The sequence below is a fragment of the Pinus tabuliformis genome, chromosome 8 (genome assembly GCF_031772625.1).
Source record: "Pinus tabuliformis cultivar Carrire ecotype Pingquan chromosome 8, CPIR1, whole genome shotgun sequence".
Taxonomy (NCBI): domain Eukaryota; kingdom Viridiplantae; phylum Streptophyta; class Pinopsida; order Pinales; family Pinaceae; genus Pinus; species Pinus tabuliformis.
Genome location: NC_142294.1, coordinates 678,973,895 through 679,045,983, shown reverse-complemented (window position 1 = coordinate 679,045,983; position 72,089 = coordinate 678,973,895). Strand labels below are relative to the sequence as shown.

General features: G+C 39.7%; 1 protein-coding gene across 1 annotated transcript; it reads right to left on the bottom strand.

Moving 5' to 3' along the window:
• Window positions 1-55,204: 55,204 nt before the first annotated feature.
• Window positions 55,205-55,729, bottom strand: LOC149237403 (uncharacterized). The gene has a single exon (XM_089369262.1). It carries the CDS (start codon window positions 55,727-55,729, stop codon window positions 55,205-55,207), a length of 525 nt encoding a protein of 174 aa, XP_089225388.1.
• Window positions 55,730-72,089: the final 16,360 nt, after the last annotated feature.

Below are 72,089 nucleotides of genomic sequence, written 5' to 3'. Positions count from 1 at the left end.
TGCAGCCTATAGTCATAGGTGTGCTCACTAGCTTGTAATCTTCCAACCCAAACTTCTTTAGAGCTTCCTTGAGATATTTGGATTGAGAGATAAACACTCCTTGTGGGGATTGAGATATTTGCAAATCTAGGAAGAAGGAAAGCTCTTTGACCATAGACATTTCGAACTCTATATGCATACATTTTGCGAATTGATTCCCCGATTGTTCGATGTCACTACCAAATATTATATCATCCACATACACTACTACAATTAGTTGATGGTCACCTTCACACTTTATGTATAAATTGTTGTAAACTATACCTTTCTTAAAGCCTTGTCATTGAAGTATGTTGTAGTGACTACAACTACCCTGCAAAATTTTTCCTGTGCTTTGTTCTGGAGCCTCCCTCAAGTCTTAGTAGCTTGTCTTGCACTGCTCAGGTACTTGTGCTTTCATTTGAATTTATCTTTTGCTTTACAGTTTGCGTCGCTTACTTGCTTTGTTTTCTAACCACAAGCTAACCCCCCATGATTTGGTTGATTTGGTTTTGGCACCACCTTGGCAAACCATGCAGTCCTAGAGGGAAGCCATCCTTGCTCTCAGGAGTTATGTAGAGCAACCCAACAGTGAGCCTTCCTCTCAAGAATTGTGCAGATCAACCCAACAGTGAGCTTTGGCTCTAGAAATGCGCAGAACTAGCTGATAACTTGTCTTCAGGTGGGAAATTTTGTAGAGCATGAGAGGGAGTCAGAACCAGTCAACCCATGAATTACACATAAGCATTCCCTTAGCTATTGTCCAATGCATGTGCCAGTAGGTTGCCCGGTTTCCTCAAGAACTGCGCAATTTCTCCATGCACGCATCACAACATTTCCCAAAAAATAAAAAAAAGCATCCCTAAAAATTAGGGATCTATTTATAGTAGTGTGAGTTACACTTAAGCTAATTTTAGAAAATTGTCGCCACTTGTTTCTTTTCCTATATTTTTGGCGTGCGCGTCATAAACCCTAAATCGATCAAATCTATTTAATGGACGCCACCAGAGCTCATTTTCACATTTGATATGGCTCTATGGCATTCCCAAAGCATCTAGGAACCTTCGGCATGATCGGCATGACATTTTTGAGTAAGTTTTTCTTTCCAAGTCTTTTGCTGCTTTCTTTGTCACTTTTGTTTCCTTGGCTTGTGTGAGTGTTGTTTTTCATGTTTTATTAAACGGCCACTGGCATTTTAGTTTGTTTTAACTTGTAGACGTTTTGTTTCAAGTTTTTCATTGTCTTTCTTGAGCGTCACATGCATAACCCTATTTTTTCACTAACGGTCACCATTGTGGCGACTCTCCACACCAACTTTGTGTTTGCCCATTTGATTGATTTCTGCACTTGCTTTGATGGCATGCATGGCCATTCACTCAGATCTACACCAACATTTTATCCTACATTCAAATCTAGTCATTTTTAAGTTTCCCTTGGGTAGATATGGGCTGCCTTGGCTCAGATCTAGCTTCTCCCAGGTTGGAATGTGCATTTCTGGAACTCAAGGCTCTTTCTTGGCTCCACAAATTGCGCAGAGGGTGTTAGTGATTGGCTCTATCTGCACTCTACGTAGTTCCAAGGGATAGTCCCCAATCTTAGCCACTGTGATTACACAATGTGCAGTCCCATCCAACATCAAACCAAACAGAACTACGCATTGCGTAGTTCCAGTCCACAACAAGCCACACTGGACTGTGCTCTGTGCAGTTCCAGCGATCAGTACCTCTCACTAGCATCTGGGACTACGCAATGTGCTGATCCAGCTAACAGTCACTCACCGCTGAGAGTCACAACTATGAAATCTTGCCCAACAGTTGCCCAATTTGTTGCATGATCCATCCTAGAAGTGCTTTGTGTTTTTAAGCTGAAATTTGCTTTCCATGAGTGTCCACTCTATCTCCAGGTAAATTAGTTGTTGAGAAGCTTCTTAGTAGTACAGGCATCATGGTTTCCAAGAGAGTGGGATCAAAGGATACTGTAGAGAGAAGCACTGGAGATGTAGTTGAAGAGGTACCAATGAACTTGCCCATCTATCTAGACACATAGTTGTTCGTAGAGAAGGACATATTTATAGGAAGTTTCAAGGAAGATCTGGAAGATCAGCAAGTCTATGTCAACATTCACAAGTTAGGCTTGTACAAGGTTGCATTCATGTACCTTGCCTTCCCATGCAGGGATATCATCCATTGGATTGTCTCACGTATCGATCTCAAGATGATGACACTGAGCATTACTAGTGGAATACAACTTGCCACCTTCAAGATGGAAAACTACCATCGGATGCATCACTTGTTGCAACCGGTGAACTACATGAATGTATTGTTCTACACTCCCAACACAAATGTGAACACTAGAGACATCATGAAGTGTTGGGTAAAAGAGCCATCAAAGTTCAGAGCGACACCCAACCAGGTCTACAAGACAAAGTCACTCAAGAAGGCTTACCAACTCTTGGTCATATTTGCATGTTTCTTGTATGGTCAAGAGAGCACAAAGACCTTTCTACAGATTTGGGTGGTTAAGATGGATCAGTTGGAAAATGAAGGAAGGCCATTCAACTAGTCTGACATGTTGGCTCTTCAATTGAAAGTGCATGTTTCTGATTATAGAAGTCTGCCTAAGGATGAGCAAGCAAGATTCTTTATGTCCACGTACTTTCTTGATGGAAATCTGTTCCCAACAACAATTCCCTGGCATGGGTTGGACATGGACACCATCATAGGATCTATGAATATATATATTACAAGTTTCTCTCTTAGTGCAACTATCGAGGAGTCATGGCGAGGTTGTCTAACCACTTCATCACCCCACTGTACAAGATGATATTCGAACATGATCCCCATTGCATGTCCCAAGAAGCGATGCAGGCATTACTTAACATTGTAGATTGGTATGCCTCACCTGGTGGCACCTTCATCAGGATGTTTTCCGCAAAGAAGCCTCTGCATGAGCTACCGAGGTTTTCCATGGACAAGTTGGTCATGCAAGAGTTTGCATATCACATCTCCATAAGGTTATCAAAAGGACTGCACAGGAGGAAGAATGCACCATGGCCTACTCTTTCTTTGCGGATTGGTTTCTACGAGATCTGTACCTTGAAGGATGTAGATGTTAAGGCTAAGGACTTGAAGAAGTTTGGGTTCGACACCAATAGTCTCAATTTGTATAATCCCTATTACATATGCAAGATCCACTATCCAAAGGTGTATTACCCATGGATCCATGGGGCATGTCATTAGCCAAAGGAAGATACTTGGAGATATTTCTACAACTCCTCTAGGCTCAATGAATTGGTCAACATGGTGGAAGAATGAAAAGCAGCACCATAGGAAGAAACAACAACAACAGTAGTGAGCAACAAACTGACGCAAGACAAAGGCAAGAGGAATATTGCCAAGAGCACAGAGGTTGAGCAAAGCTATAAGTTTAGAGAAGATTCTCTTGTTGACAAACTAGCTTTGGAGATAGAGGCGAAGAGGAAACAATGCAAAAGGAGAGTAGAATGAAGGAAGAGAGAGAAGCAAAGGTTGGAAGATGAAGATAGGAAGTTGCAGGAAATAGAAAAGAAGGTTAAAGCAAAGGAAGATCTCAGAAGGAAAGAAAGGGAAGAAAATAAGAAATAAGAACAGGAAGAAAGGAAAGGTGCACTAAAAGAGAAAACTACGACTATACAAGTTGAGATAGTAGATGAAGAAGAGGGTGAGCAGGTGCAAGTTCGGGAATTTTCTTAGCAGGTTGAGCAGATGGTTGAGGCAACAAAAATGGAAATAGAACAAGAGCCACAGGACCAAGACACCAATCTCATGCTGAGAGGATCCGAGGTTGCACCACAATCTCTACCTCCTATAGAATCACAACCGGTCCCAAGAGAGCAAGGAGAGGTTATTCTCCTTGATGATGATCTGGATATGGATGTGTACAATCTGTCATTCGACAAGTCACATCACAAGATTTTACAGCCACGTAGAAAATTGCTCCGGGATGATCACACATCACCTATGCACATAGAGGAAAGGGTGATTTTATCAGATGTTAGAAGACATCAAGTTGCCATGGCTAAGGATTCTCAGGCTTATGCAGAAGCCATGAGTTCGATGGTCAAGTTCTTGATAGTAGAGAATGATCAGATGGTGAAGGATTTGCAAGAGGCTAGGCATAGAACAGAGCAGCCTGTAGGATCCACTATGGCAGAAATGAAGAAGGAAATACTTGCGAATATTTCAACTTTTGAGACCACCATGCGGATGTTGTATATAATATGTGTTACCATGCACAAAGTGGTTTTTCATCTATATGGTTTTCAGCAACAGTGCACAAAGATAGCCCAAACTTCAAAGATATCCACACTGCCATTGCACATGTATAGGAATGGAAAATGAGGTACAAGGGGCCCCCTCTTTACTTGCACAAGATGATGAAGCCATAGGCAAAGCTAGACACAAAATGAATTCAGATGTTTATCTAGAATTATGAGCATATCCCTCCACTCATCACCAAAATTGAGGCTTCCTATGAACAGTTGTACAAGAGTCTGGATGTCATAGTGAGGACACACATGATCCCTTGCATAGGAACCCTCACTCAAGCCATGAGGAAGAACCAAGTCATGCTGGAGGTCGATGGGTGCATAGAGCAGATGATGAGCAAAGCCACCAGTGATGACTTGCAGTGAGCATAGAGAACATGAAGAAGTACATCGGTGGTCCAACCACACTCCAGACAGTTCTACGCATGCTTCATGATGAGCTAGACAAAGGTATCACATCAATATACCCGGAAGCCATGGAGGTGAGATTTTGCTTTGATAAAGACATCACCAAAAAGTATGGGGACACGATAGTGTAGTACTAAGCTTGGTATCAGTTCGTCACTGAAGACTACCATGAGGAGGTTACCACGCTGGTCTTTCCCCAAGACCCTGAGTGATGTTGTTTGTCTTGTTAGGCTGACTCAAGCCTATTCTTGTCCCACATGGGTATATGTGGAAATTATATTATTGTAAATATGTTGTAAGTGAAATTCCAAGTGTCACTAGTTGAATGTGAACAATCACTATGTAATGTGAAGATTCGTGAGGGTATTCCGAGAGTCAAAGGGGAATGTCAAGGGTCACCCCACCCTCTACTATATATAAAACCTTATAACTCACAGTATAGGATTTTGGGAGCCAAGCTTTTGGCTAGGCATTGCTTAGAGAAGGCTTGGAGAGTATTGTGATGAGCCTTGGTTTCTCCACAGCGTAGAGCAAGTATATCTCTTTGGAGGAGCAGGCGGTGTTGACTGTAATGTTCCACTATTGGGGCTAGTGGTTGTCAATGGTGTATGTATGGATGGAATTTTCACTTAATAATATAACTGAGCCAACACATTTTCATGCATATGTTGTTATTGTAGTTCGAATATTTTGGTTACTTTAGCAATGTATGTTATTTCACTTATGCTTTTGTGTATGAACTATTTTGTATATGATTGTATGAGTCTTGTTGAAGACGTGTTGTTGTATTAACCCGTCATTTCATATTATGGACTATTCGGCTTCCAGCTTGTGATGTCATTCTGTTGATGTGTTCCTTTCAGCCTGCGTACTATTACAAACTTCTAAGGGGCACACTTCCTTTTCACCTCTTTGTGTTAGAACCCCCATGCATCTCACTTGACTCACTGAAAGGTTACACACTTTCTTCTAACAAAGTTATCATAATTACCTCTATGCGCTACGGCAGTCAAGGCACTACTGTACTACCCACTGCTGGGACTCCTCCTCCAAACGGTCTGAGGTCTAGTTGGGGTTTCTTACTAGGGAGATCCCTTGACTTGTTGGTGGGTCGAGAACTGTCAACATTTTTGGCACTAGAAGGAGGACTAAATGGCAATCTGAGTCCTCAAATTCTGTTCTAAATCTCTGGACAACATTTAGGACTTACATTACAACCATACCTACGACATGTCTTTATCATGCACATGATTTCGAAGTGTTGGAGGATATCATTGATGACTTGTCACATTTTAAGTATGATGGTGAAGGCGCAGAAGCCTTGCCAAGGCACGAAGTTTCCTTCATAGGCTTCTGTCATAGGAATGAAGTCCCCTTGGATGAAATTTTTTGTGGGTTATTCGCTTACACATTTGAAAGGAGCATCAAACAATGATGTCGCACATTGCTCGCAACCTCCATTCACTCTTATGATCAAATGATTGGTGAGTTGTTCTGTGCTTTCTATCATTATGACCGTAACACACTAAACAAAAAAATTCTAGAATTACAGAAATAACCTAATGAATCTATTGCACAATTTTGGGTGCGCCTCCTGAATATTGCCTTTCAAATCCCCGAAAATGAAATTGATTGGAAATTTCTTAGGGAATGGTTTTAGTATCTTCTTCACATATCCAAAAATCCTCATGTGTTAAAATCATTCAAAACCGCTCCCATCATACCTCAGTGTTAGAGCTACCAAATATAAGATGGATAAGGTTGTTTTCACAAGTGACCCACCATCCACTCCTCATCAAACAACTCTAGCTCCACAGGATGAGGTGGGAGAAGTTGTGAATCCATCTGTTGAACCATCACCCCCTCCCACCCAACCTACTCTTGATATTTGTGCAGATGTGGACTACGATCCTTTTGGTTGTCACGTGGACTCATTTTCTTAACCTCTGTCCTCTCATTCTATTGATCCTTTGGATTTTGGTGTCTTATGTTCATCCATTCCGAACTCCACACGTGATGTTCACGAGGATCAAGTTGGCAATAGAGTTGGTGTCAAGCAACTAACCTGCACTGTAATTTTTTATGAGTATGTGTGGGAATTTGAAGAAGAACTTGTGCTGAAGGATGACCTCCTTCTGTCTGCACCTCATCCACTCTATCCTAACATCTTCTGTGATCTTGCCATTTCTGATTTGTTTTGTGAAAATTCATTCCCTGATGTTTCCTCTTTCGATCATTCACAAGACACACAAGATTTTAGTCCATCATTCAATTATGGGGAGGATAAATCTTCCTTTCTGAATCCACTCAATCTAGCATCTTTCATTTCTAAAAATTTAGAGGGTGGAATTTTTTTTTCTCATCAACCCCTCTGTATGATTCGTCAGATCAAGAGGATGTCGATGTACATATCAAATTTTATGATTGTGGTTGTCGTGGACTCTTTACTCCTTCATTCAGTCATGATTCTGATTCACTTGATGTTGATCTTTCCAAGCCACCGGTCTTTGATGATCTACCCATTGATGAAGAGGAAACCCCTCAAGCTGTCGAGGCACTTCAGCCCGAGTTGATGGTTATGTAAGGCTCTCCTATTCTTGAGGATAGTGCCACTCCTGATCATAAATCCATTGAAAGACCCAAGGATCCTCATCACTTTCTTGTTTACATTGAAAATCAATCAGATCTAGAGATTTCACTTCCTCCACCAGAATCACACGATCCTATCACTCATGCACTGGAGGAGTCATACGTAGCAAGTCATGTTGAGAAGTGAAATTTTTCTTCTTTTTGAAAGTTTGCTCATTTTCAAAGATCAAAAGAGTGTGAATGTTCATTGTCTATGCACAGTGTGATGCTTCACCATGGTACATCCACAGAGTGTTTGTCTTGCACTTTTACATTTTCTTTTCTATGGACGCATTCAAACTTTGAGTGTGTTGGTTTTCATTGTTTTATCTTTCTTGTGTGTTGGTTTGCTTAAACATATTTCTTGACGATTGTGCCTTCACTTACATGGGCCACCCAATGCATTGGTGACTGCATTGGAAGTATCACTTCGTGTGAGTAGGGCCATCCACTATTTAGATTAGGAGTAGGAGTAGTGTTTAATTTCTTATATACTTTGCTTTCATGTTTGCTTTGATTACTTGTTTTTCTTTCATTTTACTTATCTCCTTTGTTTTTATTTGTTTCTTTGTTTTGCACCCGTAGGTTTAGCTTCCAATGAAACCGTGTCTAGCTTCTTGAGAAAAGCTGGGTTAAACATAAGAGGACTTGTACAACTATCAACATTTGGTTATCTATCTATTCCATCTCTTTGTGGAGACCTTGCATTATTTCAGTCAATGATACCCTAATGGAAAATACATTATGTTCTGAGTGAGTCTTGGTGAAAACACAACACTTGTACTTTTAACTAGTACCTTCTACTCTAATCAGTTTATCTAGATTCAATTATTGTCAACTCAGTCAAGTAGACTAAGGTGAGGGGGAAAACCTTAAAAACTGTCTCAGAGTTATATATAACATACTTCTCTAAAGGGACAACCTCTTATGCTCTCAATAATTCGGGATCCATCTTCCATCTCATGAAAATAAATAAGTGCCTATGCACAGTTCTCTGAAAAAAATGAAAAAAAAATGAAAATGAAAAAAAATAAAGGTGAAAGAAGAGAAAGGCTTCCTATGTACGAAGGTGAAGCAAGTAACTCCATCGGGGTACTGTCTGAATGGGAAGTAGAGAAATGCTTGTGTTCCTAAAGTGAATCCATCGAGGTACTATCCAAGCCTACTGGTATCGGAGAAACATGGGTGATGAAACTTAAACTCTGATAGTCTACATCACTTGTGCATCAATATACCCTTCATCCCTAATCAAAATAGCTCAATCGACTTGGCTTGGTATGTGTGCTGGCCGATCAAGAGAATGGCAAGGACTATATCTTTAACTCAAGCTAGTGAGGAAGTCTTGATGATCAAAGAATCGAACAATACTTCTAGAGGAGTTAGACTCGCTTTACATGAGACAAGGTCCATACAGAGTGTTTCTGGGAAACTAGTGTCTTTTCGATCTGCTAGTCCCACTAGGATTGGTAGCTATCCTAGAAACAAACAATCAAAGCAATTTGCGATTTCCTTTATGTATGATAGATAAGGGAGGAGCAAAGGGACCAACCTGGATCTTCCGCTTGACTCCTTGCTTGATTTCTCTCTCCCTTGATAGAGCTTGCACCTCTTCTCCTACTTATCTCGCTCAATGAATACCTGCATAGACAAAGTAACAAAACACCATCAAAGCATCTCGATCTATTATATCATAAACAATGCAGAATCATAATACATTTATCATACAATGGCATTCACAAATAACAACATTCACAAATACACGATTGTATGGAGGACAAATCAAAGAACTTTATTAATAGTAGAAGGGAGAACTGCATCCCCACTATCTGATCCAGCATCATCCTCCAAGCATCAAAGCCCTCTTCACCTCATGAAAAGCAAGATCACCCAACTATACAATGCCTTTTCTCAAAGACAAACTATCAGCACTTCCTTACAAATTACCAAATTCCAGCCTCTAGATCTCTCAGATGAGGGATCCATTTATAGTTGTCTGCAAGGGTGTGAGTCATCTTTGGGTTTTAGATTAGTGTCATTTCACTTGTTGTTCTTGGTTCCACTTGGATATTTCTTGGATCTCTTACTCATCCCTGGGCAAATTCAGAGAGGCAAGTGTCACAGGAGAAGTTTCTGGAACATTCCATGAGCATCCACTTAGCAAACTGTCTTGGAAATTTGTCCATCCTCGCTCATCACACCCTATAGAAGGCCTCTTCAGTATTCATCGCACCTTGCTAGTGTAGAAGTCAGTATGCATTGCACCTTGACAGTGGGGCAATCAGTATGGTCCAGTTTTGGGCAGTTCTGAGTGGTTTTTCAGGTGGAACTTTTGGGGAATGATGTAATCAGTTGACTATGATCCTTCAGGGTATGAAACAACACCCTTAGGGGTTAAAGAGCCCTTGGTTTATCGACATATAAGATTGGGGTTGCAGTGCCCAATATGTCTATAATAGTTGCCCCCTAAAGCATGAAGTTGTAAATCTTTTGATGTCGGGTGAAATGCTTTATCATGAGGATCCGAGGTATTCGAACTAGAAGGCGACCTGTATAAGATACAATACAATACATCATCATCATATTATTTTCATGATCTATCTAAGGTAGGCATTCCCATGCTCAGCTTTATAAATTCATTTTCATGTACATAGGACAGATAATTGTTTGCAGTTGCAGACTGGTTCTTCTTATGAAGAGTCATCTTCCTTGGCTTAGATGACTATCTGTTCAGCTTCTGTGTACATTTGATGTCTTTATATTCCTGAATATATCACAACCTGGATGGATGAAACTAGATCTAGGGTCTTCAAACTCGTTCAATCTTCGCTCGATGTACAAGTCGATCCACGTGAAAATATGTCCTGAAGTTAAACATGGAAAGACATCGCCTGATTACTAGCCAATAATGTAAGCTCTTAGCAGGCGCAAGAGGAATCACCGATAATGATAATGACCCTCAAGGTACTATAGTACAATTCACGTGGTGTGAATATATGATCCCATGTCAAACACCACACAAAATCTTTCGGTCAAAGGCCATTAATGTAAACATGTCGCCAGAAGTGAGAAACTTGCCATTGAGGCATGTAAGCTTCAAAGTACTGAAAGGGTTGTTTCTAAGTCAACTTCTTGGATAATGAGCTGATGTTGACAAGAAGTGAACCATCGTAGGAGGGCCTTAATGTATCCCACATCTACGACACGAAACGAAGCAAATGATTTTCTAGAGGTGAAAACGATCGACGACACAAGGTTCAAGAATGGCGGTCATGAAAAATGGAGGTTGAAGGTATTGCAGTGGATGAGGCATTGACTGGATGGTGAATTCTTTGAATGACTTCTCTTGAACATATCAGTGACACTGAGATGGATTGGTAGCGTTAACCCCAAAAGATGGATGGTATGGAGGACCAATGGTGATATGATCGGTGAACAGAATAACCCAACTTGACTCAATCATGGTGATGGAGTGAAAGTGTCATGTTCAAGAGTGACCTGCTTCAAGTTTTCTTCCCTTTTTCCCCAGTCATTGCTGACTAGTACCTCTTTATTTTTGTCAAGATTGAGGAGGATAACATATGCTCGTTCTATAATTTTCCCTTCAGGCAAACCTATCACTATGTTTTAGCGAGTTTAACAACAGTGAAACTCGTTCTTGTCTGGGTGGACAAGTTTGTCGCTATTGTTTTAATGAGTTTAATGACAAATACAACTCGGTCCTTTTCATGTTTAGAGAGTCTAAAAAGGGACGAAAAGAGAACTCCAGTAGTTCTTTTTCATAGCATAATCCCTTAAGTCTGAAAAAGATTAAAATAATACAAAAGGGATGACTTTTCCAATCACTTTAGCGAGCCGAAAAAGACAAGCGCTCAAACTTTTTCATGAGATAATCCCTCAGGTCTGAAAGTTTAAAATATACAGGAGGGATGGTGCTTCCAATCACTTTAGCGAGCTGGAGAGGCCAATTGCTCGACAATCTTTTCATATTTAGTGAGTCTGAAAAGGGTTTAAAGTGGACTCGTTTTTTGAGGAATGAGTGGTATCCAGGGTAGCAACTAGTTCCGGGTAATCTTGGAACTTCTCAAAACATGGTGATGTGAAGAAGGTGGCTAACAAGACCACTCATCGCAACTATTCCTCAAAATGGTAAACAATCAAGTTGAAGCATATGATCAACCAAATGGATGGAGGTAATGGAGGGAACACAACCAAGGTTCAAAAGGCTAATATAATTGCAATCACAAGGGTTATTTACCGAAGGTGGGTTCATTTTTTAATGAGCTTGAACTTTGGGGGAACATATGCTCAGTGGTAGGTTTATTTTTTAACGAGCTTGAACCATATGATAACATTGCTCATATTAGCGGTCAGAAATGTTCAATTCACCATTTAGCACATTAGATTCTTTCATAGGTCGTTCAACCTACTCAATCACTTCATCAAATTGATTATCAATACATATATATGCATGATAAATGAATTAAAACTAACATTTTACTTGAAGTACGTGAATAGTAAACATAAAAGTAGCTTTACCTTTCATTTTCATATTTTCATTTCGAATTTGGGATTTTGAAGCTCTGGAGTGGTTTTCCCCCTCAAATTTCACCAGCTGATTTCGGGAGATCCGGTGGACTATTCTCCGTGCTACCAGGACCAGGTAGGAGCTAACCCTGAGCTCTTCATTTTCATTCCATCCTTTCTTGATTTTGAGCAAGCTTTCCCATTCTTATGGGCCCCTGGGGTTTGAAGAATTCGTTCTTTCCTCATCGCACCTGTTCTGCATCAAAAGGAGCGATGCATACTGAGCTGCACATTGGCCAGTCAATATGCATCTCACCTTGCTCAAAGGCAAGGTGTGATGGGTGTAGAAGGGAAACTTTGCAAAGTGATTTTTCATGAAATTTTTGCCTGTTTTTGCTCAAATTTGGATCCTAACTTATATTTTGTCTGTGTTTTAGATATTTGTTGGATCAAGATGGTCATCACATGGCGTGAAAATGAACATGAAGAAGAGGACATGATTGCTTTACATGATTAGGGCACAGTTACTGCATTACAAAATTGTGGTTTGCTCAAATTCTTCCGCATATCCAGCATGAGGCAACAAATCAGTTTGTTGCAATATTTTCTCAATGCTTGGGATCCGATCGACCAGGTATTCCAAATCAGAGGAAAATCCATTCCATTGAAATTCCAGGATATTTACTTTCTGACGGGGTTCCCCTCTTTCACTATCAAGATCCACCCGTGGGGGTGAATCTGTGAGAGATTATATCTGTCAGTTCTATAGAGATGGATCTTAGCCTAGCAGAGATGGCAAGATCAATATCTGGGATGTCACTAATCAGCCCTTGAGGACCATCTTATTTACCTTTGCTAGATTGGATGGTAGCGCGACTCTTCATTTGGCAAACAGATCTTACATGCAATACACCTTGGAATGCCTGGAACCAAAGGTGTTCAACTGGTGTGAGGTGGTACTTCTTGTTATAAGAGAACAGCTCTCCAAAGTAAAGAATGGAAGATCTAAGAATTTTGGCTACAGTTCCATATTGACTGCTTTTTCCTTGGAGAGGATTCCACTGATGCAGCCTTGGTATATTTCACTAGGATTGCCAGCACCGAGGGAACCATGGATGCAGAGATGGGTTGATCTTATGGCTAGACATGCTGGTCAGTCATAGATTTCTTTCTATGATGCCTTCTTTGAGTGGTTCAACCATCAGGAAATGGTCTTTGCGGAGTATCCATATGTTAGGATGGATTTCCGAGGCGACCCGGATTTGGCGCTACCAACTGGCAAGCAGTGGAGTGTGATAGGTAAAATGATTCGACCATATCTTTGTTTATTAGTTTTATAATGATTTTGTGCTTTAAAATGTTATCAAGACTAATTGAACTCATATGTGCATGCAAATATTGGGCCAATGCAGCTAGCGGCATGCCCACGGGCGGCAGCTGGCGCTCGAGTAGGAGAGGCTGTAGGGAGGGCCGTCCTTCAAGTTTTGGACATATCGGAGACCCTGGCAGTGCTTCAGGATCAGGTCGAGCGCCTTACTCTCGATATTCAGGATGTTAGGACCGATGAGTTACCCCTGAGGTTACAGCAACACACTACTGGTGTGCCGAGTCAATGGACCCGACTCTTGCACATGATCGCACAGGCGGTGACATGTTATCACCAACATCATTAGTCTAAGATGATTTTCTGCATTCATTTTGAGTTTCTTGGTCATGTGACCGATTTTGTCTTGGACACAAAACATTTTGTAAAAACTATAAACAGTTATATATTTTTTATTTTCGGAGTTTTATTCTGGTTAAGTTATGCAATCCTGATGCAAATATTAATGTAAAATGTTTTCTTTACAAATGCTGCAAATGTTTATCTAACACATAGTTTTCTAATGAATCAGTTAATGTGTTTAAATTTCTAGAAATATGTTGATATTGAATGGAATCAAACTATCTTTCCAAAATCTTGACTCTTAGGAACATGCGATAAATAGTTGGGTTCCGAACAGAATAAACACCAGTAAGCTGTAGAATGACGAGTTGTGAATCTAGCCTGACAACGAGTCGGCGTATACCACATGAAATGGAATCAGAGAGAAGTTCAATCAACGCGCTATATTCAGTGATGTTGTTCATCGAATGACCAATACATATCCCCCTAAAACTCACTAACTCACCGCTTGGAGTGAAAATGGCCCAGGCCGCAGAAGATAGATTCTGCGTACTATGACTAGCTCCGTCGTCATACCCAACAAATGGTTCCAAAAAATTTGACATCTGCAATCAAATGCAAATTGGATTACCTAAACAAAATGACAACTCTAAAAGAAAATAAAAATGTAACAAAAGTATATATACAAAGAGTGTACTACACTTAATCAAGCATAGTAACGCTTAAGATACAACCCATTTCGGGGCTGTGATAGTGGAATCCCATAATAATCGACCAGCCCATAAGCTCCTTTTGTCAATACTCGTTTAACAATGTAGGGGCCCATCCATAATGGTTCGAATTTTCCTACTCCCAATTTGTCAGAGTCCTGATCGTAAAGCAAGACCAGATCACCTTCTGAGAAGACACAAGGCTTAACATTTTTGTCAAATTGTGCCTTGACACGTTTCTTATGGGCTTCACTAGCTAGTGCGGCATCATGACGGGTTTCATCCAAGTGAATTAGTTCTAAGAAACGAGCCTCTTCCTCCGAAGTTTCAGGAAGCAGATCAATTGTGAGCTTGAGAAACAAAATTTCGCACTGAATTCGTAAGACAGCTTCCAAACCATACACCAACTGAAAATGTATAAATCTGGTCACATTTCTCACCGAAGTCCTATATTCCTACAGAGCTAAGTATAGGATTAAATTCCAATTCTATTTGTGGACTCCAATCATTCTCTACATCATGCACTTAAGGACTTTGTTGATCACCTCAACCTGTCCGTTAGCCTGCGGATAATATGGAGTAGAACTATCGCGGGACAGTCCTAATTTGGCAATCAATTCAACCATCATGTGATTACGAAAATGTGATCCATGATCTGTGACTATACCCTATGGAACACCGAATCTAGAGACAACATGATTGAAAAAGAAAAGAGCAGTCGTTTCACCGCTGTTGTTGAATGTAGGCATCACCTCCGCCCATTTTGTAAAATAGTCGACAGCGACTATAATATATGCATGCCTCCTAGCCGAGGTGGGGTTACATGTCATGAAATCAATGCCCTATTTAGTGAATGGCCCAATAGCAACTACTGGATGTAGTGGTGTAGGTGGTAATCTGGTTTTGTGATAAAAAATCTAACAAGCATGGCAACTTCTGACTGCAATTATGCAATCTTTGAATATAGTGGGCCAGAATTAACTAGCGCGTAAGATCTTTTGTGCAGTAGCGTAACCAGATAGATGCCCCCCACATGCACCTGAATGACAGTCATTCAGAACTTTTTCGGCCTCCTCATGCGTGAGGCACCTTCGCAGAACTATATCGACACCACAGCGGTAAAGTGTATCACTGACGATCATGTAGTCTTTTGCTTGGTATCCAAAATGCTGTTGTTTTGAGCGAGAGGTGTTTGGCCTAAAAGTTTGGGTTTGGAGATAGATCAGTATATCTCCATACCATGGATCACTTGATGATATCAGAAATAGAGTCTCATCCACGATTGATGCTTTAGATGTTAAATCGTTGGATGACAATGGAAGGTCACAAAGTAACTCCGCGAAGACAAGAGACTTCTTTGATTTGGATTTGGTGAATTCTAGATCAAACTCTTGCAAAATGGCTATCCATTTGGAATATTTCCCCCCCAGTAATTGACGTGATAGAATGTAGGTGATAGGGTTGCAATCTGACACAATGGTAGTTTTGCGAAAGAGTATATAGTGTCAAAATCTTTGTATTGCTTTGTTTCAGGGAAAACTAGTGTCGATTCGAACTACTAATCCCACTAAGATGGGTAGCTATCTTAGAAACAAACAATCAAATATTTTTGAGAGTTCCTTTAAGTGTGATAGATTAGAAGGAAGAAAAGAGGACCAACCTGGATCTTCCACTTTGATCCTAGCTTGATTTCTCTTCCCTTGATAGAATTTTCCACTCCTCTCCTACTTGTCCCGTTTCAAAGAGTACCTGTAGAGTCAAAGTAACAGAAAACCATCAAAGCATCTCCATCTAAAACATCATAACAATGCAGAATCAGAAACAAATTAACCATACAATTGCATTCATAAACAATAATATTCATAAACGATTATATGGAGGAAAACTCAAAGAACTTTAGTAATAGTGAAAGAGAGGATTACAACCCAGCTGTCTGATCCAGCATCATCCTCCTAGTGTAGAAGCCCTCTTCACCTCATGAATAAGCAAATCACCCAACAATGAAATGTTTCTTCTCACCAACAAACCAACATCACTTCCTTACAAAATACAAAATTCCAGTCTCTAGATCTCTCAGATGAGGGATCCATTTATAGATGTCTTGCAAGGGTGTGAGTCAGCTCTGGGTTTTTGATTAGTGTAATTCCACTGATATTTCTTGGTTCCACTTGGAGATTTCTTTGATCTCTTACTCATCACTGGGTGAATTTAGAGAGGCAAGTGTCACAGGAGAAGTTTCTGTAAGATTCCATGATCATCCACTTAGCAAACTGTCTCTGCCATTTGTTTATTCTCGCTCATAGCACCCCACAAAAGGCCATTTTAGTATGCATCACACCTAGCTAGTTTGGTAGCCAGTATGCATCGCACTTTGACCATGGAGCAGTTAGTATGGTCCAGTTTTGGCCAGTTCTGAGTAGTTTTTCAAGTGGAACTTTTTGGGAAATGATGTAATCAGTTGACCATGATCCTTTAGGGTATGAAACAAAACTTTTAAGGGCTAAAGATCCCTTAGTTTATGGACATATGAGTTTGGGGTTGCAGTGCCGAAATATGTCTATAACAGTTGCCCCCTAAAGCATGATGTCATAAATCTTTTGATGTCAAGTGAAATTCTTTATCATGAGGATCTGAGGTATTTGAACTGGAAGGTGACTTGTATAAGATACAATACAATACATCATCATCATATTATTTTCATGATCTAGTTGAGGCGGGCATTCCCATGCTCAGATTTATAAATTCATTTTCATGTACATAGAATAGACAATCGTCTGTTGTTGCAGACTGGTGATTCTACGCATGAAGAGTCATCTTCTTTTGCTTAGATGACTATCTGTGTAGATTTTGTGCACATTTGATGTCTTTATGTTCCTGAATATATCACAGCTTGGATGGATGAAACTAAATCGAGGGTATTCAAAACTCATTCAATCTTCGCCCGATGTACAAGTCGATCCATGTGAAAAGATGTTCTGAAGTCAAACATGGAAAGACATCGCCTGATTACCAGCCAATAACGTAAGCTGTTAACAGATGCAAGAGGATTCACCAATAATGATGATGACCCTCAAGGTACTACAGTACAATTCACGTGGTGTGAACATATGAGCCGATGTTAAACACCATGCAAAATCTTTTGGTCGAAGGTCATTGATGTGAACCTGTCACCAGAAGTAAGAAACTTGCTATTGAGGCATGCAAGCTTCAAAGTATTGAAAGGGTTGTTTATAAGTCAACTTCTTAGATAATGAGCTGATGTTGACAAGAAGTGACCTGTCGTAGGAGGGCCTTGATGTATGCCACATCTATGATGTGAAACGGAGCAAATGATTTTTCTGGAGGTGAAAACGATCTGATGATATAAGGTTCAGGAATGGTGGTCATGAAAAATGAAGGGTGGAGGTATTGCAGTGGATGAGGCATTTGCTGGATGGTGAATTCTCTGAATGACTTCTCTTGAACATATTGGTGACACTGATATGGACTGGTAGCGTTAACCCCATGGATGGTATGGAGGACCAATGGTGATAGTGAATGGAAAAACCCAACCCAACTCAATCATGGTGATGGAGTGAAAGTGTCATGTTCAAGAGCGACTTGCTACCAATAAAATTATTCAAGTTTTATTCCCTTTTTCCCTAGTCATTGCTGACCAGTACCTTTTTATTTTTGTCAAGCTTGAGGAGGATAACATATGCTTGGTCTATAATTTTCCCTTCGGGCAAACCTGTCGCTCTATTTTTAGCGAGCCTAGCGTTAGTGAGACTCGTTCTTGTCTGGGTGGACAAGTTTGTCACTATTGTTTTAACGAGTTTAACGACAAAGATAACTCGATCCTTTTCATGTTTAGAGAGTTTGAAAAGGGACGAAAAGAAAACTCCAATAGTCCTTTTTTGTGGCATAATCCCTTAAGTCCAAAAAGTATAAAATAATATGAAAGGGATGACTTTTCGATCGCTTTAACGAGCCGACAAAGACAAGTGCTCGATCTTTTTGTTTAATAATCCCTCAGGTCCAAAAGGATTAAAATATATTGGAGGGATGGCATTCCCCTTACTTTAATGAGCTGGAAAGGCCAATGGATCAACAAAATTTTTATATTTAACGAATCTAAAAAGAGTTTAAAAGGGACTTGTTTTTTAGGAACAAGTGGTATTTTTGGGTAGCAACCGGTTCCAGGTAAGTTTGGAACTTCTCAAAACATGGCAGTGTGAAGAGGGTGGCAATTAGAATCACTCGTCGCAGTTGTTCCTCAAAAGGGTAAACAATCAAGTGGAAGCATATGGTTGGCCAAATGAATGGAGGTGATGGTAGGAACACAACCAAGGTTCACAAACGCTGATAGCAAGGCGATCACAAAGGTTATCTACCAAAGGTGGTTTCATTTTTTAATGAGCTTGAATCAGGAGAAACTATGCTCAGTGCTGGTTTATTTTTTAATGAGCTTGAACCTTGCAGGAACATTGCTCTTACCAGTCATTTGAAAATGTCTCTTGGTAGATTTATTTTTTAATGAGCTTGAACACTACTATAACATGTGCTCATTGCCTTTTTATGCAGGCTAGAAACGACCGAGCTATGAGGTTAAAGGGTTGAGAACCTACAAACTAAGAAAATCAAAGGTCATTTTTCACTTGCATACAAAGGTTTGCATGCCCCCAGGTATTTCAGTAAAAGGAGAGTTTTGAGGTCACCAAATGAAAGTCCTTGTGGTTAGGCAGGATTGTCTCTGTCGTAGACAAAAACTCTTCCTTTGCTTTGTCCATCGAAATAGACAAAGGTGACTGGTGTGAGCTTCCAATCACATAACGTACGAATGTGAATGGTGTGAGCTTCCAATCACAATCGTACAAGGAAATAAGTGTTTCAGACTGATCACATAACCTACACGGGAATGTTTCTTCAGTCCAAGCATTATGACCTTCAAGAAAATATCTCTTTTCCTCTGGGTTCACCTGCCGAAGCAGACCAGGGTACACGCCCCCTAAACTTCATCACACTCACCGAAATACCCACGGTAATTAGGTGGATGGAATGAAGGTTGAAGAGACATTGTTGACGCGAAGAGACCATTTAGGGGTGATGGTTGATTCATAGATGTGTTTGAACCAGGGAATGAAAGCTGGTCGACAAGTTGCACTAGTCTGCCTTCATGTGGAAAACACATCACTTGAAAGAATGTGGAAACGATAGCTTCCATGCTATATATATAGTCACGTCCAAGGAGTAGATTGTAATCTAGTGGCCCTTGGACCACCATCATGTTCAAATGAATGGTTTTCTTTCTCAAAGGTATCGATAACTTTGGAAGGATCCCTAACAGTCGACTGGTTCCTTTGTTGAAGCCTGACAAATTTTGTTTTTCAGGAAAAAGTGATGGCGAACCAAGCACTTTCCAAGCAGTTGAGGAAAGGATACTCACAGAATCCCCTTCATCTATGATAGTGCCAGACACAATCATTTTCTAAACTTGTACTATGATTTGGAATGGTACATTAGATGGAAGGCGGGTTTTTGCTAGTTGATTCCAATCAAAGAAAACGACTAGACTACTCAGAGGAGGTACCGGATAAATGTCCGGATAAATCTCATGAACTGGGGGGGTCTCTTCCTGTTGTAAAGGAATGGGTGGATTGCCCCCAAGTTCATTAGACTCTGTATCGACAAAAAGAATTTGAATGGTGTCATTCTCATTCTCTTTGGAAACTATATCATCCGAAGTTGGGCCTTCTGAAGGCAAGAGTGGGTTGACTGCGATCTTGACTAGTTGACTTTAGTCCGGTGTGGACTCAGAAGGTTCACTTTCAATGATAGGCGATTCGATCAATAATTGAGTTATGTCAATTGGGTTTTCAACTAGTGAAGGACTTGGTAATAGTTTCCTGTATCTAGGTGGAAGTCGCTGCGGTGAAGTAGGATGGTTATCCAAAATGATTTTGGCTTCGTCCAGAAAAGGACAACGGTGAAGAGTATGATCACCTTCACATAACCTACATGAAAATCTAACTTTTCCTTTCTATCTATTGACTTCATTTCACTAGTTGATGGAGTGCTGTCAACCTGACTGTTAGGGGTTGATGACATCGAATGGTGCAAATGGGGAGATCATTCTCTCAAGATTCGTGGAATGCAAGGGAAATCTCGATGGTAGTGGTCTCCCTTGCAAATTGCGCATGGAAATTTTGGTTTGGAAAGTTTTATGTGCGGATTTTCGCCAGATGATGCATGGTTGCCTCCTTGTTTAGCTGGCTTCTTCTTCTTCTCCTTCCCTTTCTTTTTCTTCTCAGCTACTTGGTTTTTAGTGTCACTAGTTTCACCAAGCGAAGAGGAAGAAGGGGAAGGAGAAACAAATTAAGTAGAAGGTGAAGGGGTAACTTCAATATCATTTGGTTGCTCATTATATTGTTGAGGAATTATGTTGTTTTGAATGACAGAGGTCGAGAAAAGCCATACCGGCAGGCCGATTGTGATTCCTGGAAGGGACAATGTAGCCATATATGGAGAACCAATATCTCCCCAAGAGGAGAAAGGACTAGGATTCCCTCCAAGAGGGATTCCTTGATTGGTGGGCTCCATTATCTCAACCTCAGATCAACAAAGGAATAGGGATGTTATTCCAATTTAAATAAATTTTAAGACACTTTGATGCAACTTGCCTTTTCAATTCTTAAGAGCCGAGAAAAAGCTAAAGGTGACTCTAATCGCCTTCGATTTTTAATGAGCTTGAAGTGACAAGTGCTCAGATGTACCTTTTCTTGTAAGGAGTTGAAAATGAATGAAAGTGACTACTCTGGAAATCTAGACAAAGGGATTACCAAACCGATCGCAAAACTGCAAAATACACCTTGTGATAAATGATAGAGAAATTACTGATCCGGATTTAAACAGGAATGCAACAAATTACAGAGATAACCATATACACAAAGATGCAGCGGAAATAATACTTCATTTCATTAATGGAAAATACTGAAATATGCTTACAACCAGAAATGGAAATACACCAGCTAGGGCGATGGTAGCTTATCCCTGAGAAGAGATGTGATGGCTACATGCCTCTGAACTGTCTTACAATGAGGCTCGAAGGCCTATTTATTATTGAGAAACAGTGGGAAAACCCTTAACATTCCAAAACCTAACCCTAGAAGATGAAACGCCAAACTATGGGCCCCGTTTGGGGTAAGTTGGTACATCAACTTCCCGAGGTCGTAACTTTGGCATACGATCTCCATTTGACGCATACAATAGCTCGTTAGAAAGATCTATCCGAGCACTATCATTGTTGGAACGAGCAACATCGGTCCATTCCATGGACCCATGTTGCCCCTGGATTCCCCAAAAAACGTCGTTTAGGGCCTCAAAATGACTCTGGAAGTTCAGGACCCGAAAAACTGCTAAAAATAGTAAGTTGTGCTACAATTAAGGAAACTGAAAATGCTGAGAAGAACAATGGTGGGGGTCCAGGTGGACTAGGCAGGTGGGCACCAATATCCACTTGGATCATTCCTCCCCCCTTAGGAAGCAATGGTCCCCATTACGTTGAGCTCCTCCATGAGATGAGGAAACTTTTGCTGAACTTGTTCCCTGGTGAGCCACTTGCCCTGCTGAAGGAGTTGGCCTGCTTTGACAACTCGATACAGTTGGAGGTTCTGTTGGCGAGTGTTCTTGATCTGTGTGTCCATGATCCGATCAGCTGCAGCTTGTTCCATGCAATCTGGATTTAATTCTGTGGATTTGAGTTGTTTTGCAATGTCGGATGTGTCTAGTAATGGTGGAAAGTATGGCCGAAGGCGGTCCACATTGAACACTGGGTGCAGGCCAAGGAATGGGGGAATGCTGAGCTCAAATGCATTGTCTCCCATAGCCTTAGTGATGGTGTAAGGACCATATCGGAGTGGTCTCAATTTCCGATAGGCTCCAGTAAGGCGTTCCTTTTGCAAATGCAACTAGACTTTGTCGCCCACCTGAAACTTGTGTGGCACCCGATGTTGATCATGTCGCTGCTTGTACTTGGCATTTGATTTCTCAAGAATGTCATGGACCTGCTGGCGAATGTGTTGGATGCGCTCAATGAAGCTGGTGGCCTTATCTGTTTTGGACTGGACATGAGCTGAATTTATGTGAGTAGCTGCAAGTGGCATGGCCACATCAATGGGGCATAGTGGTTGGAATCCCAAACCCACCTGAAAAGGGCTATGGCCAGTGGAGCTGTGAAGAGCTCGGTTGTAGCTATGTTGAACATAGGGGAGGCTCTCGTCCCATGTGCGTGGATGCTTTGAGTTATACATGCGCAGAATGTGCACAATCATCCTATTGAAAACCTCTGTCTGGCCATCAGTTTGAGGATGGAAGGTTGTGGACTTCGTGAGTTTGGTGTCCAGCATTGACCAGAGACTGGACCAAAATGTGCTGAGAAACCGACTGTCCCAATCTGAGATGATAGACTGTGGGATCCCAAAGTGCACCCACACTCGTTCAAAGAAGAGTTTAGCAGTGGCTTCTGTTGTGATATTCTTCTTGTAGGGCACCATAATGGCCATCTTCGAGAACCTGTTGACGACCACAAAAACACAGTCATTTCGATGCTTAGTGGAAGGAAGGCCTGACATGTAATCCATGGAGATGGATTCCCAAGGTCGACTAGGGGTAGGAAACGGGGTATAGAGGCCGTGCTTCTTAATGGTCGGTTTGGCAATGGCACAGGCAGTACATGATCTGATGTACTTCCCAACATCCTGTCGAAGATTTGGCCAATAGAAATAATTTTGCAGAACTGCCACTGTTTTCTTGACCCCGAAATGCCCAGCAGCCCGACTGTAGTGGGCTTCCCAAATAATCTTGGTACGCTCGCTTGAAGGAACACAAAGGTGACCGAGGTGGCATAATAGGGCATCCTGAAGGTGAAAATCTGGAACATGCCGACCCTCCAAGAGTGTCTGGTATGTGTGGCCGAATTCTGGGTCGCTTTTGTAGAGAAGTGGCCAATCAGAAGTCTTGTGCCCACAAGAGTTGAGCACGGTGGTTAACGCCATGATCGGTGGTCGACTGAGGCAATCTGCAACATTATTGGCGTTGCCCTTCTTATACTTGATATTCAAGTGGAACTGTTGCAGGTATGTAGACCACTTCTGATGGCGATCATTCTGTAATTTCCCTTGGGTCTGTATGAACTACAAGGGTTGGTGGTCTGTGTGGATGACCGTTTCCTTCCCCAAAATGTAATGCTTCCATTGTCGGCAGGCCTGTACAATGGAATACATCTCTTTATCATAAGTGGGGTACTTCCGGACTGTGTCTGAAAGTGTTTCACTGTGATATGCCACTGGATGTCCATGTTGAGTAAGGACTGCCCCAATAACATAGTCAGAGGCATCTGTCTCAACCTCAAATGGTTGTTGTAAATCTGGTAACGCTAGCACTGGTGTCGTGCAGAGGCGATCCTTCAACTCCATGAATGCCTTCTGTTGAGATTCAGACCAAAAGAATTTTGCTTTCGCCCCTCCCTTGGTGACTTGACTCAAGGGCCAAGAAATATGAGAAAACCCCAACACAAACCTGCGGTAGAAGTTGGCAAGACCTAGAAAGCTGCGGAGCTCTGTTAGAGTGGTTGGAGAGGGCCAATCCCGAATGACTTGGATCTTGGCTGGATCGACGTGCACCCCCTGTTCATCAATGATGTATCCCAGATACTGAACCTGGGTCATGCCAAAAGTGCATTTCTCCAAATTGGCACATAGCTTGTGTTGCCGCAGTGTTTGGAGAACCTGTCGGATGTGGTGGAGGTGCTCTTCCCAACTCTGGATGAAGATCAGAATGTCATCCAAGTATACTACTATGAAGGAGTTGGTGAATGGCCGCAAGATGTCATCCATTAGCCTCATGAAGGTTGCAGGAGCATTCGTCAATCCGAAAGGCATAACCAACCATTCGAAGAGGCCCTCCTTGGATTTGAAGGCAGTCTTTCACACATCAGAGGGTTCGATGGGTACCTGGTGATATCCTGACTTCAGATCGATCTTGCTGAAATATTTCGCCCCCTTTAGTTGGTCTAGGAGGTCATCAATCCACGGGATCGGGTACCTATTACGGACAGTGATCTTGTTCAGCGCCCGATAGTCAATACAGAGTCTCCACGTCCCATCCTTCTTCTGTACCAACACGATCGGGCTCCCACAGGGCGATGAACTTGGATGGATGTGACCTTTCTGTAGGAGCTCCTGAATCTGCCTCTTGATTTCATCGTTCTCCAGAACAGAGCGCCGATAAATTGGTCCATTGGGTAGCGGTGCACCTGGGGTCAGATCGATGGAGTGCTTGACTTGACAGTGCAGAGGAACCCCTGCCGGGGAGGTGAAGATGTCCTCGTACTCCTCCACAACCTTGTCCATCTGTAGTTGTCGTGCAAAGGGACCCCGTCTGGCAGCCGCGGCCACTGTCTTCTTCTTTCCTTGAGGGCGTATCATCAGGAAAACAAATTTCCTGGTTTTGGAAATGATCTTACTGCATTGTTTTGCAGTAATAAAAGAGATGGCGGTAGGTGGTGCTACCTCTGGTATCCTGTACAACTTATTTCCCAATGTAATAATAACAGCACGGGGCCTTGATTCATACACAGCATGTCGCTTCCACAAGTATGGTTGTCCTAGTAATACATCACAAACTTCAAGGGGAGCAATGTCACACAATACCTCATCCATGAAGGGCTTGATGTTGTATGGAAGACGACACTGCTGGCTCACGCGAAGATCTCGTCCTTGGTGAAGCCACCCAATGGTGTATGGTTGTGGATGTGCTGTGGTCGGTAAGCCCAACCGCTTCATGACCTCTGCCGAAATGAGGATTTTTTGACTCCCGCTATCAACAATGAACTGTATCGGGGAGCCCTTTACCCACATCTGGGAGTGGAAGAGACACTCCTCCTCGTCTGGATCTTCGGGTTCATTTTTCTGGATCTTTGCGGTAGCAACAGTGGCGCTGGGATCCGCATCAATGATCTGCTTCCCTTTTTCATTCCCCTTCTCGGGTTCTGACTCAGAGTCGGAACATGCATCTGATTCTGAAACCTTTAGCTCAGCCACCAGTGACTGCTTGGCCCGACACTCACTTGTGTTGTGAGTGGAGCTCTTATGGAACTTGCACCATTTTCCAGTGTCCTTTCTCGGCTTCACGGCGCTGTTCTTTGCTTGCAGCTTCGGCTGGTTGTCTTGGGCTGTCCCGCCTTGGCTTTGTCCTTTATTCTATGGTTTAGGGGCACCTTTCCCCTGCTTTGGATTCGCAGATCCAAAGTCTCGCTTCTTTTGTTTAAACTTCTGCTCGACCTTGACGGCATATCGGTATGCGGCGTCGAGCGAGGAGATGTTTAGGAATTGTATTTCTTCCTGGATGTACTTGTGCAGGCAGCCATGGTATTTGAGTATCAAATGTTGCTCCGAATCTTTGATACCCAACTTTGTGCGAAGGGTATGGAAAAGATTGGTGAACTCCGGCACGTCTTGGTCCCTTCCCTGCCGCAGCGTGGTCCACTTTATGTATTCATCCTCATAGCTTCCAACAGGGTAGTACTGCTCCTTGATGGCTTCCCGGAATGAATCCCAGGTGGGTGCGGCTGAAAATAGTGAGCCAGTACTTTCATCCTTCTGCTCGCAGTAGGTTTCCCACCAGTCCTTGACGTGGGGGGCTGCTTTGAGAAGAGCAAAGACAATCTTTTCCCGACTCGAAAATTCATGAACAGAAAAATAACCCTCTAGCAGATTTAACCATTTATCTACGGCATCTGCGTCTATCTGACCCTCGAATATGGGGATTTCAAAATTAACTTGTACCTTAAAGGGTGTGGCGTTTCCAGAGTAGCTGCTGGAAGCCGATGCGTTGCTTCTGGGTAGCCGCTGAAGGATCTGGGCAAAGCTGTCCATCATCGCGTTCCGTTGTTGCTCGAGGGCTTCTTCGAGCAAGATTTTGATGGGATCTACTACCCCCTCATCTTTCTTCTCATCCGCCATGGGAGGCCGTCGGGATTTGTGAGGCTGGTCTTGCAAAGGTTCAACCAGTTCAAGCCCTAACTCCTTATATCCCGACCTTGTTGGGGACATGCAAAGAAAAACAGAGAAAAAGCAGACCGCTCTGATACCACTGATCCGGATTTAAATAGGAACGCAACAAATTACAGAGATAACCATATACACAAAGATGCAGCGGAAATAATACTTCATTTCATTAATGGAAAATACTGAAATATGCTTACAACCAGAAATGGAAATACACCAGCTAGGGCGATGGTAGCTTATCCCTGAGAAGAGATGTGATGGCTACATGCCTCTGAAATGTCTTACAATGAGGCTCGAAGGCCTATTTATTATTGAGAAATAGTGGGAAAACCCTTAACATTCCAAAACCTAACCCTAGAAGATGAAACGCCAAACTATGGGCCCCGTTTGGGGTAAGTTGGTACATCAACTTCCCGAGGTCGTAACTTTGGCATATGATCTCCGTTTGACGCATACAATAGCTCGTTAGAAAGATCTATCCGAGCACTATCATTGACCTATGTTGCCCTTGGATTCCCCAAAAAACGTCATTTAGGGCCTCAAAACGGCTCCGGAAGTTCAGGACCCGAAAAACTGCTAAAAATAGTAAGTTGTGCTATAATTAAGGAAACTGAAAATGCTGAGAAGAACAATGGTGGGGGTCCAGGTGGACTTGGCAAGTGGCCACCAATATCCACCTGGATCAATTACCAAGGACTTATGTACGGTAGTCAATCTTCTTGAATGCTGTGTTTAGTGCATTGCGATCGATAGGGCAGCAGACACAACTTCCTAAGGATAAAGGATATCAGCCTATTGTGGTCTCCCAATATATACTCGATAGTACTGGGAGCACAAGTCCGTACTGGCACTTGTCATATTAAAGAGGAGGAATCACCCAACCTTTGATGAAAACGATAGTTACCAGGTTTTACAATGACGGAACACATCTCTAGCCTAGACTTCTAGATGTGTTGCGTTAGGTTCCAAAGCGTTTTTATGTTCATTGAGATTTATTTTAGAGTTGATCTTGCTTAGGAGTTTGTCTTTCAAGGTTCACCACATGATGTAGATGTGAAATTCCTAAATATGCAATCTAAAAATGATAAACAGTCATTTATTTTCTTTTAGAAATGAAAATCCTAGCTACAAAGGAAAGAAGATTATGATTTTTTTTCTTTCAGCAGAGAGCATAGAGCACACACTAAATGCATTTTCCTAAATTAAATTTCGCATGCAGTCAAAATGAAAATGCACATGCATGTATTTGTTTTCCGCTTCCTTAATGTGTGAATGCCAAAAAGGAAAGCTAAGTACAAATCTAAACTATTTTCTTTTAAAGCAACATTTCTAACAATTTCTTTTCAAAACAAAGGAAGACTAAGACGACACTTTTCGATTTCGAATTGAAAATTTTTTTCGACACTTCAAATACTAATAACTCAAATTAGGCACAATGACAAAAGTATAATCAACTATCTAGAAGAGGAATACTTTACGACACTCTTCTTTTGATTCAAAATGACAATTACGACACTTGCATCAAAAAATGACAGTTCGATTAAGCTACTTTCGACAAGGGAAGACTGTAAATGATTCACAAATACACAAAATCATTTACAATTCCTAACTAATGGAGGCTGAAATATGTGAAGGAAGAAGGTTTCAACAAGAAGATACTGATCATGAACAACAAAACTACTGAATAGAGCTGAAAACAAGGAGAAAAAACCAACTCTCGGAGAGAAAAACAGTATCACTCAATCATCGCACCTGTAACATAGGGAAACAGGGATGCATCTCACCTACAACACATGGGAGGTGTGATGCATATAGGTTTCCCAGTTACAGACAGTTTGATGGACCAAGGAGCGAAACTGAACTTGGTTTTTGCTCAAAATTTGCAGCTAAGTTCAGTGATTTAGGCTGATTTATGATGGACAGTAAAAACAAAGTATAGGGGTAAGATCTTCTGAGGTTCTGAGCTACCACAAGGACACTTAGAATGCTTGTAAGTCAGATGTTCAGTTCATAAACCAACCCAGAGATTGAATGAAGTAGAATTCATCTTCTTTGCAATTGCATAGCAAAGGCGTTTCGAAGGCTAGCTAGCTAACTTCAGGCTCCATCTATAGTTTATAAAGCAAACAATAAACAAACAAAACAAACTATTCATTCCCCAGTGGAGTCACCATTTTGTTTCAGGGAAAGCTAGTGTCGATTTGAACTGCTAGTCCCACTAAGATGAGTAGCTATCTTAGAAACAAACAATCAAAGCTTTTCGAGAGTTCCTTTAAGTGTGATAGATTAGAGGGAAGAAAAGAGGACCAACCTAGATCTTCCACTTTGATCCTAGCTTGATTTCTCTTTCCCTTGATAGAATTAGCCACTCCTTTCCTACTTGTCCCGTTTCAAAGAGTACCTGTAGAGTCAAAGTAATAGAAAATCATCAAAGCATCTCCATCTAAAACATCATAAACAACGTGGAATTAGAAACACATTGACCATACAATTGCATTCACAAACAATAAGATTCATAAATGATTATATGGAGGAAAACTCAAAGAACTTTATTAATAGTGAAAGATAGGATTATAACCTAGATGTCTGATCTAGCATCATCCTCCCAGTGTAGAAGCCCTCTTCACCTCATGATTAAGCAAATCACCGAAAAATGCAATGTCTCTTCTCACCAAGAAACCAACAACACTTCCTTACAAAATACAAAATTCCAGCCTCTGGATCTCTCAGATGAGGGATCCATTTATAGATGTCTTGCAAGGGTGTGAGTCAGCGCTGGGTTTTTTATTAGTGTCATTCCACTGATAGTTCTTGGTTCCACTTGGATATTTCTTTGATCTCTTACTCATCACTGGGCAAATTCAGAGAGGCAAGTGTCATAGGCGAAGTTTCTGGAAGATTCCATGATCACCCACTTAGAAAACTGTCTCTGCCATTTGTTTATTCTCACTCATCGCATCCCACAGAAGGCCATTTCAGTATGCATCGCACCTAGCTAGTTTGGCAGCCAGTATGCATCGCACTTTGACCATGGAGCAGTCAGTATGGTCCAGTTTTGGCTAGTTCTGAGTAGTTTTTAAGGTGGAACTTTCTGGGAAATGATGTAATCAGTTGACCATGATCCTTTAGGGTATGAAACAACACTTTTAGGGAATAAAGAGCCCTTAGTTTATGGACATACGAGTTTTGGGTTGCAGTGCCCAAATATGTCTATAACATGCTTGAACAGTTGCTAAAGCCAGCATTTCAAGATAGGAGTATCTGCTTTCTGTATCATTTAAGTTTCGACTTAAATAATATATAGGATCTTCTATTCCATCATTTTCTTACACTAAAACCATAGCGATGGTTGTATCTACGGCGGCGAGATACAAGTTAAAGTCTTTTTGATAGTTAGGAACATACATTAATGATGCCTTTATTAGGGAATCTTTTAAAGCATCAAAGGAAGCTTGCGCAACCTGATCCCAGTTGAAGGGTACTTCTTTTTCCAAAAGACACATATAACCTTTAGCAAGTTCAACGTAATGTAGAATGAACCTCCTCAGGTAGTTTGTTTTTCCTTGGAGTTTTTGAATCTGAAGCAAATTTGAAGGTCGAGGCATGTCAAGGATTGCTTGAACCTTACATGGGTCGAATTGAATTCCGTCCTTAGAAACTACAAAACTAAGTAATCGACCAGAACCAACACAAAACACACACTTGTGTGGATTGAGTAGTATTTTGTAGTGTTGGCAACGTAGAAATATGGCTCTTAAATGTTGTGAATGATCAGTCCGCTTTCGCGAATGAGCTAGTAAATCGTCGAGATATGGTTGAACGATGTGCTTGATGTCATGGAAGGTGTAGTTCATTGCCCTCTGAAAAGTTGCCCTTGTGTTCTTCAAACTGCAAGGTAATTTGCAATATGTTAATGTGCCCCACAGATATATAAATGTAGTCTTTGATTGGTCCTATGGGTGGATATTGATTTTATTGTATCCGGAAAATCCATCCATAAATGAAAAGATTTCGCATCCGGCACATTCATCAATTATCTGGTCGATGAAGGGTGTAGGATAGTTGTCCTTTGGACAATCTTGATTTACATCCCTATAATCAATGCACACTCTAATTGTTCCTTATTTTTTCATTACAGGAACAATGTTCGATACCCAATCAGTGAGAGGAACAAGGTAAATGAAACCAGCATGCAAAAGTTTTTCAACTCCTGCCTTAATGGCAATGGGTTTCTTCGGGTGAATAGGTCAAAGCCATTGTTGTACTCGTTTGACATCTGGATACATCTTTATTTCATGTTCAACAATTCCTGAGTCAATGCCTAGCATTTCTTCATATGACCATGCAAAGACATCTCTAAATTCACGAAAGAGAGCGCAATAAATTTCCAATTCTGATGAAGAACATGATTTGCCAACATGAATATTCTCTACAACATTAGGTTTGGTCAAGATATTAATGGCTATAGTTTCTTCAATATTGGACAGATTTCGCTCGGAATCCATTGTATTTACATTATTTGATAGAAAATCAAAGACTGAAGGATGATTAAGGTCACTTGAATAATCTTCATTGTTATCTTGAAGGTGGGAACGATGGTGGTAATCTTCCCATGGCGTCTCTCCTATCATCATAGATTGAATGATTCCTTCGTCTGTAGAATGTATACGAGACCAAGAATCAAAAGAGGTACCATACTCTAGAGACCTATCTATCCAAAAGTCGCTGAGTGTTGATTTGGGTTCGCCGCCTAGGCCCAGAAAATTGATTGCTATAAAGATTCTATGGGGCTTGGGGGCAACACTTCGCAATGATCCACACTATCAAAATGGTCAAAGTTCTTCTTAATCTTTGATGATGTAGAAGATATCATATGACAGGTTTCTACTCTGGCCACTTCTGCCAGATTACTTGGAGGCGGGAGGGAAAAAGTACCCATTAAAGAAGGGTCTTTTAGGAGACCTACTCCGACATGTTGAAGCGATTGAGAACTTCCATGGATCAATGGAATGCTTCCAGTAGCTTATGAACTATTGGGGAAAAAGGCTAGTTGGTCAATGATTGTAATTCCACCTTGGAAGGGAAATGTAATCTTTCTAAAATATGTTGACACAACGGTAGCCATAGCATAAATCCAGGGCCTTCCTAGCAAGATATTGTAGTCAAGGTTTCCAGCAATGACGTCGACTTAAATTTCTATTGTCTTGCCCCCCAATTCAACTTGCAAGTTACTTAATATCCCATATGGCATGTATGTTCTTCCATTGAACGCTTTTAATGTCGCTGATGATCGTGACAAGGGTGGTGAGCCTAAAGTTTTCCAGCAACTCATTGACATAATACAGGTAGATGCCCCCTCATCAATGATTGTTTGATGAACAGTTTTATTGATGGCTTTTACCTGTATAAAGAAAGGGAGTTGGGCCGATAACTGAGGTTCATATCCTTTATGTTTAAAGGCCACAAGATTGGAATCTGTTGGGTCAATCCCACCTACTCCTGATAACAAAACCTGCTTTTGGGAGGGGCAATTTTGTAGTACTTCAAGTGTCGACATAGCGGATAGCGATTGTGTTGGATCTTCCACTATATTATACTTCTGTGCAGCTTGAGCACGAGGATTAAATATCAATTTATGTACTACTCCCTTTGGTGGATTTATTGATAATTCAGGAATGATGGGTGGAACAACTTCAGGCGAAGTTGTTGTTTAACTACTAGGTTGATCTGTAGCCTTGTTGTTCGACAACGATGGATTCCCATAATCTTTATTCCTTGTTGATATCAATGCATCATTTTGCTATTTTGATATGGATATCATAAGCACTTGGGATGGGGAAGCATGATCGATAGCAACCAAATTAGTTTATGGGCTCGGAAATGGATCAGTCAACACCGTTGAGGTACTTGAAGTCTTTAAAAATTTCATAACCTCAGCTTTATGTGGACAATATTTCGTGAAATGCCCGTCGTCGCATATGTAACATGGATAATGAGGTTTATTTTGCTCGGTAGGGTTTTGAGAAGATTTTTCAAGAGGTGAATTTCCCTGTTTCTTCTTATTATTTTTCTCTTTCTTCCTTCCCCCTGGTTGCTTTGGATTCTTGCCCTTATCAGATGACATGGCACTAATCTCCGAGGCAAGAGGTTCTTCATTTGCTTTTTGACTAGAAATTGCAAGGGCTTTTTTAGATGGAGCCTTTGCAGTTTTCGTGTTTGTGCGACTGATCATGCCATCACCGGCATGAGAGTCCTTGTTTGATTTAGGAGGGGGAGGAATGGAAAATTATGGTTTAGGAGCGTTAGGAATTTTGTCATAGAGCATGCCAGACTGAGTATAGATCAAGTCTAAATATTGTGCACGAGCAATGACTTGCTCTTCAGTGACAGCTCCTCCCTTAGCCACATCCTCAGTAAATGAGGGCAATAATGACTTAATAAACCATTCAGCTAAAAGCTGATTAGGAGCATATGTCTTTACCATTCGATGATGACATCGCCACTCATGAATATGATCAGATATGTGAGTGGTTGTTGTCTGTTTAAAGTTGGTAAGGAGTTCTGTCCCCATTTCGTACCTTATGGGTAACTGAAAATGGGTTAAAAAGGTAGTGGCAAGGGTGCTGAAGTTATCGAATGAAGCTCTAAGAAATTCAATATACCATTTTGCTACCGGACCAGTGAGCGTTCTCTGAAAAAGGCAAAGCCTAATCGAATCATCATTTAGGGTGTTAGATGAGCACCACAAATGAAAGATCATTACGTGATTTGATGGATCTTCTCCTGGATTTCCATGGAATTTAGGAATATCAGAGGGAAGTTTATAAGGAATCGCTGGCCACCAAGGGGTGTAAGAAATTGGATCATTCGTCAGCCGGCTCAAATCTGGTAATTATAGAGTTGCCACAAAAGGCAACAGTTGATTCAGGTTAGGTGAAGCATACCCAGGATAAGTTGGAATTTCCTAAGAAGTAGGTCTTTGCATAGCAGCATAATGTATCTGATGTTGGTAACTTTGATAAGGTTTTTGGACATAACCATTATAGTATGGTTGTTGATAATTGTTTTGAAAATGCAGTTGTCCATTACCTACAAATCCTTGTTGCTCAGGTCCTCGGTAGGTTTGCTAGAATTGCGGTTGTTGGTATTGTACCAGCCATGGTTGTTGGACCATTTGTTGTTGCCCAATAATGGAAGATTAACCAAGATGCAGAGTAATCATACCCGTTTGAGCCTGATTCATTCCAGGTAAAGAAGCACTGACTCGAGGTTATGATTGAGCCGTAGAGACAAGAGGCTGTTGTATTGCAACTTGAGAGACTTGAGGTTGACACACAACAGGGAGTGCTTGTACTTGCGACATAGTCACAATAGCAAGTGTAGTGGGAATATTTGACACAGTTGGGTTGGTTGCATTGAATATACAACCCTTGGTTGTTGAGGTAGTATTGGTACCCAACTGCTAGATGTAATTCCAGTTTGACCTGAATTTTGTTGTAAATTCTCATATGTTTGTTCTCTAGGAGGGAACAATGAAAAAGCATACTGCCCTCCATATAGAGGCAATCCAGTGTTCAAAGGATATATCGATCTTTGAAGATTGGACTGCCCAAATTGATATTGGCAAGCAGGATCAATTTTCTGAGTTTCAACATAAGAAATACTAGATGGGACTGCAAATGAACAAATAGGAATAAACCATGTTGTCGAAACAGCCCCTGAATGGACTCCAGCTAGTGATTCGTAAGTAACCAAGACATATGGTATACCAGCAAACAATGTAGGAATGGCAGTAGGAAGCTCTGTTGTAGCTGTATCAGATGTTACAGTCCTAGATGTTGATGGTTTTTCAGACATATTTAGTCTATCCAAAAGATTTTCTATCTATTCGATAGGAACTTGCGATGAAGGATGATTAAAAGAACTAACTTCAGGATTAGAAGGATATAAGTGAATCCTAGTTCCAAAATGCAATGGGGTACTGGATGGAATATCCTCTACTATCTCTTCTATTGCAATCAATTCAGGTGGAAGAGGTAGATCATTAGGTCCGTAAAATACTTCTGGCGCTGAAGAAGGTATTGCTTCTGCAGTGATAGATACCTGAGGGGTGACACCTTCTGAATTCTGGAAATCAACTTCCAGATGTTGAGGTAAGTGAACTTTAGTCTCTGGATCAACTCTATCTGGAGCTGTTTCAGGTATAGAAGTGTCTATCGTTACACTAGGATTAGTTCTAATGTCCTCTTGCAACTACGGAATTCCTTCTCTAAAGGCAGATGTACCAGAAATGATTAGAGTAATTGTAGTCAATGATGATGTTGAAACACAAGTTTCAAATAAATCAGGTGAATTGGACTCAGTTAAATGAGACCGTTTTGCCTAGAATGGTTTCGTTTCCGAAGTCAAAGACAGTTGACTTGCTAGTCTCTACGAACAACGGGGTTTTGATGGACTTTCCTCCACGATTGCAGATTACTAGATCAACTCAAAATTAAGGGGAAAAAGTTATTCCGAATTTAAATAAATTTTAATGACGCTTTGACACAACTTTTTCTTTTTTCAATTTTTAAGAGTTGAGAAAAAGCTAAAGATGACTCTAGTCCCCTTTGATTTTTAATAAGCCTGAAGTGACAAGTGCTCAGATGGACCTTTTCTTTTAAGGAGTCGAAAAGGAACAAAAGTGACTACTCTGGAGATCTAGACAGAGGGATTACCAAACCAATTGCAAAACTACAAAACACAACTTGGTAATAAATGAAAGAGAAATTACCAAGGACTTATGTATGGTAGTCAATCTTCCCGAATGTTATGTTCAGTGCATTGAGATCGATAGGGCAGCAGACACGGCTTCCTATGGATAAATGATATAAGCCTATTGTGGTCTCCCAATATATACTTGACGGTACGAGGAGTACAAGTCTATGCTAGCACTTGTTGTATCAAAGAGGAGGAATCACCCAACCTTTGATGAAAACGATAGTTACTAGATTTTATGATGCCAGAACACGTCTCTAGCCCAAACCTCTAGATGTGTTGCGTTAGGTTCCAAAGCGTTGTTAAGTTCATTGAAATTTATTTTAGAGTTGATCTTGCTTAGAATTTTGTCTTGAAGGTTCACCACGTGATGTATATATAAAATTCCTAAATATGCAATCTAAAATGATAAACAATCGTTGTTTATTTTTAGCAATGAAAATCCTATCTACTAAGGAAAGAAGATTATGATTCTTTCAAACAAAGAGAAAAGAGCACACACTAAATGCACTTTTCCTAAATCATTTTTCGCACACAGTCTAAATGCAAATGAAAATGCATGTATTTTTTTTTCGTTCCCTTTAATGTGAAAAATGTCAAAAAGGAAAACTAAGTATAGATCTGAAATATTTTCTTCAAAGCGACACTTCGACAATTTCTCTTCAAAATGAAAGGAAGAATAAACGACACTTTTCGATTTCAAATAGAGAATGCTTTCGACACTTCAAGATATCAACAAATCAAATCAAATACATGACAAAATGTTCAATCGACTATCTAAGGAAGGAAGACTCAATGACACTTCATTTTTTGATTACAAAACGACAGTTATGACACTTTTTGCACCAAAACGACAGTTCGATTTAAGAAACTTTTCGACAAAGGATTTCAAATGATGGAAAAATACATAAAAACATTTACTAATCCTAATCAATGGAGGCTGAACTATGTAAAGCAAAGAGGCTTCAACAATGAGGTATTGTTCATAAGCAGCAAAACAATTGAACAGAGTTGAAAACAAGGACAAAAACCGAAATTTCAAGGAGAGAAATAGGACTACTCAGTCATCGCACCTGTACTTCACAAAAATAGGGATGCATCTCACCTGCTATACTTGGGAAGTGCGATGCATACTGGCTTCCAGTGACAGATAGTGTGATGAGCCAGGGAGAGAAACTGAGGTGGGTTTTGGCTCAAATTTGCAGCTAAATTCAGTGAGTTAAGCTGAGCTATTATGGACAGTAAATAACAAAGTACAGGGTATGATTTTGGAAGGTTATTGAGCTACCAACAGGTCATCTAGAATGCTTGTAAGTCAGATGTTCAAATCATAAACTAAACCAGAGATTGACTAAAGCAGCACTCATCTACTTTGCAATTGCAGAGCAAAAGCAGTTCGAAGGCTATCTGGCCAACTTCAGGCTCCGTCTGTAGTTTATAAAACAAACAATCAACAACAAACAAACAAACTATTAGATCCCCAGTGGAGTCACCATTTTGTTTCCAGGAAAACTACTGTCTTTTCAATCTGCTGGTCTCACTAGGCTTGGTAGTTATCCTAGAAACAAACAATCAAAGCAATTTGCAATTTCCTTTATGTATGATATATAAGAGAGGAGAAAAGGGACCAACCTGGATCTTCCACTTGACTCCTTGCTTGATTTCTCTCTCCCTTGATAAAGATTGCACCTCTTCTCCTACTTATCCCACTCAATGAATACCTGTAGAGATAAAGTAACAAAACACCATCAAAGCATCTCAATCTATTATATCATAAATAATGCATAATCAGAAATACATTGATCATACAATGGCATTCACAAACAACAACATTCACAAATACATGATTGTATGGAGGAAAACTCAAAGAACTTTATTAATAGTAGAAGGGATAATTACAACCCAACTGTCTAATCCAGCATCATCCTCCCAGCATCAAAGCCCTCTTCACCTCATGAAAAGCAAGATCACCCAACAATACAATGCCTTTTCTCAAAGACAAACTATCAACACTTCCTTACAAATTACCAAATTCCAACCTCTAGATCTCTCAAATGAGGGATCCATTTATAGATGTCTGCAAGGGTGTGAGTCATCTCTGGGTTTTTGATTAGTGTCATTACACTTGTTTTTCTTGGTTCCACTTGGAGATTTCTTGGATCTCTTACTCATCCCTGGGCGAATTTAGAGAGGCAAGTGTCATTTCTGGAAGATTCCATGAGCATCCACTTAGCAAACTATCTCGGACATTTGTCCATCCTCGCTCATTGCACCCTACAGAAGGCCTCTTCAGTATGCATCGCACCTGGCTAGTGTAGAAGTTAGTATGCATCGTACCTTAACAGTGGGGCAGTCAGTATAGTCCAATTTTGGCCGATTCTGAGTGGTTTTTCAGGTGGAACTTTTGGGGAATGATGTAATCAGTTGACTATGTAGTCTTTGGCACTGGGATGGCACAATGTGCAGTCATAGCCAACATCAAGAAAGACTGAGCTGCACATTAAGAAGTTCCAGTCCGCAACAAGCCACACTGGATTGCATTTTGCGTAGTTCCAATCATCAGTACCTCTCACTGGCAATTGGAAATGTGCTATGCATAGATCCAGCTGACAGAGCCTCACCTCTTAGAGTCACAGCTGCAAAATCTTGCCCAGTAGTTGCCCAATTTGTTGCATGATCGATCCTTGAAGTGCTTTGTTTTTTTAAGTTGGCATTTTCTTGTCATGAGTGTCCATTCTATCTCAAGGTACATTGGTTGTTGAGTAGCTTCTCAGTAGTACAAGCATCATGGTTTTCAAGAGATTTGGATCAAAGGATATTGTAGAGAGGAGCCCTAGAGATGTAGTTCAACAGGTGCCAATGAACTTGGCCATCTATGCATACACACATTTTTTCTTAGAGAAGGACATGAAGATTAGATAGCAGGAAATAAAGGACATATTTGCAGGTAGTTTCAAGGAAGATATGAAAGATTGAAAAGTCTATGTCAACATTTACAAGTCGTGCTTGTACAGGGTTACATGCAGGTACTCCACCTTCTCATGCACGGATATCATTCACTGGATTGTCTCATATACCAATCTCAAGATGATGACACTGAGAAGTAATAGTGGAACACAACTTTCCATCTTCAGGATGGAAAATTTCCATTAGATGTATCACTTTCTGCGGTCAGTGAACTACATGGATGCAATGTTCTACACTCCCAACAGCAACGTGAACACTAAAGACATCATGAAGCGTCAGGTAAAAGAGCCATTAAAGTTCAACGCGAAACCCAACCAGATCTACAAGACGAAGCCACTCAGGAAGGCTTACCAACTCTTGGTCATCTTTGCATGTTGCTTTTATGGTCAAGAGATCACAGAGACCTTTCTGCAGAGTTGGGTGGTAGTGTTGGATCAGTTGGAAAATGAAGGAAGACCATTCAACTGGTATGACATGTTGGCTCTTCAGCTGAAAGTGCATGTGTCTAATGCTTGGAGTCCACCTAAGGATGAGGAAGGAAGATTCTTTATCTCTGCATACCTACTTGATGCAGTCTATGCCTAACAATAGTTCGTTTGCATGGGTTGGACATGGACACCATCAAAGGATGTTGTGAACATCTATTGCAAGTTTCTCTCTAAGTGTAGCTATCGAGGAGTCATGGCAAGGTTATCTAACTACTTCATCGACCCACTCTACATGATGATATTCAAACAAGATCCCCTTTGAATGTCCCAAGAAGTGATGCAGGCATTGCTTAACATTGTAGATTGGTATGCCTCACTCGGTGGCACCTTCATCAGGATGTTTGGTCCATAGAAGCCTCTAAATGAGCTACCAAGGTTTGCCATGGAAAAGCTGGTCATACAAGAGGTTGTGTATCAAGATCCGTACCTTGAAGGATGTGGATGCCAAGGTCAAGGACTTGAAGAATTTTGGGTTCGACACCAGGAGTTTCAATTCGTATGATCCCCACTACATATCCAAGAGCTAATGTGCAAAGGTGTATTACCCATGGATCCACAGGGAATGTCATTGGCCAAAGGAAGATCCTTGGAGGTATTTCTACAACTCCTCTAGGCTCAATGAACCAGTCAACATGGCTATAGAATGGAAAGAAGCACTACAGGAAACAACACCACAAGAAGCAACAACAACAACAATAGTGAGCAACAAACTAGTGCAAGACAAAGGCAAGAGGAAGATTTCTGAGAGCGCAGAGTCTTAGAAAAGCTACAAGTTCAGAGAATATTCTCTTGTTGATAAAGTAGCTTTGGAGATAGAGGTGAAGAGGCGACAACACGAAAGGAGAGTAGAACATAGGAAGAGAGAGAAGAAAAGGTTGGAAGATGCAGAGAGGAAGTTGCAGGAAACATAAAAGAAGCTGAAAGCAGAGTAAGAGCTCAGGAGGAGAGAAAGGGAAGAAAATAAGAAACATTAATAGGAAGAAAGGCATGGTGCATTGATAGAGTAATTGCACCTATACAGGTTGAGACACTAGAGAAGCCAACAGATGAATAAGAGGGTGAGCTGGTGCAGGTTCGGGAAGTTTCTCACCAGGTTGAGCAAATGGTTGAGGCAACAGACATGGAGATTGAATAGGATACATAGGACCAAGACAGTGATCTCACATCGAGAGCTTTCGTGGTCACTCCACAGTCTTCGCCACCTCCAGAATCACAACTGGTCCTCAGTGAGCAAGGAGAGCTTATTCTCCTTGATGATCATCGGGAGAAGGATGTGTACAATCTCTCATTCGACAAGTCACATCACAGGATTGTACAAGCACGTAGAAAGAAACTCCCTGATGATCACACATTACCTGTGCACATAGAGGAAAGGGTGATTGTATCAAATGTTAGAAGACATCCAACTACCATGGTCGAGTCTTCTCAGGCTTATGAAGAAGCCACAACTTCAAAGGTCAAGTTCTTAATAACAGAGAATGATCGGATGGTGAAAGAATTACAAGAGGTCAGGCAGAGAATAGAGCAGCCTATAGGATCCTCTATGGTAGAAATGAAGAAAGAAATACTTGCGGAGATATGAACTTTGTGATGAGCCTCGACATTGCAACAAGAATGCTGCAACTCCCAAGGCTATTGACTTTAATTATCAACACGGGTTTGTACAAACTTAAGATACATCGACACTATATGTGCAACATACAATGTGTCCTTCCTTTTTTGTCATGATGTAATGGAGTGCATGTACTGAAGTCAAATCCTAAACTAATTGCAGAAAATAAAATGTTTGAAATGGAACCTTAACCTATTCCAAGAAAGAAAGTACAAGGAAAGACACTGAAATCAAATGCTAAAACACGCCATTTTCTAGCTAACTGCTAAGAGGATTTGCTTCAAAAGAATGCTAAGTTAACATGTATGCAATCCTACTGTCCTAAGCATGCAGATTCAAACCATCAAACCTTCCACTGTTGTGCATGTAAATGAATAAAATAAATATGTTTTTATTTTTTTCTTTCTTCAAGTGAGAGTGTGAAAACTAGTTTCTTTTGGTGATGTGGTAGGTGTCCTGGAGATGATGGTGAATGGTAAAAAGGCTTAGGAGACAAGCAAGGACCCTTTTCTAGCTTCCTAGAGGTGTCTTCCTCAATTCAGCCTCAAAACAGGGTTTCCTACAGGATGCTACAAGATTTCCTACAAGATGTCCTGAAAACCTACAGGATACAACCGAGAGCAAAAGGATGGATTTTGAAGGTGATGGAAAGCTTAGGAAAGGTGGTTTGTGGATGGAATGAGCCAAGGGAGTGCCTAGGACCACTTCAGAACTAAAAACCAAAGTTGGGAGATGGATAGATTTTCTCAAAAATCTTGGAGAATTTTCCTTGTGAAATGATGAAATTGGTGAGGGTTTAATGAAAGAAAGTGAGGACCATGGGTGGATGAAGTTGGGATGAGGTTGCTGACTATGAAATCTCTCTGTACTCCTCAAACACCTGCACTAAATCAAACATTGACATTTACCCAGAAATCATGCAAACAAGAAGAATTTCAATTATCTAAAGGGAACATAATTTCATGAGCTAGTTGTCTACTTCATGCATGAGGAAAACTTTGTCGAATGATATAAAACATTGATGAGATCTAATGTAAGACTGAATATAGAAGAAAAGGAAATCAAATCCTACCCTTGAAAACGAGAAAAATGCTAACCAAAGTGTGGAGCAAGAGGGTTAAAATGGTCTTGATGGCATGGAGGTCAAGTAGAGTCCCAATCCCAACTTCAATGATGTTTTTTTTCAATTCAGCCTCAAAACAATATTTCCTACTGATGCTAGAGTAATTTCCTAAAAGATGTTACAGGTTTACTATATGAACTTATAATTCATCGAATTACCAATCAAATCAAATCAGAATTGGATGGGACAAATTTTTTTATTAACTAGGATTTCTTAGGTCCCCATTCCAAGTGGAATAACTCAAAAATACCTCTATTAACCAATGCTAAAAAATAGAACAACATTACTAGTCGAAAATCTAGAAATTCGAGAAATAGTGAGCTAGTAAATCTAAAAAATGCCTAACCTAATAAAGTGAAAATGCAATGGGGTAATTTTTGTCATGAACTATAATGTTTTTGTGATCTAATTCAAGTATAACCAACTCAATTGAAGCTCATTAGCATGCTCTAAAAAATAGCATAAATTTATTGTTATTTGCCACAAAGGAGTTCCGAAAGTCTAGATTTGGGAATAAGAAGACTAATCCAACCATCTCAACGATTACTATGAACTTCCAAAGCTTTTACAAGGATGAAATAATGCCTGTGATCCTGTAAAATAAATTTGATTAACCATTTAACTCAATCCTACAACAAGAAATCATTAATACTAAATGCTGAAGTAGAAATAAATAAAAACTAGAGATGCATATGAATAAGTAGTGAAAAGAAGGAAAGAAAATGATATAAAAGGGCTTTGAGGCTCTTGGTATGGCCAAGCCCAAGGAAACTCAGAGACCTATGGAGGAGAACAAGATTTAGAAGTTGAACATGACACCAATCTTCATTATTTTCATCAATATAATTACATCCTTGCAAGAAAATACAATGGAGCTGAAAAAATACAAGTTCTCTCCACAAGAACACTAATCAAAATCTATCCCTAGAGGCAAATTCGACTTGGTACTTATACAAAATGATTAGGAATCATTCCCCATGAATGGAGGAATCTTTCCCCACCAAAATCCCTTGATTAGTGGATCTGGTCTCCAATACTAGGAATCTGCATTAAATGGCACGGAACACATTCCTAGATTTTGTCAATCATTAGAGTTCCACAAGCTATGCCATAATTCCATAATATCTTGTTGATTTATTATTTATTATTTATACTCCTATAGTAGGGAGAAAGTCCCTAAATTATCTCCTCCTCCATATCTTCATAATCTGCTCAATATTCTCATAATATTCCACAAAAATAATTAATATTAGGCACAAATATGAAATTAGTCATAAACCTTCCTAATGAATATTTTAAAGTTAAAAATACATTATCTAATGTAGAAAGAGAGGTTTAATGTGCTGAAGGATGGTCATAGGCCTTAATTTATGTTTTAATTTAGAGGTATGTGCCTTAATTTATGTCTAATTTAAAGGCCCATCATACCCCCTGCTGAAAGTGTTGCTTAGCCTCTGAGCAACCTAGTGACCTCATTGTGCCTCATTCATGGCCATGGTTGCCTCTCTCTTGTGCATTAAGAATATTGGCTGCAATTTCTACAAGGACAAACCCAAAAACATATATGTGCAAAGAAAAATCATTGTTTCTTGAGACCATTAGCTTGCCTTCTTCCCCTTATTCAAGATGGGTTCTTGAATATTTTTTTGTTTGGAAAGGTATTCCACACGCTTATCAACCATCTGCTACCTTGTTTCGCCATTTGGACACCTCTAAAACCTTCAAAAATCATTTATATGAGACCTAAGACATCCTGTAGTAATTATTGTCAAAACTACAGGAAACCTACAGGAAACCCTGTTAAAACTACACGAAACCCCTTTTTGAGCATAAATGGTATTCTGAGCCTAGGACAGGCCCTCAACTTGACCCACATGCCTTTTTCCCATTTTTAGGCCTTGGACAAAATCTAGAAAGAGATTGGAGACCTCTTGGAAAAATTATTTTCATCACTACAGTTTGAGTTTTGTTTTGATGATGAATGCCTCATTTCCTTCTGTTGATTTCTTCTTCTTTCTTGTGCCCTAGATGACTGCATAATGGCCTTGGAGTTCTCTGTTTTTATTAGATCTCTCTTAAGCTCTGCCATCTTGGGGTTTAACATAATTTGTTCATTTCTTCCTTCTTGTAGCAACATTCTCCCTTCCTGAAGTAGTCATTGCTCCTCTTTCAGGGTCTTCTAACTGTATGGGAGTGGGGAGAAATGATGAAGAGGGATTGGATGTTGATGCTAGGGATCAAAGGGAGTAGTGTAGGTTTGTAAAAATGGAGAGGATGCTCTGTTTGTTTTTTTCAAGAATGAAATGGGATGGATGAATGATGAATAGAGAGTGAATATGAAATGGATGGAGGGCTTGGAGTGCTGTGGTGAATTGGCCTTTGCAAACATTTCTTGTTTTAACTGTTATCCTCGTTCATTGAAATCATCACCCTTCATAATTTGACTTTTCAACATTGCATGAGTGAAGGAGTGAGCTACAATTAACTAGTTGAAGACGATTGAGACTACTGACCCATCCTTAGCTTATAAAACCTCATCTCTCATGCATTGACAACAAATTTCTAACTATAATATGCTCAAGTGAAGACGTCAAGAATATTGCATACCTGTACCTAACTGATGGTTATTGGAGAGACATGCATGCTGCTGCTGAGTTGATGTTGATGTGAAGGTGTTGGATGATGATGCTGATGATCCTGATGCTACTGCTAAGCTCTAGAGGAGCTTCTTTGACCTTTGGATCTCCATGCTCAAGCTGTTTGCAAATCTCTAGCTACTTCATCATCATATGCCCTCAATTTTTCAAAGAAACCCATCCAATTGTGCCTTGTGAATATCTCTAGTATAGGAGGGTGCTTATGAATCCTCATTGTGTTGATGGGTTCCCTCTTATTAAATCCCCCTGTCATTTCTCTCTGATGGTTGGAGGTTTGTATATGTCTGATACCAAATTTAAAAATTTCGTGTATACAATTCCACTAGACTACAACCTTTTTCAATAAACTAGAAGGCTTTTCTATATTTTTTTCACTTGGAAAATGTGGGAAAGTATAGAGCCTACCTCCTTAGCCAACCTCTGTTTTTCCCTTTTAAAACGACTTACTACCTATCCTATAGGTGTTATTCTGTATCCTGTAGGATCTCTTGTAGGATCCTGTAGGTTTTCAGAGAATCCTGTAGGTTTACAAGGTAACCTTTTGTAGCCGACTGGTGTTGTCCATATCTCCCAAATGGAAGAATGGATTGACTTGAAACTTTCTGAGCATATTGTCATCATCATTATTCACCTCCCCAGAAAAAAAAAAAAAAAAAAAAAAAAAAAAAAAAATTGGTCAATGGATGCACGGATTTCAAGAAAAATTAAAAATGGATGAAGGTGATGGAGGTCGATTTCTTGGAAATCATGCATTGGAATTTGTTGAAATTGCTTGGTCATGTTACCATCATCCATATGCATCTCCCCATGAAACATTTTTTGAAATGGACGCATGGATATCAAGAAAATGCAAAAATGGTTGTAGGTGATGGAGGTTGATTTCTCAAAAAAGTTGCACTGGAATTTGTTGAAATTGCTTGCGCATGTTACCATCATCCATATGAATCTCCCCCTAAAACATCTTGGAAAATGGATGTATGGTTTTCAAGCTATGGCGAAAAAAAAATTCTTCTCTATCTATTTTTGTTTCCTATAGTAAAACAAAGCATCCTGTAGTTTTTTAGGACAACAAGCAAACTGAATGGTAGAAGCTTGAGAATGATGGGTGGATGGTGAAAATAGATGAGGGGGATCGATTGGCATGGCCTTGGCCTTGTTGGAGCATTTGAGAAAAGGAGGAGAAATTCAAAATTTGACTTCTTTTGACTAGGCTTGACCAATTTTCCTTTTGGTACCAACTTTTTCTTGTTGCTTACAAATTTTGGAGAGTACACACATTCACCAGAGAGATATATGAAGCAAATATTTTTTTATTTTTTCCTCTCTTTTTTCTTCTAGGCCTATTAGTTGCCTCAAGGAGGTTTTCAACTAGTAGGTCTGCCTAGGTGCCTCAAAGGAGGTTTTCACCTAAGATCTTTTTCTTTTTTCCTCTTTTTTCCTTTTTTCCCAACCCATTGACTGCCTTATGGAGGTTTTCAATCAATGAGCTAATCTCAGGTGCCCCCAAGGAAGTTTTCACTTTATATTTTTATTTTTTCTCTTTTTTTTTAATCAATTTTTTTTCTCTTCTACCTTACCCTACTTGAAAACCAAAATCACTTTCAAGTATAAGAATACTTCCAGTGGAGCCATGTGCACATAAAGATGAAAAAAAATGATGTGGAGGCTTGAAATGTATGCTTTAACATGTACCTGGATTTGAAAGATCAAATTATTTGACTTTGATGATATCAAGAACATTTGAAGAAGAGGGTATTGTTGCAACTTAATGACTGTCTAGAACCATATTTCAATATAGTTGTGATGCCCCTAGTCCACTTGCTGATTTGGATCATCTTGGATGTCTTCTTCTTCTATGACCTTCAAATCTTCCTCTTTTTGCTGATTGTTCTCTTGAACACATGGAGGACTTGATGATAACCATGAGGGAGATTTCTCAATCTCTGATTTTATTGTCTGCTCTTCATCAAGTGTAACCCATGATTATTTGATCTTATTTTTCAAATCTTATTTCTCTTCATGTTGTCCCTCAATGGTGTTAGGAGAATCACTATTTTGTAATAATCTTCCCGAGCTATGGTGAATACCATTGAGCTCAACCGGAGATGTTTGGAAGTGTTGTACCTCATCATTGTAAGTGGGTTGCGCTACTTCAATGTGTGGGTTTGGAAATGGTAGTACAGGTAGTTGAGTGGGAGTGGATATTTGAGATGGATGTGGTTGGGGTTGTGGTTGTGGTGGAGATGAATGGTAGGGATAACATGGAGTTGGGTATGGAGGATATTGAGGAAATTCTTGATGATATTGTGGATGGATACCATAAGTTTCTTGCCAACGTTGTTGCCAAGATTGGTTTTCGGGTTGAGATGGCCAATGTTGCTAAGCAAAGGGTGTGTTCCAATTACTTTGAGGTGGATATGCATAACCTTGAAATTGTGAATTAGGCTCTTGCATCATACTAGGTTGACTAGGCTGCCATGGTCGTCTTGGAGCTACATAACATAGATGCATTGGCAATTGACTTGCTCCATTGTCCTCTTGGTGAACTTCCTTCAACCTTGGTAATGAGGAGCAACATTTAACATCATGTGATTCTACATGGAAAACATGAATATCAACATCTTCTTTTTGCTCATTTTATATTCTTAACATTTCTACTTGTTCACTTAGATTGCTAAGAATTTTTGTTTTAAAGTTATCAAGCAAATTTCCAAGTTTAGCTTGACTTACCAATCTTGATGCCGATTTACCTACTCTTGCCCTTCCTCTTGATATGTGTTTGAATGTTTCACAAATTTCTTCAAATGATAATTGGTATACATCACCTCTACTCATGAGATCAAGGAGATCAATCGACTCATCCCTACTTGTTCTAAGTAAGAGGTTTTTTAGTGTGTAAGATCCTAAATGATGTAGTTTTCCCCTCTTAACATTGTACATGAACCTCTCTATTAGATCCTCAAGGCTCTCATCTTCTCTTTGATTCATTCTAAAGATTTCTTCTTTAAGATCATGATCTTTATATTTTTCTAGAAATATCTTTTTCATCTCACTCCATGATCTTATTGAAATTAGTCCCTAAAATCATGAACAATTTAAGAGCTCTATCCTTCAATGTTTTCGGAAACAATCTCAGCTTTCGAGTTTTTAATAAGTAATTGTAAGATCTACAAACAATTTCAAATTCAAAGAGAAAGGTTTTCGGATCCTCTAACCTTAGACCATGAAATTTTGGAATAAAAGATGGAGGGATGTTCTTCATGTGCACACTACCATTAGTATCTTGAATGGGAAATCCGAGAGGATCTTCCTCATTGTTATCATCTCCATCCATTTCTTCTACATTCTTTTACATCTTCTTCTTCTACCTGAAAAAAGTGAATGGTGATGTGGCTCTTACTGCACCACGTGATCAAATGGGGGGCTGGGTTGGTGTTGGAATTTTTTTTGTTTTTATGATTGAATGAAAACTATAATGCAATGCAGTTTTCTACTTTTGAAATTAAATATGCCTAATGCAAAAAAAAAATTGGTTTTGTAAAAAGTAAAAATAAATGAATCAACTAGGGAAGAAAACAATGCACACTTTGACACCTCCCCAGAAATGGCACCAAAATGTGATGAGCCTCGGTATTGCAACTCCCAAGGCTACCGACTTTAATTATCAACCCAAGGTTTGTACAAACTTAAGAGATATCGACACTATATGTGCAACATACAATGTGCCCTTCCTTTGTTGTCATGATGTAATGGAGTGCATGTACTGAAGTCAAATCCTAAACTAATTGTAGAAAATGAAATGTTCGAAATGGAACATTAACCTATTGCAAGAAAGAAAGTACAAGGAAAGAGACTAAAATCAAATGTTAAAACTCACCATTTTCTAACTAACTTCTAAGAGGCTTTGCTTCAAAAGAATGCTAAGTTAACATGTATGCAATCCTACTGTCCTAAGCATGCATATTCAAACCATCAAACCTTCTACTATTGTGCATGTAAATGAATAAAATAAATATATTTTTCTTTTTGTCTTTTTCATTTGAGAGTGTGAAAGCTAATCTCTTTTGGTGATGTGGAAGGTGGCTTGGAGATGATGGTGAATATTCAGAAGGCTTGGGAGACAAGTAGGGACCGTTTGCTAGCTTCCTAGAGGATTTTTCCTCAATTCAGCCTTAAAACATGGTTTCCTATAGGATTTCCTACAAGATGTCCCGAAAACCTATAGGATCCCCTCAAAATACAGCCAAGAGAAAAAGGATGGATGTTGAAGGTGATGGAAATCTTAGGGAAGGTGGTTAGTGGATGGAATGAGGCAAGGGAGTGCCTAGGACCACTTCAGAACTCAAAACAAAAGTTGGGAGATTGATGGATTTGCTCAAAAATCTTGGAGAAGTTTCCTTGTTGAATGATGAAATTGGTGAGGGTATAGTGAAAGAAAGTGAGGACCATGGGTGGATGAAGTTGGGATGAGGTTGCTGACTATGAAATCTTTCTGTAATCCTGAAGCACCTGCACTGCATCAAACATTGACATATTACCCAAAAATCACGCAAACAAGAAGAATTTCAATTATCTAAAGGGAATATAATTTCATGAGCTAGTTTTCTACTTCATGCATGAGGAAAACTTTTTCGAATGATATAAAACATTGATGAGATCTAATGTAAGATTGAAGATAGAAGAAATGGAAATCAAATCCTACCCTTTGAAAACTAGAAAAATGTTGACCTAAATGTGAAGCAAGAGGGTTGAAATGGTCTTGATGGCATGGAGGTCAAGTAGAGGCGTAATCCCAGCTTCAATGATGATTTTTCTCAATTCGAGCTCAAAACAGGATTTCCTACAAGATGCTACAGTAATTTCCTACAGGGTGTTACAGGTTTACTATACGAACTTATAATTCATCGAATGACCAAGAAAATCAAATCCAAATTGGATGGGACAATGTTTTTTATTAACTAGGATGTCTTAGGTCCCCATTCAAAGTGGAATCGCTCAAAAATACGTTTGCTAACCCATGCTAAAAAATAGAAGAAATCTAGAAATTCGAGAGCTAGTGAGCTAGTAAATCTAGAAAATGCCTAACCTAATCAAGTGAAAATTCAATGGGGTAATTTTTTTTATGAACTAGAATTTTTTTGTGATCTAATGCAAGTGGAACCAACTCAATTGAAGCTCGTTAGCATGCTATAAAAAAAAAAGCATAAATTTATTGTTCTTTGCCACAAAGGAGTTCGACAAATCTAGATTTGGGAATAAGAAGACTAATCCAACCAGCTCAATGATTACTATGAAATTCCAAAGATTTTCCAAAGATGAAATAATGCTTGTGTTCCGTTTAAAGAACTTTCATCAACCATTTAACTCAATCCTACAACAAGAAATCAGTAATACTAAGTGCAGAAGTAGAAAGAAATAAAAACTATAGATGCATGTGAATAAGCAATGAAAAGAACGAAAGAAAATGATACAAAAGGGATTTGAGGCTCCTGGGATGGCCAAGCCCAAGGAAAATCAGAGACCTGTGGAGGAGAACAAGATTTGTAAGCTGAACATGACACCAATCTTCATTATTTTCATCAATATAATTACATCCCTGCAAGAAAATACAATGGAGCTGCAAAAATACGAGTTCTCTCCACAAGAAAACTAATAAAAATCTATCCCTAAAGGCAAATTTGACTTGGTATTTATACAAAATGATTAGGAATCATTCCGCATGAATGGAGGAAGCTTTTTCCACCAAAATCCCTTGATTAGTGGATCTGGTCCCCAATACTAGGAATCTGCATTAAATGGCAGGGAACACATTCCTAGATTTTCTCAATCATTGGAGTTCCACAATCTGTGCCATAATTCCATAATATCTTGTTGATTTATTATTTATTATTGATCCTCCTGTAGTAGGGAGAAAGTCCCTAAATTATCTCCTCGTCCAAATCTTGATAATCTGCCCAATATTCTCATAATATTGCACAAAAATAAATAATATTAGGCACAAATATGAAATTATTCACAAATCTTCCTAATGAATATATTAAAGTTAAAAATACATTATCTAATGTAGAAAGTGAGGTTTAATGTGTTGAAGGATGGTCATAGGCCTTAATTTGTGTTTTAATTTAGAGGTATGAGCCTTAATTTATGAGTAATTTAGAGGCTCATCACTTTGGAGACCACTATGCAAACATTGTATAGAATATTTGTCACCATGCACAAAGTGGTTTTCCCTCTATAAGGTTTTCAACAGCAGGGTGCAAAGACAATCCAAATTGTCAAAGACATCCACGCTAGCATTGCACATGTATAAGAATGGACAATGAGGTACAAGGGGGCCCCACTTTACTTGCACAAGATGATGAAGCTGCATGCAGAGCTAGACAAAGCACATATTCGGGTGTTGATCCAAAACTATAAGAAGGTCTGTCCGCTCATCACCAACATTGAGGCTTCTTATGAATGGTTGTACAAGATTCTGGATGTCATAGTGAGGGCACACAAGATCCCTTCCATTGGAACCCTCACTCAAGCGATGAGGAAGAACCAAGTCATGTTGGAGGTTGATGGGTGGATAGAGCAGCTGATGTGTGAAGCCTCCAGTGATGAATTGCAGCTGAGCGCATAGAACATGCAAAAGTGCATCAGTGGCCTAGCCACAGCAATGACAGTGTTTCACATGCTTCAGGATGAGATGGACAAAGGTTTTATAACAATATACCTGGAAGCCATGGAGGCGAGAGTCTGCTTGGATAAAGACATCACCAAATAGTACGGGCACATAACGCAGTACCAAGCTTGGTATTAGTTCATCACCGAAGACCACCACGAGGAGGTTACTAAGTTGGTGTTTCCCCAAGAACTCAAGTGATGTTGTTTGTCTTGTTAGGCTGACTCAAGCCTATTTTTGTCCCACATGGGTATATGTGGAAATTATATTATTGTAAATATGTTGTAAGTGAAATTCCAAGTGTCACTAGTGGAATGTGAACAATCACTATGTAATGTGAAGAGTCATGAGGGTAGTCCAAGAGTCAAAGGGGAATTTCAAGGGTCACCCCGCCCTTTGCTATATATAGAACCTCATAACTGACATTACATGCTTTTGGGAGCTAATATTTTGGCTAGGCATTACCTAGAGAAGGCTTGGAGAGTATTGTGATGAGCCTTGGCTTCTCCACAACGTAGAGAAAGTACATCTCTTTAGAGGAGAAGGCAGCGTTGACTGTAATGTTCCACTATTAGGGCTAGTGGTTGTCAATGTTGTATGTATGGATGGAACTTTCACATAATAATATAACTGAGTAACACGTTTTCAGGAATATGTTGTTATTGTAGTTCGACTATTCTGGTTACTTTAGCAATGTATGTTATTTTACTTACGCTTTTGTGTATGAACTATTTTGTATATGATTGTATGAATCTTGTTGAAGACATGTTGTTGTATTAACCCATCACTTTGGCTTTTGGACTATTCTGCTTCCAGCTTGTGATATCATTCCGCTTGTGTGTTCCTTTTAGGATGTGTACTATTATAGGCTTATAAGGGACACACTTCCTTTTCCCCTGTATGTGTTATAACCCCCATGCATCTCACTTGACTCGTTGCAAGGTCACACACTTGCTTCCGAAAAAGTTATCATACTTACCTTTGTGCATTACTGCAGTCAAGGCACAACTGTACTACCCACTGCTGGGACTTCTACTCCAAATGCACTGAGGTCTAGTTGGGGATTCTTACCGGGGAGATCTCTTGACATGTTTCTGGGTCCAACACCATCAACAAGGTATTTATCCAACCTTTCATACCAAGCCCTGAGAGCCTGTTTTAGTCCATATAGAGACTTTTTCAATTTGCATGCAAACCCTTCATCTATGGTGAGTATAAATCCTTTTAGTTGCTTAACGGAAACCTCTTCTTCTATATCTCCATTGATAAATGCAGACTTCACATCCATCTAATATACCTTGATGTTTTTATGGCATGCAAGAGTAAGACAAATTATCATAGATTCCAGTATTACTACTGGTGCAAAGGTTTCCTCGAAATCTACCCCTTCTATTTGGGCATACCCTTTGCAAACAAATCGAGCCTTACTCCTGATTACTTGACCCTGCTCATTTAGCTTGTTTTTGAAAACCCATTTGGTTCCAATAATGTTTTTCTCTTTAGGACTTGGAACAAGCTCCCAAGTGTCATTCTTTTCAATCTAGTCAAGTTCTTCATTCATACTTTCACCCAAAACTTGTCCTTACTTTCTTACCTGAGATTCTTAGATTCAATCTATGAAAACAAAGCCAGACTTGCATAACTTGTATTGCTAATAAGTTTCCTCCTAGTCTGAACACCATGTCTTTGATCTCCAAGTATTTGACTCTTAGGATGTTCTTTATGTACATACTTGGAAAGTGTCTTTGGCCTTGGATTTGTGCTTGCTTCCTCATCTTCACTACCTGAATCCATTTCTTCTAGATATGCAAACCTCATATATGGATTTTCTTCATCATCTGAGTTCTTTTTTATTTTATAGGACTCAGGTTGTGAATATATTTCATCTACTATCAGATTAATTCAATCCTTAAGCTTCTTTTTTCGCTTGTTGTAACACTTATATCCTTTAATTTGAGTAGAGTACACAAGTAATATTCCCTTTTCATAAAGTACTTGCTCCCAAACACCTTGAGATGTTTAACTGATGTAGGTCTTCCCTTCCACAACTCATAGGGAGTTTTATTAATATTAGGCTTGAGTTGACTTATGTTGGACAGATACACTACTGCCTGAGCCACTTCTTTCCAGAATATGTGAGACACATCTGCTTCATCCAACATTGCTCTGGCCATTTCCTGGATTGTTCTATTCTTTCTATACACTACTCCATTTTGATGTGGAGTTCTAGCCACTGAACAATTCCTCTTGATGTCTTTCTCTTCACAAAATTCTTTAAACTCTCTCGAAGTGTACTCTAGTCCTCTGTCTGGTCTTAAGCATTTTATCTTCAAGTCTCTCTCATTTTCTACTTGAGCTTTAAATTTTTAAAAATGCTAAAATGTTTCGGACCTTTCTTTTAAGAGAACAATCCAAGTGGCCCTGTTAATATCATCAATGAGCAGCATGAAATATCTTTCCCCTTTTGGGGTGTTTTCTCTAGTTGGGCCACAAATATCTATGTGAATGAGCTCCAATCGTCTAGATGAGGAGAACTCTTTTGACTTGAAATGAGTCCTAGTCTATTTGCCAAATTGGCATGACTTGCATATTGAGTTATCAAGCCTTAACATTCTTGGTAATCCTCTCATAGCTCCTATCTTGCTAACCTTCATATGGTCAAGAATTTTGTTCCATAGCCATGCTTCATTTATTTTTCTTAAATAGCAGTTAAACTTAGAATCCTCAAACACATATACATTATTATGGGTTCTGATTGGTTTTCCCACCAATTTTACATTCTTCATGTTGTGGATCTCAAAGTCCTTGGATCGAAAGGTCACATCATAGCAATTATCATGCATTTGGTTAGCACTAGGCAGATTCTGCTTCAGACCTTCCACATATAACACATTTTTTTCTTTTGTCTTTTGATTAAGGATGACTATGTCTTTACCCTTAATTATTTTTGGAGCATTGTTTCTGAAGGTCACATTGTTTCCTCTACCCTTTTCTTTTAGTGACAAAATGTTTCTTTTATCCCCAGTCATATGCTTGGAACAACCACTATCTACACACAATATATTCTCTTGATTGTGGGATGATAGAGCGAGTCCACACTGCGTGTTCTTTTTTCATCTTTCATTTCTAGCCTTTTGGGTAGTTGACTGTCTAATATTTTAGAACTCAGATAGGTATTCAAACCTACTTCTACACTCACATGCTTTGTGCCCAAAATTATTAAATTTGAAGCGTTCTACTTCACTTAATAGGGGAGATAATACATTTTAATCTCTAAGAGGAGAGTTTTGAGATCTAAAATTCTGATACTTATTATATCTAGAATTTTCATCTCTTTCAACTTTGATCCTTCTACAATCAATAAATTTATGTCCAAGGATACGACACTTATAACAATGACCATAAAATAAATAGGCATTCCTATTTTTTGAAGACTTATTATTTTGTGCATGAAGGTACCTTGGTTGTCTAGATGGTTGGTTCGTTCTCCATTGATGATATCCTCTTTGCCCTGCTTCTCTTTTGTCTTCATTGATTCTTCCTTGATGCTTCTTTTCATAGATTAGCGGTTCTTTGATTTTTTTGGACCTGAAGTTTATCTTCTCCATAGAAATTCTTGTGTCTTTGAGTACCCCAAACTTGTTTTGATTCCTGAGGACCTTTGGCTATTTAGAATATGATCTAGTTTCCTTGTGTCTTCTGCAAATTTTTCATTTAAACCTTTCTTGGTCTTTATTCCCTCATGATATGTTCTTAGAGAGACAATCTTTGCCTCAAGACTCTGACAATTATCTTCCCATTCATGGATCAAGTCTTGAAGAAGCTCTTCATTTCATTTAGCTTCTTCCAGCTTACCTTTCAAAGAAAGAATAGCATGTGTGCATGTCTTTTAGATTGTTTCCTTCCTTAACTTGAGAAACTCCTATTTTAATTGCTTATTCACATCTTCTAGTTTCTCACATGTTCCTTGTTTTTCTTCTAGTAGAAGGACTAAACTATATTTTCTCTTGATAACTACTTCAAGTTTTTCCTTTTGATAAGAAAACTCCTCATTATCAGAGTTATACATACATTCTTCAGCACAGTCTAGCTGCTCCTTTAGATGCTTATTCTTTTTCATTTCTTTCTTTAACTCATCAAGAGCACTGATGAACCCCCTTTCAAGGTCCACTATTCCTTGTTCTTATTATTCTTTATCTTCAGAGTCCATAATACTTTGTTTCTTGGAATCTATTCCAAAATCCATAAGTAAATACTTATCTGAATCATCCTCCAAATATTTTTCACTATCTGACTCTGGTGCCAAGCTATCCTCTTTGAAGTAGAACCCTTTTTTCATATAGAACTTTTTCTTCGTATGTTTCTGAGATTGTTTTCCAAATTTCTGATCATATTCCTTTTCAGCCTTTTCTTTGTAAGGGAATTTTAAGAAAAATGTCCAACTCTTCCATAGTGAAAAAATTTAACAGGAAACTTCCCTTTATATTTTCCTAAGCCACACTTCAGTTTCCTAGCTAATTGAGCCAACTGCTGATCATATTTATATTTAGGGCAGTCGTTATGATCTTTGTGCTCCTTAGCCTTTTTGGATACTTTGAATACTACTTCCTTAGGTTCAGAATTCTCTCTTCATACTCTCATCTCATAGGCTATGAGAGTACCATGTAGCTGGTCCATCTTGAGATCCTTTAAATTAACCATTTCTTCAATTGTTGAGACTTTGGAATTAAATCTCATGGCCAAAAATCTTAAGATTTTATGAACAATCATCTCTTCCTTGATCTCTTCACCTAGTCCTCTAATCATATTGGTTACTTCATCAACCCTGAGGAAGTATTCTGCTATGTTTTTATCTTCACTCATTCTCAAGCTCTCAAACCTCATTATGAAGGTTTTAAGTTTCCCCTGCTTGACATTGTCATCTCCTTCATGACTCTGATTAAGATGTATCGACACTTCCAAAGCAGAATTACAATGCAGAAATTTTACAAGTTTTGTTTGACTAAGACCAAATAGAATGGCATTCTTGGCTTTAGAATTATTTCCATACAATTGTTTACCATTTGCATCAGTGGGAGGAATATTAGGGACATTGTAATATACTAGCACTAAAGTCCAAACATCTACTCTCAGGGATATAAGATACACTTCCATCCTTACTTTCTAAAAGGAAAGTTTATCCCATCAAAGAAAGGTGTTATACTTGAGTAAGCCTATTGACTCTCTTGCCTAGACATAATTCCTTGTAGATCTACCTTCCAGTGGTTAGACTATTCCTGAAGGAATGTCACTCTAATACCAATTGTTGTAATAAGGAATTACTGAGGGGGAGGGGGTGAATTAGTAATAATGAGAATATTAAATCCTTTTCCTGAATATGCTTTCAGTCCATTTTATTTACTATTACTTATGAGAGCATTCAAATTTTCATACAACCAATCACATGAGCATCACACACATTTTGACACAAGTGTTTTCATGTGGAAACCAAGGGGGAGAAACCACCAAATTGTTGTTTGTTTGTGATGTGAATTAAGAACCTACTTAATTACATCTGTTTTTTTGTGAGCAACCACTCACAAGAGGTACCGACCCCCTTACGTTAGTAAGCACCAACTTTCCAAGAGGTGCCAACCTCTTCTAAATGTAGGCACCAACCTACTCTTGAAACTGTTCTACTATTTCATACAATTTTCAAACTGAAAACAAAAGCATATACATTTATGGAAAATACCAATCATTTTAATTGTAGAAGCAACCTCTCCTCTCGGTCCACTGCTATTCCACAAACTCTCCTTGGTCTCATATAACTACTCGTTGCCTACTTCTCACAACAACATATCCTCAACACTCTACCTTGTCTCTCATAGGCTCTCTCTTGGACCTTTTTCATATTTTCTCTCGTTGTTCGTCTCATAACAAACTCTCTGCTCTCATTTCTCTCACTGCTCAACACTTCGGCAATACACACATCTCCACATTGCTTGATGGCGATCAAATGGTTTTGATCCTATGATGCACACTCCATAAGGATGTCTCTACTACCTGTGTCCATACTACTTGAGTGTACCTCAGTATGGCTCCTGCTGCTTCCATTGTATCTGCTAGATGAAATCTATCAGGGCATTAAATACAAAAATGGGATTTCGAGTTCTTCACTGACTCCCTAAGTAATCCTCCATATTGAGAATTTAATCTCAAAGGCCTGAACAGTCTACCGTGACTTCCCATGCTTATTTATTACTCGTTAGTGCTTGAATGTCCTTTGAAATGGCCAATATGTTCCTCATTCAAATCTATCAAACGTGAAAGAGAAGCAACCTATTTCTTTCTCCATTTCTTCAGTTCTTCTCTATGAACTATTGTCCTTATTTCCTTGTCTCAACGCCTTCTTCAGATCCAGCGAACTCCATAAACCAACTCCACCGATCTGCATTTTGTAACACCCTCCTCCCACATCCACCCAAGTAACAATGCCAAATGGGGTGAACATGAGACGAGAGGCTACTATGATCAAATTCGACCTCCTATGTGACCTTAAGGAAGTGGAATCGACAGAACATCACACACAATCATCCAACATCATCAACAAAACCCTTAGGAGACAAGTCAGCAACTCAGACAACCTATCCTTAGGTCCCATTACTGTTCTTGACCTCTTAGGCCATAGTCACTCTCATGCTATGGGAAAGGGAGCGACCAACAACCCAAAGTCACTCTCATAGGCTTGCCTTCTAGCGGTCAGGGACCAAAATTGCCAGTTTGTGCCAGCGACCCTAGGATTTAAGCCAATTTTTCAGGCCTAGAGCCCAGACCACTGCCCAGAATGGAGTGATAGCTTAAAATCAGTAAAAATATAGGCAAACCATGATGCAAAAGTAATAAAATGAACAAGACCATATCCATACCCCTACTAGCCATGACAAGCATTTCGTCGAACACATCATCAACATGTAACCTATAGGTGTAAATAACAAAATTAAGTGTAGGGCTCTCATACTTATCTGAGAATCACTATGAACCATTGTTCCCTCATGTCATTTGCTACATTATCCTCTATTAGGTCATAAACACATTATCCATTCATATACAAGTAAAAACATGCTGAGAGCCATACATAGCTACTGTCATAAAATATACATATAACCAACACAACATGAATATTAATACCATAAACATATCAACCATCAAAATTCACATATACATCAATACATTTACACATGGAAATCAAGGGAATGAATTTCTCATTAATAAATGCAATGAGCCAACCAGAGATGGGACTACCACATTCCATTCGACCATAGATTAGCTGATCCAAGTCTCTCTTCAGCCAATCATCTTCGTTCCATATTCTAAGCATGAATGTGGGACTCAAATGAAAAGAACTGATACCGAGGCTAAACCACTTCACTCTCATCAACAGAAACCAGGCTTTACCATAATCCATCCCATATCTCTAGGCCAACACAATGAACACATCATAACAGGATTTACTGTGATCTCCATCCGATCATTAAGCCAAACAAGAATGGATGGCACCATATTTCTCCACCTACACCGTGAGAAACTTTCCTGTCTCCTAGTCTCTTAGGATTTACCGCAATCCAAATCCAGATCACTAGGCCCTAAACCAAAACCTACTCTCCAGGATTTACCACGTCTGCCAAACCCGAGATTACTAGGCCCAAAGAAGAGAAAACCACATCTTGAATTTATCGTATATCCTGCCATTCACCAACAAGGATTCCTAGGCCGACCAAGGCAAAACAATCCTAGATTTATCATAACCTGCAATCTAGTTCAGGAGTCACTAGGCCAATGGCTTTACCATGATCCACAATCTGGTTCAGGGACCACTAAACCATGTGCTCTATCATTCGAAGATCCACCCCACTCGGCTTCGAATCTATCTGACAATCTAGTTCAACCAAAACATGAGAACCCCATCACACCATGGCTATCCAGAAATGGCAAGGCTAGGCTGAAAACACTATTACACCTAGAAAAACCCATGCCATGATAGAAAAGAACCACATGCAATACCATGCATGCTAAATCTAGCAAGGAAAATACACATGCAAGTCGACACCTAGAATGAAGGCTGTTGTAGCTGCTTGATCCTACCTTTCCTTGCTTGATCCTTGCTTCCTCTTGCCTTCTTTTCCTTTCTTGCTCCAATGCTAAAATTCTCCAAGAAACTCTTAGTGTCCAAGAGTATGAGAGAGAGAGAGAGAATAATGAGAGAGCTCCAAAAATCAACTGACAAAAGTTTACCAACTGATTCTCAAAAGCCTTTTTATGAATGAGGCCTCTATTTTCTTAATTTTCCATTATTTTCCTTCAATTTCCTCCTCACATGCAACCTGTGACATTTCACCTTCCTTTTCTCCTAATTTCCATTATTTTCATAAATAAATATGCCAAAAATGCCATTTTTCCTTTCCAAAGCTTTAGCCATTTCCTTTTCCAATTTCCTTAGCCATAAACAACCAAATGAACACCCCCTAGGATGTATTGCCCAACATTCATCTTAGAATAGGTGTTCCATCAACTGTGGTTATTGTTTTTAACTTTTATTACATGGAATTTTCACCAGGTATGTTACACATTTAGTCTTAAGCTACCAACCCATTCATCTCTTTAACTCACTATACTATTTCATCGGAGCCTCAATGTATCGTAACTCAAAATAAAAAATGTTACGATATTACACAACTTCGATATCCTTAGCCCCTTTGGCGCTTAGCTCCCTGACTGTTTACTTTCTTATACAACCAGGCATGTGACCATCAGCTTGGCTTACCATTGTAGTATTATATTGGAGCCCCTTTTTATCGTAACTTCTGCCATGTCCCAATTGCATCTTAGCTCTCTCTGTTTAGCCCTTGGTTCCTTTGAGCTCCATACAACCATGTGCCAAGTAATATCAGAGCCCCCTTTATCATAGATTTTCAAATGCCAATTGCATAGGAGTTACAATGTCCTCATCCTCCGATATACTAACCTCCAATACATTGACGTCACTTCTATGCATGGTGACTCCTCAGTGGTGACATGTGTCACCCTGGTTTTCCCCAATTGGTCATCGAAAATTCCAAAATAGGTTGCCACGTGTCCACCTTACTACCACGTCATGTTGACATTAGTTGCCACTTCAACTTCTCGGAGGAAATCACATGTTGCCATTTGTCCTACTAGAGGACAGAGAAAGAGTCCCGATTAGCCTTGGTTTTGCAACAAATTCCTTTATTAATTTTGCTAAGCATCCGTCAATACTTTTAACCATGTGGACAACAACAAATATCATAACTTCTCAAAATACATATGTTAAGAAGTTTTGATATTCTGATATTCATCCTTCTAATATACCGATATCCTTTGACCTCCGGTACAACTTGCTTCAAGGTTCCAATATTCCGATCTTTGATATAGTCTGCTCCAATGTGCTCACCTTCGATATTTCAACCTGCTTAGGACTTCAAGTCCCCAAACTTTGGCAGACCATAACTTTTGATCCAAGAGTTCATTTTTAGACTTTCACACAAAGTTGAAAAGCTCTTTTAGAGCACTTTCAAATGGAGAGGGTCTAATGTCGTATTTGAGCCCATATGCTACTTATAAAACGACTGCAAAATCTCTACTACTCTTTGTTCGTTGACACTTCTTCTTGTGCCTAGAATCCTGAACTCCCAACCATAATAGTCATAATTTTATGGCCTCTCCAATAAGCCTGCTACTATTATCATTCTCTACAGAGCACTACAGTAACCGTTGGATTCCTTCTGAACTCCCTATCCCGATTGTCATCATTTCATGGATTTTCAGTAAGCCTTCTATTATGATGATTCTCGACCATAATCATGCAACTATCATGGGATTCCTGCTGGAATCCCACTCACCATGTTGATCCTAGTTGACATCAATTCCAACACTATCATATCCAGTAGCCATCCAGACATTGCCAATTTTCCAATAACAAGAGCTTAATAAATATATTGATGTGCTTGGTAAGTTAGCATAGAAAATAATAGGACCAAGTTCTACCAGAGGTTGAATTTGATTACAATGATTCACCCAAATGAAGTACAAGAAATAGCCCATTTCAAATAACATATGGTATGCACTCAAGGACCCAGGAAAAAAATAAGTGTTGGGTATGTGTTATACTCTTTACACGAATAGCACTAAGCGTGATATATTGTGATGGATCCACCCATGGTTTGTTTTTTTTTAGCAGATCCACCCATGGTTTCATGAATGATGGTTTTGAAAATTTAGCAAAAGGAATTATGGTTATGTTCTAACCCAGGGTTGATCAATTGGGGGGTTTATGAATTATTGGGAATGCATATAATGTATTATAACATTGAAAGGAATATAATGAAATATTAATATGGTTTTCCTAGTTTTGGGTTCCAGGAGAAAAATGTTTGTGTATATTTTCTATTCTTGCCATTGTATATTTTTTATTGTTTAAGAATTCGTTTACAAGTATCATCTATTTAGGATTAAAAAATTCAGTAAGGAGTTCATGTGTATAGGAAATAACTAAAACCATGCAAATGTTACATGAGAAAATCATAGTGGCAGTTACAAGACAACAAATAAAAGGAAGATCGAAAGAGAAGAGAAGTTAATTTTGAAGTTGAAGATCTAGTTTCTCCACATATAAGAAAAGATATTTCCAAAGAATTAACATAATAAATTGAAATTAAAGAAGATAGGCCCTTGCAATATCCTGAGAATTTTTTCAGCAAATGCTTATGAAATTGAATTACCAACTAAAATTGGGATTTCATAAATATCCAATGTTACAAGTTTATACCCTTAAAAGGAACCTAAATTCAAGAAGTAGGATGATCAAGAGAAACTTTAGCGGGAAACTTAGCTACCTACAACCAATAAATTTCAGATGGAAAGGATCGTGACTAGAAGGTTGTCAAAATCACTAGAAAGAAGGACTACTATGAGTACTTGGTTACGTGGAAAGTCCTCCCAGCTAAAGATGCAACTAGGATGAGTGCTAAAGATATTCAAAAACACGACATGAAAGTTGAATACCTCATGGGAAAGATCCCATGAAACCCTTTGGGTCTATGGGAGTCTCATGCAGGAGAATTAGGGTGAGCAAATTTTATTTCCACGTGGTTAATTTTTTTTTCTTTGTAGTTATGTGGTTATGATATGCAAAGGAATTTCTATTTGTTAGGTTGTTAAGATGAAGTGTCCCTATGGAACATATGTAAATAATCCACTTACACTCATGGAAGTTAAGTGTTTAGAATAGGGGAATATGTAGGAATCTTTGAAGGTTATTAGTTACAACTCCATTTTGCCTCATGGAGATACTTTGTTAGGGATGACAGATATAAAACAAGAAAAGAGATATGATGTTTAGAACTCTCTCAGGCCTATGAAATGCCACTATATCTATGTAATTCCCTTAAATATGAATTATTAAAAAATGATTTTTATGTTTATTGTTATTTTTTAGTCTAGGTTACCTTTATGTTTGAAAAGGTCCATGTGATGGTTGAATCAGTGTCAAATTAACGTTTTCCTTAACTAACAATGCTATGAAAATATTGCTGAGAGTTCGAAGGATGATTAGATTCGAGATGACTAGGAGACTCATTATGGTCAAAAGCCTACAAACCTAGCTATACACTAAACCAAATCACCTGTGAAGGTATTATACTTAAGTTTAAAGGCGAGTTTGAGTTTCGAGGGAGAATACCCGCAATTTTTAGCATAGGGTTGATCCGAATTGGATCCATGAAGATTATCAAAGTGTCATGACAGTATCAAATCAGGAGAGACTTCAAAACTTATGCAAAGAGTGATCAGGAAGACCTCTGGAAAAAAACCCCTCGAGAAGGAAAATCCCCGAAGTGCTCGACAAAACCCCTCGAGAAGGAAAAGCCCCGAAGCGCTCGGTCACATGGGAAGCTAGGAAACCGTGGGGATAGCGCTAAGGTGAAAGGCGATTCCTATGCTCCAAAATTGGTGGTATATCAGAGGCATCCTCGGGCGGTAAGCGGATTTGGTAGAAAATGAGCAATTCCATTCAGCGCATGATGCATGTCCGGTAGATGAGAGAAAAAACCGCCTCTTGTCACATGCTAACAGTCGAGCAAGTCAACCGTGCGAAATGAGCAAACACTGTAGGATATGGGGGATCCAAATCTGACGGCAGAGATTGCGCTCGATGGAGGAACCAGATTTGACAGGGGATTAAGCCGCAACACATAAGATTTTGATGTCCGATTTGACCACTGAGTCAGCAGATGAGTCATTCCACAATGTAACTAAAATACCGAACTATCAAGGAAGAGTTGGTGCAGTTCGTGAGAGGACAAGTGGCCACCTCCTTGTGAGACGTTGGCGAGGACGCAAAGGCAGGGAACTCCAAGTGAACAGCAGTAGGTGAACTGAAGGGGGGAAGAGGAAGCAAATAGTCAAAGACAAATTGGCTTTAAGCCATGAATAGACAGAGAGGAAAGAGATAAAAGAAAAGACAGTGAAGCAAGAAGCAGAAAATAGAGAGCCGAGCTGACTTTAGGCAACATCGAGTAGACAGAAAGCTTGAGAGGTTTAAGCATTCCTTAAGAGAATCTGTTGGGAATTGAGTACCACATTGGGCTCCTCCCATTAAAGACCAGAGAGGTCAAGATTTGGTAAGGAAAATAGTTTGTGCACCCTAGTGGCTTGGGGAATTCAAGAACCACCCTAACAACATCATATGTTTCAGGAGACTCAAATTGAGCTCCTCATTGTAAATCTTTGCTTTAAAGACACAATAAACGAAGGCCACCACTGAAAGCTGGACCAAAGATGTAGCCCTGGAGAATAGGGTGAACTCCTTATTAATTGTTGTGTTCTTGCATTTTCTTACTGTGTTTTCCTTACTATTTTCCATTTTCTAGTGTCTGTGTATTTTGCATTATGATCGATCTGTTGCCTTAAATAACATAGACACACACCAGCACATGAGTCTGTAATACCTTCATTAGTTAATTAATTAACTGAGGTCACTCACGAGTGATTTTCATATCAAGTGGTATCAGAGCTCTAGGATGTTAAGGTTAGGCAAGCTTGTGTTGGTTTAACTGTTGAATGCTAACTAGATCAAAGCTCAAATTAGGAGAAGGAGAGTTGGTTGAAACTAATCTTGAAATTGGGAGAGTATATTCTCGGAAGAAAATGTCAGACAAAGGTTCTGTAGGGCCAGATCCTCAATTCATAGATAATTTCCTAGCCTTAAAGTCCATGGTAGAAGAAATGTATAGGGACTTTAGAAAACACAAGGATGAAGATGCATCAGGCTCCAAACAAGACAAAGGAGAAGATGAGTCTTTCCTCCATGACCACTCAAAAGGAAAAGGGAAAGAAGAACACTTTCTCACACCTCTTAGTAGCCTTGTACATAACAAGAAGGCATCTTTGATTAAACTAGATTTCAAATTTGATTTACTTATATATGATGGAGAGTTGAATGTAGAAAAGCTAGACAGTTGGATTAGACAAATTGATGTTTATTGCAAAGTGCAGAGTATCGACTCACACAAGAGCAATATTTAGCTGGCAAGCCTACGCCTTAGAGGCACTGCCTTGGTTTGGTGGGAAGGCAGGACCCAAGCTGACATGAAGAGACATGGTAAGATTATCTCTGTCTGGAGTGAATTTGTTTCTGCAATCAAAAAGCAGTTCTATCCATTGACCTACATGCAGCAAGCCATGATGAGTTGGCAAACTCTTCGACAGTTGAAAGGGCAAAGTGTGCAAGGGTACACTCAAGAATTTAGAAAGAGAGCATTGATTCTAGGAATCTCATTAGACTCACCTGAGACTCTGTTGAAGTACATTGGTGGTCTACACAGCTACATGAGGCACACTATCCTCATGTTTAATCCCACTAGTATAGATGAAGTATCTATACAAGCTACTCATCTAGAAGCTAGAGGAAAGAATGGAAGTCTAGAAGTTGGGGGATCATCCCAACCCACTGCAAGCAAGAATAAGGAGAAAATAAAGCAGAAATGGAAAGCAAGGAAGGCTAACATTGCACAAAAGAGCCAGTTTTCATGCACACACTGTAAAAAGGATGGGCATGATGATGAGCACTGTTGGATTCTGCATCCAGAGCTAAGACCTAAGAAGTTCGAGGGTAAGAAGAAGAAGACTGTTGCAGCTATTCATAAGGATTTGGGGTCAGACTCAGGAGATGAAATAACTATTGCAGCCACAGGTATAAAAGATAAGAATTCTAAAGCATCTACTAGTAATTCTGCACAATCTATTATTGATGAAGAAAATGAGAGAAAAAGACATGAACTTTTCCATATTCTAGTTATTTCCAAACATCAAAAGATTGATACTTTGTTTGATAGTGGCTCACAAGTAAATTTAATTTCTGAAGCAATTGTAAAGAAGTTGGGATTAGTAACTACACCTCACAAGAAACCATACCCATTAGGATGGTTAAATGATAAAGCACAACTACAAGTGACTAGACAATGCAAACTCAAGTTTTCTTTTGGGTCAGCATTTGTAGATGTGGTTGTGTTAGACATAATTCCTTTGGATATAGGTGGAATTGTTTTAGGAAGTCCTTACTTGTATGACAGAAAATCTATCTTCTATAGACTGAGAACAAGTATCTACTTGTTAAAGATGGAATCGAATACTTTGTAGAGCTTATAAGCTCAAGAATAATTATACTCTCATAAACTGAGGGCAGATGAAACGAATGATAAATTCATGTAAACCATTCTTACTGATGGTTGTAAAGGAAAAGAAACCTGATAAAATCAATGTATTTGAAGGCTGTAATGTTGAACAGCAAGCTAATTTAGAAAAGGTTGTTTTAGAGTATGATATCTTGTTTCAAGAACCTAAAGGTCTGCTAACCAAAAAGGAAATAGTACATGATATTATTTTGCATCAAGATGCTCCATTGCCTAACATTGGAATGTACAGGTTGTCTACTTTAGAGAATGTTGAAATCAAGAAGCAGGTGCAGGAGTTGCTCGAGAAAGGGTTCATCAGACCTAGCACATCACCATGTGGATCACCAATCGTTTTGGTGAGAAAGAAAGATGGCTCGTGGAGAATGTACATTGATTACCAAGCACTGAATAAGATAACAATAAAAAATCGTTATCCCCTTCCTTGCATAGATGATCTTTAGATCAATTGAAAGAAGCTGTTTATTTTTCCAAGTTAGACTTGCACCGTGGATACCATCAGGTTGGAGTTTCAAAACAAGATGCGTGGAAGACTGCTTTCAAAACAAAGCAGGGATTGTATGAGTTGCTGGTTATGCCTTTTGGCTTAACTAATGCTCCTACTATCTTCATGAGATTAATGAATTATGTACTCAGACCTTTTCTTGATGATTTTGTTATTATGTATCTAGATGACATTTTGATACTTAGCAAAACACAGGAAGAACACTTAAAGCATGTTAAGCAGACACTAGATGTTTTGAAAAGAGAAAAGCTTTATGTTAAACTCTCAAAATGTGAATTTGGCAAAACATCTTTGAATTATTCGGGTCATATAGTAGGGGGTGGTGAATTGAAGATAGATCCCTCTAAAGTGGCAGTCACTGTGAACTGGCCTAAACCCAAATCTACTACAGAAGTTAGAAGCTTCTTAGGAGTAGCACAATATTGGAGAAAGTTCATTTCTAACTTTTCCTTAATTGCAGCTCCCTTACATGCTTTAACAGGATTGAACAAGGTGTTTTAGTGGGGAGGCAAATAGCAGAAAGCCTTCGACACCTTGAAAGAAAAGACTAGTACAACACCTATACTAGCACTGCCTAATCTTTAGAGACCATTTAAGATCCAAATAGATGCCAATGACTATGCCATGGGAGCAGTGTTGACACAGCACGATAAACCCATATGTTATCATTCTGAGACATTTAATTCTGCAGTAGTTAACTATCCTACATATGACAAAGAATTGTATGCATTGGTACAGAGTGTGAAAAAGTGGAAACATTACTTAATGGGAAAAGAGACAGGAATACATACTAATCATCAACCACTTCAATATCTACACTCCCAAACTAAGTTGCAGCAATCAAGACACTATAGATGGATGGGTTTTCTACAACAGTTTCATTTAGTCATCAAATATAAAAAGGGAATACATAATAAAGTTGTAGACATGTTATCTAGACCCATTATAAATGCATCTACTATACTTAAGCATAATTCTGTGTTACATGAGAGTTACATTGAACAATATGCTCAAGATATAGACTTTAAAGATGTATATGCAACTTTAAGTCAAGGAAAAAGAGTAGAAGAATTGGACTATCATGTAAAGGACCGACTCTTATACCATTGTGGGAAGTTATGCATTCCACAAACTGAAAGAGTAAAGATCATTCGAGAAGCACACACTTCTCTAATATCAGGTCATTTTGGGGTAAGTAAAACAGTTGCACAACTGCAGTTATTGGCCAAAAATGAATGAGAGAGTTTCTAGATATGTAAGAGGGTGTACTATGTGTGCGAAAAGCAAGCCCAGCAATAGAAAACTAGGCTTGTACACTCCATCACCAGTCCCTTCTCACCATTGGGAAAGTATTTCCATGGATTTTGTTGGAGGACTACCTAAATCTAGGAAAGGCCATGATTATCTATATGTTGTTGTGGATAGGTTTAGCAAAATGTGTATCTTGATACCTTGTAATAAATAGATTATCGCTGAACAGACTGCAAAACTATTCTTTGAACATATATGGGTTCATTTTGGATTACCCACTTCCATTGTATCTAATCGAGACACCCGATTTATGGGGAAGTTTTGGTAAAGTTTGTGGGAATTGATGGACACCAAACTGAAGAAAAGCATAGCTTTTCATCCACAAACTGATGGCTAGACAAACGTATTTAACATGACAGTAATCCAGTTACTCAGAGGATATTGCAGCAAACATCATAAGCTTTGGGGTGAACATTTGTGTTATGTGCAGCATGCTTACAATAGAGCAAGACATTATTCTACATAGAGATCTCCTTTTGAGACCTGTTTTGGTTTCACACCAAGGTCTCCTTTGGATTTTGTCTTTGGTAAAGACACCATAGTTGAGGGACACAGTGATGTGGATAGGGCAACTAGGTTCATTGAACAGATCCAAGAGATCCACCAGGTAGTACAGGAACAACTAGAAAAGATCCAAGCCAAATACAAGGCAAGGCATGACAAGCATCGGATGGAGCATAGTTTCAAAGTCGGTGACCAAGTCTGGCTGTACATCAGCAAGGACAGGATGCAAGGTGAAGGTAAAAAACTAAAGCCTATCAGGTATGGACCTTTCAAGATACTTGAGAAGATTGGTGAGAATGCTTTTCGCCTTAATCTACCAGCTTACATGCACATTTACTCAGTCATGAATGAAAATTTCTTGAGGCTGTTTGAACCTTCACTAATTGAGGATCCTGAAGAGCAGAGTCAATTGCCTTCTATTGATGACCTTCTACCTGAATATCTTAATGAATTGCAAGAAGACACAGTTTTGGACAGGAAGGTGAGGATGACGCGTAGGGGAGATGCAAAGTGGATAGAGGTTGGAAAAGTGAGACAATTGTACCCTCACTTAGTCGATTCTTGAAAACCAACTTTTGGTGGTCCAAAAGCTTTTTCAGTGGGAAGGCTGTGATTCGAATTGGATCCATGAAGATTATCAAAGTGCCATGACTGTATCAAATCAGGACAGACTTCAAAATTTATGCAAAGAGTGATCAGGAAAACCTCTGGACAATGGCATTTCGTAGCTAACAAGGAACGGTGAGGACCTTAGTCAAATCACACTGACCGAGGCCCATGGAGACCGTGCAGGAGGCAAAACTAGCAGTTAGGAAGCTCGGATTGGAAAACGGAGGCCATTTTTGATGCGCGATTAGCACTTAGCACTAATTGGCGCTAATTGCGCATCGGTGGGAAAAACCCCTCGAGAAGGAAAAGTCCCGAAGCGCTCAGTCGCATGGGAAGCTGGGAAACCATGGGGAAAGCGCTAAGGCGAAAGGCGGGTCCCGCACTCCAAAACCAGTGGTATATCAAAGGCATCCTCGGGCATTAAGCAGATCTGGCAGAAAACGAGCGATTCCATTCAGTGCATGATGCGTTTTTGGCGGATGAGAGAGAAAACCATCCTCTCATAGCGCGCTAACGGTCAAGCAAGTCAACCGTGCAAAATGAGCGAACACCGTAGGATCTGGGGGCTCCAGATCTGATGGCGGATATTGTGCCCGATGGAGGAACCGGATTTGATAGGGGATTAAGCCGTGACACATAAGAGTGTGACATACGATTTGACCACTGAGTTGGCAGATGAGTCATTCCATAGTGTAACTAAAATAATGAATTGTCGAGGAAGAGCTGGCACAGTTTGTGGGAGGACAAGTGGCCACCTCCCTGTGAGACATTGGCGATGACGCAGAGGCAGGGAATTCCAGGCGAATAGCAGCAAGTGAACCGAAGGGGTGGAAGAGGAAGCAAATAGTCAAAGATAAATTGGCTTTAAGATATTAACAGACAGAGAACAGAACAAAGGAGAAGAGAAGAGAATGAAGACAGAGAGGAAAGAGAGAAAAGAAAAGACAATGAAGCAAGAAGCAGAAAATAGAGAGCCGAAATGACCTTAGGCAAAGCAGACAAAAATCTTGAGAGGTTCAAGCAATCCTTAAGAGGATCTGTTGGGAATTGAGTACCACATTAGGCTCCTCCCATTAAAGACCAGAGAGGTCAAGATTTGGTAAGGAAAAGAGTCTGTGCACTCTAGTGGCTTGGGGAATCCAAGAACCACCCTGCCAACATCATCTGTTTCAGGAGACTCAAATTAAGCTCTTCATTGTAAATATCTACTTTAAAGACACAATAAAAGAGGGCCACCACTGAAAGCTGGACCGGAGATGTATCCCTGGAGAATAGGGCGAACTCCTTATTAATTGTTGTGTTCTTACATTTGCTTACTGTGTTTTCCTTACTGTTTTCCATTTTCCAGTGTCTGTGTATTTTGCAATCTGATCAATCCATTGCCTAAAATAACATAGACACACACCAGCACATGAGTCTGTAATACCTTCATTCATTAATTAATTAACTAAGGTCACTCACGAGTGATTTTTAGATCAAGAGTAGAGTTTGAGTTCGAAGTCGCCCACCCTACCCTCCTTAAGAAATCACAAACCATGGGGGCCCTAGTGAAGTAGGGTTGTGGATCATAGTGATCCAAATTGGATAACTGTATCTATTTTCATCCATCTCTATGCATTTGGAGTGGAAAAAGTGGAGGAATCATCTCACAGGACCATTTTTACTAACAGGACCCAGTTTGGCAAAACAGGGTATGAAACTTTCCAGGAGTTTTTTGATGCATCATATGATGCCTTTTGGGGGTAAAACTTTGCGCTTTAGTACCAAACATTTTTATGCTATTCTACACACAGAGACCTTTCCAACGGTGCAAGAATTGCGTTAATCGGAGTATGTATGCAAAAATTATGCCACTGAGAAGTTGGCCTTCCTGTTTTGACAGCTACAGTTCGGGAGGATGACGCGTCAATCCCAATTATTTATCGAAAAGGGGCTAACACATGTTTGTGATGTAAAATACTCTAGAAGAGCATATTTTGTAACTCTAGTTAAGAGTTGATGTAGTCAAATTTAACCACTAGTAGGCTATTGGGTTGTGTTATAACCTGACGCTAGGAGGAGGAGACATTCCATGTTGGCATTATGATTCTGGTTTGGCTCTATGGTTCAGGTGTTGTACTTGATGGCAACTCACTCAAGTGTCAAAACTCTGTTCAGGCTCTCAAAATGATGGAAAATAAGAGGTTCGCTGGTGCATCATTCAAAAGGTGCGAACCTGCAGGTTCTTCGTTCAGGAAGTGCGGACATACCCGCAGGTTCTCCGTTCATAAGGTGCGGACCTGCAGGTTCGCCATTCAAGAAGTGCGGACATACCCGCAGGTTCTCCGTTCATAAGGTGTTGTCCCCTAGTTCACTCACTCTAATGCAGAGAAGCGCACTCACGTGGGGTTTCTTATGTTTGGCCCTTGGTATTTAGCCCGTCGATTCATGATCCTATGGTTTTGGCCCGTGGTATAGGATCTAATTTATTGAACCCCGGTTTGGATCCCTTGTATTGGTTTTTGATGGTTTTGTCCCATGGTGTGGATAAGGGTTTGACTATAAAAAGGGGAAGGAGATCACTTGGCTAGTCACTTGTGAAATTTGAATATCTTAAGATCTGAAATTTTGGGTGATTGGTTTTACAAAGCTAGATCTAAATCAAGGAGAAAACTTAAGGCGAATCTATTGATAAGTCGTGATCTCTCGGGTGCATGATCAGATCTGTGGATCTGACTATCTGTGACACATTGGAGGACTGTTAATTTGGCCCTAATCAGAGGTTCGCAGGCGATCCACGGCGTAAGTGCGGGGGTACGCAGCGCAGGAGAAGACGCAGTGCGGGGGTACGCAGCGCAGCAGAAGGCGCAGTGCGGGGTACGCAGTGCAGAAGAAAGCACATTGCAGAGGTACGCAGAGGCACAGAAGGACCAGTGTGGAGGTACGCTATCAGACCGACAGTGAAGGTGCGGATCTGAGCTGAGGTACGCAGTTCAGCAGAAGGAGTAAGTGCGGTGGTATGCAAAGCAGCAGAAGGATCCAGTGCGGATCTGCACAGTTCAGGCACAGAAAGGCTGCGGATATCCGCAGGTTTATATTGGTGAAGTTGCGGACCTATCTTGAAACATTTGTTGGTTGTCTTTTATCTATTGCTGAGAGTTCTGGGTTTAGATTTCTGGTATTTATTTTCTGTTTATAGCATTCTGAGAAGTTGGGTGATTCATTGGTTGATTGTATAAGGAGATTGGGTGATTTGCATGTACTTGATGATTATTTGATCTTCTTGGATCCAGTCTAAAAATTAATGAAATGTGGTCCTTAAATAAGTATAAGAGCAAAGTGGGTTGTAGCTCCCTTCCAGGAGAGACTGGAAAACGAGAGAGAGTTGTAGCTCTCTCCAGGTTGCAGCCTGCGTACTGGTAAAGGACTGCACCAGTACAAAATCCTTGTAAAAGAAGTTTCTAATTGAAATAAGATAGAGACATATTGTAGTAGGTGGTTTTCACCCACATTGGGTTTCCACCTTATATCTGGTGTTCTTTGGTGTGCTTATCTATTTTTCTTGTTCTTGTTCATTATTATATGGCACTGACATACAAATTAATGATCAATATCTGAAGAATAAATTAAAGTATAAATCTGGAAGGCATATTGAAAAGAATTTGATAATACTGATTCACCCCCCCCCCTCTCAGTATTATTTCCAACAATTGGTATCAGAGCCAGGTTCTTCAGAAGAAGCTTGATCGCTTGAAGAAAGATCTTTCATCATGAGCAACTACGAGAGGGAAGCATCAATCAGGCCACCGATTTTTAATGGGACAAACTTCGTTTATTGGAACGTAAGAGTTACTGCCTA

Excerpts from the sequence above, each read along its gene's own strand:
- LOC149237403 (XM_089369262.1), bottom strand. The coding sequence starts at position 55,729 with ATGGAAGTGTATCTTATATCCCTGAGAGTAGATGTTTGGACTTTAGTG.